The following is a 51,841-nucleotide window of genomic DNA, read 5'->3' as shown; positions in this document are numbered from 1 at the left end:
CTCCAGGCTGCTTCTCTCCTGTCCACCCCCATCCCCACTCTCTCTAAAATAAAGTAAAAATAAGGCATTCCACTCAGATTTCCCCAGGCTCTGAAGAACTAGTTCACTTATAGGGGCACTCTCCAAGTAAGTGGGTTCCAATACCGGCTCTCCCTCGGACACCCTGTGGCTAAGCAGTTTGAATGGCACCTTGGTTTCAGGTGGGATCTAAGAGCTATTTATATCTAACTATTGGGTATCCCCAACCCCTCTTCAGTAACCACAGGAGGACAAACCAAAGACAAAAGTATCTACTTACTGTGTCCCAGGCTTCTTTATTTAAGAAAGTGATGAGTGATGTGGGGATTAAAAACAAGAGCATCCTTGAACTTCACCTTTCCTCCAACCGGCCACCCCCCTCCCGAAACTCCCTGCCTCTACACCCTTTGTGTTCCCAGATCCTTTCTTAGTGAATGAAGAACTTAATCCCAAAGCCCTGCTACAAACCCCAGGTTCTCCTTCCCTAGCGCTCCTTCTTCCTCTGGCCCCCATTCCTGGGAAGGGCCAGCACCTCAATTTGAATGCATGGGAGAGCCCAGAGTGGTGACAGACACAGAGGGAAAGCCTTCACCCTCAGGGAGAGGGACTGAGGAGTAGAGCGTAGTGAAGTGAGGGCCCCCATAGCCTGGGGTACCAAAATGGGGCCCTGGCGCCAGAGGAAAGGATACTGGTGCCCCTGAGAAAGGGGACCCAGCAGCCTCAAAATCCTCTCGTTGCGAATAGTCACTGCTTGATCGTTTGCCCTTCTGCCGACGATTGCAGAACCACACTCGGACCACCTGGGATGGAAGACACGAGGTACAGTGACACTTGATCTGAAGCTCAGGGAAATGGGGCTGGCTTTGCTTAGTCATTTGACCCAAAGCCAACAGGTCTAGAGCTGTTGGAGGGCAAGAGGCAGAGCTAGGGACAGGGAGGTGGTGACAGGGGAGGAGACTGGAGGACACAGGGACAAGGCACTCACATCCTTCTCAAGGCCGAGCTGCTGGGCAATGTGGCTAATCTGCTGCAGGGTGGGCTTCGGGCACTGCAGGAACATGTTCTCCAGGTTGCCTCTCACTCGGTTCTCAATACTTGTTCGCTTTCTCTTTCGGGCCTGCACGAGGGTCTCTGCTTTGCATATCTGGGGAGATAGGGAGTGAGTGGCAAGGGAGGAGAAAATGGAATGGCAGGCTTTGGATCTCTTGAGCACCATGAGGGTAGTGAGTCCAGAGCTCGTTGCTAAGGGTCCCCACTGACTAGATGGGTCACCAGCAACAGATGGTATGAAATAGAATCCTGGAAATGTGGGTCTAGACAAGGCAGTTCTGGACCCCTTTCCCAACAGAACCAAGGAATTCTATTCCATCCCACTGAGGATTACTGCCCCCAAGAAGGAAAGTGACAAACCAGGGACAGAAGCATTGAAAACTGGGCTAAGAGACTGGGGCAGTTCCCTGAGCCTCCCTCCCCACCCTCACCTCCTGTAGATTTTCATTGTTGTCAGCTTCCTCCACCCACTTCTGCAGCAGGGGCCGCAGCTTACACATATTCTTGAAACTGAGCTGCAGAGCCTCAAAACGGCAGATGGTCGTTTGGCTGAACACCTTCCCTGGGGAGACCAGTTGAAAAAAACACAAGGTGAGGCAGGAAGGCAGGAGGCAGTAACTTCCGGACCCCAAGACCCAGGGCCTCCCCATCTTTTCCCTCCCAAGACCTCACACCAGGGTTCTACTTCTTCCCACAGGGAGCTCAAGGTCCAGGTATTTTTTTTACCCTCCCTCTCTACCCTATTTCATGTGTGGAGGTAAAGCCTGCCCCTGCCCCCTGCCCCCAAAACACCCTTCCCTTGCTCCCCTGGTGGGAAGAAAAGCCCAAGCCCAGGCCTGTTCTTCCAGAGGTGTGTTCCCTGTGTACTGTGGGTCAGGACAATACTGAGGGAGACCCACCAAAGAGAACCCCCAGGGTGAGCCCCACATCCGCCTGAGTATATCCTAGGGTGATCCTCTTCTGCTTCAGGAGCTTGGCAAATTGCTCCAGGTCTTTCTGCAGGGCTTTGATGTCTTGGGACTGCATCCAAAAAAGGCAGAGGATACATAAGAACACAAGTGTGTAACTTGTCCGTCCCCCTTCCCACCTGGACCCCAAGAACCTGACTGTGGCCTCAAGGAATGGTCCATGGAGTATCTGCACCCAGATTATCCACCAAAAATCTAGTGATGACCTATCTACAAACGTCATTCACCCCAGAAAACAATGCATCCAGTCCACACAGAGCTCCATGCATGCACAGACGGAAAGGCAGGCCCTGGCCTCCATGAGAGCAAACACCCATCCAGTTATTAAGGGAGCTGCTGCCTGTGAGCCCACTAATACAAAAGATTTTATGAGTATGACCCCAACTTGAGGCGGTTTTGAGACTAGACAAAGTAAAGGGCACCATGTCTCTAATTGTCATTTCAGTATATTCTCCCCCAGTGTGCTTCCACAGTAGGACAGGGTATGCATAGACACAAACACACAACAAAATGTATTTCTGAAAAGGTGTGAATTAAATGATAGGTAGACAGCTGGTGCTCATTTTTAAAATCAAACTATTCCTTATTTTTACTCTATCTTTTTGCAACATACAGGCATTCTCCTTGATGAATTCAACAGATTTAGTGCTCTTTCTGTAAACCAGTGGCTACACAACTGGACAGAAAGCCCTGGCCTCAAGGGGCTTCCATTCTAATATGGAGAGACAAGTAATTATCCAGTATGTTACTAGGTTAGAAGCACTATGGGAAAAGGTACAGCAGGGTAGATTATGGGCATGGGGACAATTTTAAATAAAAGAAAGTGATGCTCGAGCAACCCCATGCGGTGAGTGGTGCAGGGTGAAAGGCTGAGGGCTGGGAAGGGATGAGAGGAGCTCACGAAATCCAAGGGGGAGTAGGGTAGATTCTGTGGATACTGTGGTGCGTGAAACGGGGAGCTGCTGAATGGATGTGGAGTAAAATGATCTGATTTTGAAATGTTCACTTCAGTTGACATGTTGACATCAGACTAAGGAGGCAACTTCAGTAAACACCCCCCTGCCTCCCGCATCCCACCCCATCTCACCCCCCATAGACAGGGGGGCTGGGACTAGGGCGGTAGTGATTGCTTCAGGGTGTATTTCCAAGGCAAAGATAGCTTAGTTTCCAAAAGATGGGATGTAGAATGTGAAAGGAATGAGGACGACCGGTTGGGGCCTTGAGCCACTGGGTGTTAGATAGGGTGGAGCAGTTCATGTCGCCATCCCAGCAGGAGACAGAAAATGTGGTTGTCCTGTCTACAAGGCATGTGAGCTTGAAGGTAGATGAGAGGAAACTAAGGTAGAGCAGAAGGTGATGGACAGGCACTCCAATGAGGGCAGGTGGCCAAAGGGACCAGTAGAGCAGCTAAAACTTCTGTGACTTCCCGGAGGCTTTGAGAAGTATTCCGAGGGTGATCAATCCCATCAAGCTCAAAGAGGCCAACTTCGACTCAGTTCATGCTTCAGACCTTTAAATGTCTTCCGCTCCCCATCATGGCTAGGTGATGGGGAGTGGAGTAGGTCCAAATCCTACTTTGGGGATTTGAAATACAGTAACTTCTGCTCAGATCCTAGCTTCATCATTTAGTAGTTAGGACCCATGAAACAGGCTAATAATGCCTCCCCGGGAGATTTTGTGCCGGTTAATGAGGTAATGATGTAGGCACTGAGCACACAGCCAGGCACTTAGGAAATGGACCACAATTGGCATCCATTATCATTCAAGGCCCAGTCGCCTCCTACGAAGTCTAGGACTCGGCTGGCTGAAGCGCTCGCACCTCCTTCTGGGAGGTCTAATGGCTTAGTACTTGATCTCTAATTGCTTACACTGGTCTCTTTGGAGGGCTGGAAGCTACATCCTTAAGAGTCCTTGGCAGGGGGACGCCTGGGTGGCTCAGTGGTTGAGCGTCTGCCTTTGGCTCAGATTGTGATCCCGGGGTCCTGGGATCACAATCTCCCCACAGGGAGCCTGCCTCTCCCTCTGCCCAGGTCTCTGCCTCTAGGTCTTTCATGAATAAATAAATAAAATCTTCTAAAAAAGGAAGAATCCTTGGCCAGGGCTGTACACATAAGTCTTTCAGGCCCTCAGCAGACCCTACGTTTGGGGAATGGCCTGGCGGGGACATCCACCACTTCAGTTTTTGTCTCATTTACAACTTACGGAATTAAGGCCGATATCAGTTAAAGTTCTCTACGAGGGGGTGCCAGGGGGTGCACTTGCGTAATGGTGACTCACTGGCCCCAAGGCAGAGGTCAAGGGAAGGCAAGCCCTAAACTTGACGGCAGGTAAACCCAGCCCCACGCTTCCACACACAGCCCAAACAGGAGCTTCTGGCAGAAATCAGTCACACCCTACACTTGCAGGAACAATAACCCTAGGATAAGCACGGTTTTTACCCTCAGGCCGTACTTAACCCGAAGCCCAAGGTCCTGAGTCCCGTAGGGATCAAATTTTCAAGAAGGGTTAAGGTGGGAAGAGGGTCTCAAACCCCAAGCTGGGTCTGGTACTGGGCTGGTCATCAGAGTGATGCCACCCTAGTCAGGCCAGGCCTGGAAGTGGGAAGGGGCTACTAGACGCGCAGGGGGGTGGGGGGACAAGGCCAGCCTGGGGCAGCTTCCGACCCGGGGCTGCCCAGCGCTCTGCTTGTGGCTTCTCAGGCCGCACACCCCTCTCTGCCCGGGTGGCCGCCCCAGCCCGGTCCCCTGTCGGGCTCCGCGCCTAGGAGCCTAGGCCACCGCCTCCGCCTCCCGCGGCCGCCCCCAACCCGGCGCCCCAGCCCGGCTGCAGCTCACTCGCCTCCTCGGGGTTTTGCTCCAGCTTCTCCTTGTCCGGCTTCACGACCCCGGGCGGGGCGGCGCAGGGCTCGGGGGAGGCCCCCTCGGAGCTGCCCTCCAGGCCGGCTCCCCGCTCGCCCTCCGGCTGGGAGGTGTCCAGGCCGCCTTGGGGCAGCAGCCCCACTCCCACCTGAGGTCCACAGTACGCCATCCCCCCGCAGAACTCATAGGGCGGGGGGCACGGGGGGAGCCCCCACACCTCGGCGCCAGGTCCGACCCCGGGCCCGAGGGCCGGCCCGCCCGGAGGCCCCGGGAAGCTCAGCCAGGCCCGGGGGTCACCCCAGCCGGGATCCGGCCCTCCCGGCCCGTCGCCTCCACCGCCCGGCGGGGGCGAGAAGGCCAAGTCGGAAGCCAGGTGTCCCGCCATGGGGAACAGAGGCGCCCCAAGCCGGGGGCCTGGAAAAATGAGGGCTCTCCTAAGGGCTGCTCAACACCTCTCTCCCTCCCCAATCCCACCCACTGGCCTTGACCTCTGGCCCCGCCCCCTGGATGGGTGGAGGACCAGGGCGGTGGGGGTGGGAGAAACTGAGGCCAAGGGCGCTGGCCTGAAGGTGGCGGTGGTCGGTCGCTCCAGCTAGGCGCCCGGTCAGAGCCGTGTGGGGTGGCCTGGACATCTCCTCCCTGTTGTTCAGGAGCCCAGGTGCTGGACCCCCCTCCAAAGACTCTGGCACCATCTCCTGACTGGGCCCTGCCATCCTCTCAGCCCCTAAACACTCTGGAGTGTGCCTGCGTGGGGAGCCACTGTAGCCACCCCTCAACTCCTTAACAGCCACCGGTGCTGTGCTCCCTCATTCCCAACCGCCCCACACCTCGGCATTCCCATCCCAATTACTGGCCAGCTTCCGTGACACCAAAGCCACAGATGCCCCATAGCCGTCTGCCCAGCCAGCTGAATTCCACCCCATCTACAAGGGCAGGCTGCCAGGCAAGGCCTCCCTTCTATGCCTCGAGTCTTCTGCCCCAGAGCCCCGTACCTACCAGACCCAGGGACTGGCCTCCACTTCCCCTTCTAAGGCCCAGACTCTGGACTGACTGGGCCCACATTCTCTAACCTTTGTGCAGACAGAGCACTTGGACACATTTACACCCCAGGCCCCCCACAAGGAGACCCCCACACCGGGTTGGTTCCTCGTCTCCCATCAGAGACCCAAATATCTAGCCCTGTTGTTGACTGTTCCTCCTCTAGCCCTAGGCCCTGGCTGAGGAGAGCCAAAGGAGAGAGCTGGGCAGAAAAAAAGTATCTGAGTTCAGGTTCAAAGAAGCTTGGAAGGCACTGGGGGAAGGGGGCAGCACAATGGCCTTGGTTGGACAATCCCAGTCCCCAGAGGGGGCAGCTCGAGCCCTAAACAAGTGCTCAACCCTTGAATGGGCCTGGATGGCTCCCCTGGGGTCAGCTTCCTGCCCCCCAACCCCCAGCCCCAATCCCCCCCCACAGAATCCCCCTCAAAGCAGCTAAAAGAACTCCAGCAACACCACCCCCCTATCCCCTCAAAGCCTGAGCCTCAGACGGGGCCCCCCATTGAGAACCTAGGTATCCTGCTCCCCTTCCTCTGGAGGACTGGGGCGTCCAGCCTCCTCATCCACCCCTCCCCCAGAGCCCCAGGCCAAGGGATGCACTTTGTTTAGTGGGGCTGGTTGAAAGAAGCTGAAGAGGTGGAGAGCGATTTGGGGAGGGGGTGCAGGAAGCCTGCCCTAAACTCTCCCGCCCAGGGTCTATTTTCCTGGGCCTTCCTGACAGTCCTGGGGGCCCATACTGTTGGCTTAGTACTTGATTCTGTTTGCAAGAGAATAGCTCTCAGGCATCCTGTCTATGAAGGAGGATGTCTGCTCCCCAAACCTGCCTTAAATGGAGGCTCTAGAGTAAATTGGGAGATGGGATCAAAGTTCCCCACAGCTTGAGAGGTGAGAATCCTGAGCTTAGGGACACTGACCTCTGCCAACTTTGAGGCCTGTCTTCAGCTGGGCCCATCTGTGGTTGTTTGCTGGGGCGAGTGGCTCAGTGTCTGCATTCTGAGGGGCTAGGCATCCTGGTGGGGCCCTCCTGAAAGTGCCTTGCTGTCTGTACCTCAGTATCTAGAAGGCTTTTGAGCCTGTTTTTCTTTTTTCTTCTGACCTGTATAACACAGCCCTGTTCATGTGCCCATCTCTGAATTTTTTGGACAACTAACTATATGCGTGATTTCAATACCTTTCCATAGGTCTGTTGAAAGATCTAACTGCATTCACCTCTAAGCCACTAACTGCCCAAAAGGCAGATAGATTAAGAGGCCAGGTGGGGGTGGAGAGACGAGCATTAGAACAGGAGGGGGCCCCTCCCCAGCCATCTCCGCCCCCCCCCCCCCCCCCGCCCCGGGACAGGGCCATCACGGCACCTTTGTCATGCATCTATCTGCTGTCTGCCATGAAGGCAGCCTCCTGGAGGAGGGGGAAGGGCAGCCCTAGGTCTTGGCTGAAATCCCCTACACCATTGCTTCCCAGAAAGCGTATTCTACGCTCCCAGAACCCTCTCTCCCCATGCCAGTCCAGGGTGCCCCTGCTGCCTAACTTCCCAGCGACTCCTCAAACATCTTCCCAGCTTCCCTACTCAACACCACCCTCTTATTTTTTAGATTACAGTTTGCAATTGCTCTAGGTGATGTTTCTGGCCTGGGCAAGAGGCCCATTCCAGAGAGACAACCGGAAGAGAGGTGGGTGCTAGGATCCCTGGTCAGCTTGTAGTGGGACACCTGAGCCAGGTCAGCCCCATGCTCCCCTGGAGACCTACTCAGAACCTTAATGACAAGTTAAATTTGTCTAGACCCCAAGCCTGGGGTTCTTGGGGGCTGACCCAGGCTGAGACATGCTCCCCTCCCCATCTCCATCCTCCCATTGAGCCTGGGGGAGGGGGGGCTATCCTTGTGCCAGCCAGCTGTCTGCAGGACAGCCCAAGGTTGTCGGCCTAGAGGAGACTTGGAAATGAGATTGAGTCACCAGACCTGACTCAACTTTCCTGGGTCATAATTACAGAATCACTAAAAAACTTCAAGTCCCCCAAACCAATTTAGGGCTGGGCTCACAAACTCTCCACATATACCTTTATTATATGACCTTGCAATGTCAAGGCCCTTCACAGAGACAAATGGGAGTATCTGATTGCAAGGCACTCACAGGAGACTCCGGGAGGGCAGGCAAGGTCCACACTCCCCATGTGTGGCTGGCTGGCTGGCTGCAAAGCGAGGTCAGCCAAACTGTCCCCTTGCTGGGGCATCGGGGTGCTGTCTGGTTGGGAGAACCAGCTGAAAGGGCTCAGATGGAGACCAGTGGAGACCTGCCCTACACCAGTGTAGCAGACCACTTATCTTGATTTCTGGGTTCTATCAACCTGTAGGCAAAAGAAAGCAAGGAGGGCTGAGGTGAGAAGGTTCAGGCTTTGCCTTCTCTGGGAGATTATCAGAAGTCAGAAGTCAGGAGTAAAATGTCCATAGAACAGGGTTCTTGGTCCTGGCTCTGGCTCCCTAGCACCTCCCCTATCAGTGCCTCAGTTTCCTCACTTAATAAGGAGGAATTGGATTAAATGAACTCTACATTTCCTTCCAGCCTCAACATAAAATTGCTGCCCCGTTCCTATATTCCCCTCTATCTACCTTTGTCATGCGTTTGCCATGGGAATATAGATTTCTCTCTGCACACTGGTGAAGAGAAATTGGGGTTGGAGGAGTGGGGGGGGGCACAGTGAGAGGCTGGCACTGGGCTTTTCTGCACCCCACTTCCCCACCCCCAAGCAACCTTCCTGGGAGATCTGGCAGATATTCCCACCAAGTCTGATCAAATTACATATGAGGATTTTGAGACGCCAGTGTGCTCTTGATTTTCAGTGCTTGGGAGGTTACAAGAAACACCAGGAGGTAAACTTATCATGGAAAATAGAGCCCAGGTGTGTGTGCACAGGCACCTGTGTCTACTGGGAAGGAGCACCCAGGCAAAAAGCCTGAGAGGAAACAAAAATCCTAACTGACTCCTTCTTCTTTTCATATTGCTTCAGTTGCTCTCTTTAAGTCTCTGCCTCAGGGATGCCTGGGTGGCTCAGCGGTTGAATGTCCGAGAGAGAGAGAGAGAGAGAGAGAGAGAGAGAGAGAGAGAGAGAGAGATGTCAGAAGATCCCTAGGGTCATTCCCGGCTCTAAGATTCTAAGCATCCCTGCTGTCCTGCCCTTCTTCCAGAGAAAGGTGTACGGTAGCACCCACAGCGATCACCGCAGAAGGCAGGAGCCCACAGAAGATCCAAACTGTGTGTGTGTTGGAGGGGTGCTTAGAACAAGGAGCTCTGAAAGGTGAGGCCACGGGGGCCCCTGATGGACCAGCTAGACTCTCCCCTCTTCTACCTTTACCTGGGCCACCCTGACTGCTCATCTGAGCTCCTGCAGAGACCCAGCATTGGCCGGGTGCTCCCCCAAGACAGGAGGGCCTCTGCTCACTTCAAAGGGCATCTCAGGCTGTAAGCAGTCCCATCCCTCAGGGGATCAGGTGGCTTGAGGTCCTGGGGATTCAGGGTTCAGAGGCAGCCTGTCTGTCAGCTAGATTAGTTGCAGTACTGCTGGAGGACAGAGGCAAGGGCCCCACGTGTTGGGATGGGCTCCTTTCCAGGGGCTTTACAGAGAGTCACACACACTAGTGGGACAGGGAGGAGCAGTGGAAAGGAGACCAAAAGGCCTGGACCAGGGAACTTGCTGCCTCTAGTCTGGCCAAAATGTCATGCATGCATCCATACAGGCCATGCCCTACCCTGAGTGCTCTTGAGTGCTAAGCCCTGGTGGAGAGCCCTTGAAGACCAGGTGGAGAAAGGGTTCACCAAATACATGGGAGAGAAGGCAAGCAGAATGGCTAGGCTGGTCAGCCAGGGAAGTATGCTCAGAAAGGGCGCAGGTAATATGGAAGTAATGAAGGAGTGTTGGCTGAGAGGCCTGCTTAGCCGGGTCTCCCCATCCCCCCTCCCCTCCCTCTGACACTGATCAGTCCACACTTGTCACTCCAACCGAGTCCGGGCCCCACCCCAGCTCCCAGGTATTTCTGAAGAGAGTAGATGCAGCTCTGGGTCAGGAAGCCTTGCTCTTTCCTCTTCTCCCCACATGCAGTTCTGCTTTTTTCTCGGCTTGCTCTTGCTGGAGTGGAAAAATTCCCACATGCTGAGACGAAGTCCTGGCCTGTGTTCTCCGATGCTCTGGTTCCTTAGCGACTCACAAACTACCAGTGTCTGGAGGCCATGTGACTCTGAAATGCCAAAACTCCTGAACACCAAAGTTACAGGAGAGCAAACAGTGGCTTTCTCCACCTCCACTCCCACCACTTCCCAAAATGCCTGGAATTCCCTTCTCCAACTGATTAACCTTCGCTCATTCTCCTAGACCTGTCTCCACTCTCCTGCATCCCAGCAAAGTCACGCTGCATCCCATCCTCCATCTCTTGCAGCAAGTGGCTTGCTCATGCCACACTTATGGCACTGATGACACTGGGTCTTGTCACCTCACCACGCTGAGACCTGTTGAGGGTGGAAAGCCATTGCGGTCCCTGCACAGCATCCTGCTGACATCCAGATCTAAACGCTATTGCAGACTGTATGGCCCAAGGCTAATGTAAATGAGCCTCTCTGAGCCTCTCTGAGCCCTACTTTCCTCATCTGGGAATCCGAGATAAAAATAGTAAGGACTGGGCAGCCCCGGTGGTGCAGCGGTTTAGCGCCGCCTGCAGCCCAGGGCATGATCCTGGAGTCCCGGGATCAAGTCCTCTGCCTGTGTCTCTGCCTCTCTCTCTCTCTGCATCTCTATGAATAAATAAATAAAATCTTAAAAAAAATTTTTTTTAAATAGTAAGGACTATTTTTTTTTCCAAGGTAAGGACCTTGGAAGTAAAAATCCAATGAAAGAATGTATGCCAGTGTTCATGTAAAACCCACCTATAAGAATTCAAGGACTAAAAAAAAAGAAAAGAATTCAAGGACTAGGACACCTGAGTGGCTCAGTGGTTGAGCATCTGCCTTTGGCTCAGGGTGTGATCTCGGGATCCTGGGATCCAGTCCCACATTGGGCTCCCTACCTGGAGGCTGCTTCTCCCTCTGCCTGTGTCTCTGCCTCTCTCTTTCTCTCTCTGTGTCTTGTGAATAAATAAATAAAATCTTTTTTTTTTAAATAAATAAAACCTTAAAAAAAAAAAGAATTCAAGGACTGGTAGCTGCTACTGTCATGTGTATTATTGGTGATGCACAATGAACAGCATTTTCATGACCCTCAGATGTTCGCTAGATAAAAAAAGAAGATGTAAGTTAGAAGGTGCTTCACTTCAGACCCCGACCAGTCTCCAGGGTTCCTGTGAACTACTGGTGGGGGTAGGGAAGTGACTGTCAGAAAAAGGCCAGTTATTTCCCAGACTCTGGATTTGAAAAAGCTGGAATTGTTTTTTCACCTGAAGAGAAGGCTTGGGAGCCCAGAGGCAATGGGGAGTTCTATTCCTATTCCTCTGCTGGGCTAAAAGTGGGGAGTTACACTTACATCCTACATTTGCCAATACTCAACACCTAATATGCAGTCTTTTTGGCATCACTGGGTACATAATAGGGTTTGGGTTCAGAGATATAATCCCTTAGGTGGAAGGAAGAGATACTATCCAATCTCAGTGGAGGATGCTATGTCTAGAGCACCCGGCATATTTATTTGGTGCCCAAACTGAATAAATAGTTGAATGATAACGAATGCCTGGTTCCGTATCTTTAGGCCTGTAGTGAGTCTTCCACCAAGACTGCCCCCTCCCCACCCTTCCACCCCACCCCCAGTCACCTTTGTTGTAATTGTTCTGCTTCATCAGGTCCTTGGCATGATGATAAGGTGCTGAGCTCTGACATTCAGTCTGAGAGTCAGCTTCTCCCAAGCTCTGGGACCATGGCCTGGCATGAGAAGCCCCATGCTCTCCTTGCAGCACCATAAGAAAGGCTAGTCCTCCAAGTAGTTTGAGATTCCTAAGGAGCTTGCCCAGCACTGAGCTGGGAAAGAGCAATGAAGTTCTATCGCAGAGTATACCTGGCTGAGGGAAAATAAATGGTGGTCAGGGTTTATCCCTCACAGGCTTCAACATACGACATGGCCCTACAAGGTTCCTGTACTTTTAGGGCACCAAAGGGATAGTAAAGGAAATGGAGAGTGAATAGTGGGAAGGAAAACTTTTGTTTCTCAACAGGCTCTCACCCAAGCTCATTGCTTTAAATAGTAATGACCACCAGTATCTAAATCCCTGTACTTCACATCAGTATGAACAACCACCTGTTGGCCCTCTTGACCTAGAGTCCTACACTGCCTCAAACTCAACACATCCAAACTGAGTATATCCTTAGCCTCCCCCCACCATAGAACAACCGGACCTTCTTCCTATATTCCTGATAGGTGACATCACCATCCAGTCTACCCACTTACTCAAGTCAGAGCTGGGTTGTGGTGTGGGGAATGACCTTGATGCTATAGTAGCCTGCTGGTGCAGTACCAGGAAGTCATCCCAGAAGTCACAGAATAAAAAGGCTCACAGACTAGGGCACCTGGCAGGCTCAGTCATTGGAGCATGATTCTTCATCTCAGGGTCGTGAGTTCGAGCCCCACATTGGGTGTAAAGATTACTAAAAACAAAAATGAAATCAACTTTATTATTATTAAAGATTTTATTTATTTACTCATGAGAGACACACAGAGAGAGAGGCAGAGACACAGGCAGAGGGAGAAGCAGGCTCCATGCAGGGAGCCCGACATGGGACTCAATCCCAGGACTCCAGGATCATGCTCTGGGCCAAAGGCAGGCGCCAAATCGCTAAGCCACCCAGGCGTTCCTGAAATAAACTTTAATAAAAAGGCTCATAGACCGGGGGATCCCTGGGTGGCGCAGCGGTTTAGCGCCTGCCTTTGGCCCAGGGCGTGATCCTGGAGACCCCGGGATCGAATCCCACGTTGGGCTCCCAGTGCATGAAGCCTGCTTCTCCCTCTGCCTATGTCTCTGCCTCTCTCTCTCTCTCCCTCTGTGACTATCATAAATAAATAAAAAAAATTAAAAAAAGGCTCATCGACCAAATTAAGATGCTTGACACATGGTTTATTGGATAAGGGTAAAGCACACAGTGAGGAGCAAGAGGAAAGCAGTGGGGTACAAGTTGGATGGAAGGATCATACAGCCTATATTCTAGGTTATTCAATGTGCATCTGTCCTGTCAGACAGACGCCTCCTGAATTTCAAGTGCCTCAGATCATATATTTAGGGTATCATGAATATCATGAGCACCTGGTTGGCCTCCTCTCCCTTTCTTTTTTCTTTTTAAAGATTTTATTTATTTATTTATTTATTTATTTATTTATTTATTTATTTGAGAGAGAGAGAGAGAGAGAGAGAACATGAGCAGGGAGAGGGGAGAAGGGAGAAGAAGAAGCAGACCCCGCTGAGCATAGAGCCTGACACAGGGGCTCCATCCCAGGACCCCGAGATTATGACCTGAGCTGATAGCAGACGTTCAACCAACTGAGGCACCCAGGAGCCCCAGCCTTCCCTCTTTTTCTATCTCAGTTCACAGGAATACATTCTACTTACTTATCAATGTCTAACATGTCTCACAAATTACCAATTTACTTACCCTCATGCAACACTTCTGATAATTACATCCATCCCATTTGTTTTCCTGCGTTTTTTTTTTTTTTTTTTAAGATTTTATTTATTCATGAGACACACAGAGAGAGAAGCAGAGACACAGGCAGAGGGAGAAGTAGGCTCCATGCAGAGAGCCCGAAGTGGGACTTGATCCCAGAACTCCAGGATCATGCCCTGGGCTGAAGTCAGCGCTAAAGCGCTGGGCCACCCAGGGACCCCTGTCCTCCTGATACAATCAGTGATCTATCTGGAAACACATATCTTACTGCATACCACTCTGCTGCTCCTTCAAGAATTCCCTTTGTTCTCGGGATGACTTCCAAGCTCCTTAGCAGGCTAAACAAGGCCTCTCAAAGGCTGACTTCTCTACCCTCATCACCAATTACTCCTTGCCTTCACTGGACCATCTTGGAACAGGAATGTTTGAGAATCTCTATAGTCCTGCTGCTGTTCTATGTTCCGGAAACCGTCCACTATCAAAGGGAGTTTCTTTCCTCTGTTCTGCTCCCCCCACCAGCCACATTAAACTCTGACCCTGGCCTCAAATCATCTACTACAGGGCAGCACCCCTTTATTAGAGGTGAGCTCTCCAACTTAGGGGTCAGTGGCTAATCCATAATACACACACCCTCCACACTCCTCTACAACTGTACTTCCCTAAGGGGCCATCCTTTTTCTTGTCGAAAGTTAACTTCTTGGCCTCCCTTTGATCCCTGGGCTATGCCCTTCTATCCAGCAGGGAAACCCAGTCCTGAGTGGCACCTCTTAAGAGAGATGCGAAGGTACAATGCAGTGCTCCCCAAGCTCACCAGAGCCTAAGAATCACCTGGGTTATTTGTTTTCTAGTCTTTTTCTTTTTCTTTCTTTCTTTTTTTTTTTCTTTTCTAGGCTTTTTCTCTCCAGAATCTGACTCAGGAGATTTGGAGGAAGCCTAAGAATATATTTTTAAAAAATATTTATTGGGGATCCCTGGGTAGCTCAGCGATTGAGCACCTGCCTTCAGCCCAGGGTGTGATCCTGGAGACCTGGGATTGAGTCCCATGTTGGGCTCCCTGCATGGAGCCTGCTTCTCCCTCTGCCTGTGCCTCTGCGCCCCCGCCCCCCGCCCTCTCTCTCTGTGTCTCTATGAATAAATAAAATCTTTAAAAAAAAATAAGATTCTAAACTTTTTTTTTTCCACTTAGTGAATACCTATCTCCTCAAATCTTGCTTTTGCCTTCACCTAAACATGATATGGCAAAGGTCAGCAGCCACTTCCTAATTGCTAAATCCACCAACTCCTTGCACCTCTAACCTGAGGTGGTCTCTCAGCAGCCTGTGGCCCTGGATCTCTTTCTCTTGTCACTGTCCTGCTTGGGAGCCGACTCTTCTCAAGCCTCCCTGACAGCCTTCAGTGCCTAGGCAGTGATATCAGGTTTTCTGAATCACTCCCTCAAGCCCCAACCTCCAAGCATTTTACAAGTTTTGCCTGGAGAAACCCATTCATCTCTGGACTTCTCTTGCAGCTCCTACCATCTCTCTGCAAGTAGCTGCTTTGTCAAGTCTATTCATTTTACTGCCTTGCCTGAGACCTTTCAATGAGACCCTCCCCGCCACCCTTAAAAATAGTCAATTTCTTGGCCTGGTTCCTGTGGGGGACTGGGAATTGCCTAGGATTTGTGATCAGAAGGTCCTAGATTGACATTCCTTACTCACAAACACACCAACAGCATGGATTTATGAAATAGCCTAACTTCCAGGCTTGCATCTCTCATCTGTAGCCCAGGAAAATAAGACCTAAAGTTATATGGCTGAGATTCAAGAGTTTATTAGGTGCCCAGACAGCAATGACAAGAGCGAGCACTTGATTTAGTTGGTGTTCTCCCAGCCCCAGGCAGGTTTTCAGATCTACCTGTGGTTTCCAGAATCCCACTCCAGCTGTGCCCCAATCTAGTTTGTCTACCCAAGACCCTGCTCATCTCCAACAGTCAATGTTAACCACCTCCTCTCAAGTCTTTCTGCACCTCCACAGGCAGAACTCACTCCTCTGCTGGGAAGCCTCAAGACCCTACATATTCTGCTGTGATAGCAGCTATGTCTAATATTTTTTTGCACTAATCTGCTCAGTAGTATCCATCAAATTGACACCCTTTAAGACCAGACCTTATTCTTCTTTTCATCACTCATGCCCAGCAGGAAGTAATTAGTAAGTGGAGGTTGCAAAAAGGAATTTGACGTAAAATTCATTTTTTCTCTTCATCTCCTGCCATGCTGTAGGACAAAATGTAGGGGTTAAGCTTAAGGTTCCTATGTGGGGGAGAGGATTCAGGGTAATCTATTAGTTCGAGGCAGCTAGTTTCAGAGGAAACGCTACCCCTATGCCAGGCGTTCCGTCTTCTCAGACTCCAGCTCCCCAGGCCTCTCCAGCCCGGCTCCAGGAAGTGGTCACAAAGGGCCTCATAATAGAGGCCACAGTTTGGGGGCGGTGGGTTGGGGTGAAGGGGAGGGGTCTACACAATCCAGTCTCCTCACTACCTAGCGCCCAAGTGTCAGGCCTCCAGCGGTGGAAGCGCAACACTCGGCCTCAGTCTCCCGGGAGGTCAAGCCGCCGGCTGGTCTGCGGCGCTGGGCGTTAGAGGCCGCGGCCGGCTGGCTCGGAAGGCTCAACAGGGCCCCCTACCGCCGGCTCCCGCAGCGCGCCGCCCGCAGCAGGCCCTGCAGCCGCGAAGGGCTCCGTTCAGCCGCAGCTCCCAGGCCTCCGCGCCCCGGGCCCCCGCGGCCCCACCCCGAAGGCTCCCATTGGGCGGTGTCTGCCTGGGAGGCGGGACTTGCCCTTTCCTTGCATCCCATTGGGCCAAATCCAATCGGAGGCGGGATTCTGCGCTCCGCAGGTGGGGAGAGGTGCTTAGGGCCACTTGAAATTCGGGATTTTGCGTCCTTGGTCACTGTGGCCCTATGAGTGTTTTAATTCTCGGATTCCTCACCAATTAAATATCATGTTTTCAAAAATTCACTTTCATTTCTGATTTCCAAGCCTCCGACCAACACCAACTTGCATTCTCAGTCACTTGAAGATGCATCGGAAGTTTTGTTTTTGTTTTTGTTTTTTTTAATTTTAAATTGTGGTAAGATACACATAACATAAAAATTTACCATTTTAACTTTTTTTTTTAAAGTAGCCTTCACGCCCAGCGTGGAGCCCAACAGGAGCCCTCAAGTCTGAGAAGACTTGAGCTGAGATCAAGAGCCCCCATGCCTAAAAGGCTGAGCCACCCAGGTCCCCCCCCCCCCCACCATCTTAAAACGTTTATGTATTTAACTAATCTCTACACTCAAGTTGAGGCTTGAACTCATGACCCCAAGATCAAGAGCGACATGCCAAGGGCCCCCTATTTTAACCATTCTTAAGTATACATGAAGTACATTTACATGACATAAAGTATATTCACATTGTTGTGCAACCACCACCAAGAACTTTGATATATGGAGTATAAAATTTAAATTACAGACGTAGTGCATGCTTAACGTTGTAGGTGAACAATCCAAAACTTTGTGAAAGAAAAGTTAACAAATGCACTGTTTTCCACTACCAGGAGGTAGCCACTTTAACAGCTGTGAACCCTCTCTCTGATGACCATACAAGCAGACAGCCACATATTTGAGGCTTGCTCTTTGTACTCTTACAAAGATAGGATAGTACTACGCATAATACACGTAAACTTACAGACATTTCTTTGTATGCATAGATTAATCACCTATTTATCTACCTATCTATTTATTTTAAAGATTTCTATTTATTTATTCATGAGGAACACAGAGAAAGAGGCAGAAACACAGGCAGAGGGAGAAGCAGACTCCCCCCTGGGAACCGATATGGGACTGGATCCCAGGATCCCGTGATCATGCCCTAAGCCAAAGGCAGACACTCAACTACTGAGCCATCCAGGTGTCCCAATCACCTTCTTATTTATTTGTTTGTTTTTCACCTTTTCAATAACACCGTAATAGTCCATAATATGGACATATCACCATTTATCCAGTGTTTTCACTCTTGAGGGACATTTTGATTCTTTCCATTTCAACACTACAAATTCTTTCCATTTCAACACTACAAATAAAGGTACAATAAACATCCTTACAGAGGCACCTGGCTGGCTCAGTTGGTAGAGCATGCAACTCTTGATGTCAGGGTTGTAAGTGCAAGTCCCACACTGAGTGTAGAGATTACAAAAACAAAAAACAAAACAATATAAAACATCCTTATATATTTATAACCTTCCCCTCTATGGATTGCTAGGTCAGCATAAGTGTTTTCATTTATACTTTCAGATTATATTCACAAACCATGGAAGCAGTTTCCAATCTCCATAGTTTCCATTCTTAAAAATGCAGGCCATTTGGATTTAAATCTGTAAAGGGGGCTGAAAGTGCCAAGTTTATCTCTGCCTCAAGGAGATTGATTTAGGGTCAGTGTTACTTCATTTCTTAACAGTCTGGCTCTGAGGCTCGCTGTGGCCATGATCTCTGGGGTGAGCCTGGTGGAATACAGTCAAGGGGTATGAGAGGTTTGGAAGAAGGCTGGGACCTGGGTAAAGTCTGCGTAGGCAGTGATGACCAGTGGAACCCAAGTGTCCTGAGTCTATGTTTTTAGGTACTGGTCTCTTCACTCCACTTGTCTTCCTTGTTCTGGAATGAGTTTACCCATCTCTCCAGAAGACTGAAAGGAATTTAGTCAGAAGGGCATTATTTGGAATGCCTGGGTGGCTCAGCGGTTTAGCGCCTGCCTTTGGCCCAGGGCGTGATCCTGGAGTCCCGGGATCAAGTCCTGGGATCTAGTCCCACATCAGGCTCCCTGCATGGAGCCTGCTTCTCCCTCTGCCTGTGTCTCTGCCTCTCTTTCTCTCTCTCTGTGTCTCTCATGAGTAAATAAATAAAATCTTAAAAAAAAAAAAAAAAGGCATTATTAACCTGTGTCCAGACTTGAATTCCAGTAAAGAGAGTTCCAGCCATATCTGGATGTGTCAGCTCTGTCCAGGTCCCCTTCCCTGCATTACTTCTGTCCTCCCTCTAACGCTGGAAGTGACACCTAATTTTTAACACGGGAAATTATTACGATATAGTCTAGTGTCTTTGTTCCCATCTTAGACCCTAAACTCCTTGAGAGCAGACTATGTCTTACTCATTTTCTTATCCTTAGAGGCAAGCACAGTTCTTGGCATAGAATGGGCACCTGATTGGGACACCTGCTTGGCTCAATCTGGTAAGCATCTACCTGCATCTCAGGTCATCAACCTTCAGCTCAGGGTCCTGGGATCAAGCCCAGCATTAGGCTCCCTGCTCAACGGGGAGCCTGCTTCTCCCTCTGCCACCCCCCCCACCCCAGGGCTCATCCTTTTTCTCTCTCTTTAATAAGTAAATAAAAACTTAAAAAAAAATAGGCATTTGATTGTGAAGTGAATGGCCTGGTGTGGGGGAAAGGTAAATGGTTGAAAGGCTGAGATTCCAGAAGGGGAGGGCCCAAGAAGGACAAAAGCAATTTCTTCTTCCATCCTTCCCTATTCCTCCAGTCATTGTGGGGAGAGAGAGAAGAAAGAGTGCTGGGTGGATCAGAGAGGATGATTCCAGTCCTTTGAGGAGGGCTCCAGGGGTACGGAGAGAGAACTTCTCTACGGTTTTAGGGAAGATCAGCTCCTGCATTATCCCCCATCTCATAGGCTATTCAAAATCTTCCCCTTCTTAGGAGTATTGAGGTGAGACGATGTAAACGGCGCGATTGGAGGCAGGAGTCTCAGGTATCAATCCAGCTTTGCTCCTGGTGATTTTGTAGAATGGTTATTTAAACCCTTGACTCTCAGTTATAGATCTCTAAAATGTAAGGTTCCTCTTCACATGAACATTGTGAAGATTAAAAGAGATATTAAAATAAGTTCCCAGCAAACAATATATGCTACAAGAAGTGAGCTACTTCCCCCATCAGTTCCTTTCTCTGCCCCCAAGACTCTAATTGCTCTTCTGGCCACATTCATCTTTTTCTTTCCTGAAATCATACAAATCACAAAATGTTGGCTTGCAGATATATATGTTCCTATATTGTCATCGTGTGGTTGTTTGGTACATTTTCTCTCTTTTTTAAAAAAAGATTATTTATTTATTTATCCATGAGAGACACACAGAGAAGCAAAGACACAGGCAGAGGGAGAAGCAGACACCCCACAAAGAGCCTAATGGGGGACTCCATCCAGATCCTGGAATCAGGACCTGAGCCGAAGGCAGATGCTCAACCCCTGAGCCATCCAGGCGTATCCATTTTCTCTTTTCTCTTAAAATGTGAAGGTACCAGAGATCCGGTGTTTTGAGCTCTTTCTGCTTCTCTTTTCTCTGAGCTAATTTGGGTGTCTGGCAGGTGTTTCAGGGTAGTTATGAATCTACTCAGAAAAAGGTATTTGTGCAGCCTCCTCACTCTGTGGGATTTTATTTTTTTATTTTTGTTTTTTAAATTTTTTCTTCTTTTTTAAGATTTTTATTTATTTATTTACTCATGAGAGACACACAGAGAGAGAGACAGAGAGAGAGGGAGAGAGAGAGAGACAGGCAGAGAGAGAAGCAGGCTCCATGCAGGGAGCCAGATGTGGGACTCAATCCCGGGGCTCCAGGATCACACCCCAGGCTGCAGGGGGCGCCAAACCGCTGCGCCACGGGGGCTGCCCTCTTTTTGTTTTTTATTTATTTTTTATTTTTTTAAGATTTTATTTATTTATTCATGAGAGAGAGAGAGAGAGAGAGAGATGCAGAGACACAGACAGAGGGAGAAGCAGGCTCCTTGGAGGGAGCCTGATGTGGGACTCAATCCCAGGTCTCCAGAATCAGGCCCTGGGCTGAAGGCTGTGCTAAACCGCTGAGCCACCAGGGCTGCCCCTCTTTTTTTTTTTTTAATTTTATTTTTATTTTTATTTTTTTCTCTTTTTGTTTTTTAAATAGTAATCTCTACAGCCAATGGGGAGCTTGAACTCATGACCCAGAGATCAAGGGTCACATGTCCTACTAAGAGAGCCAGCCAAGTGTCCTGATTATTTTATATTCCTATAAGCAATGGATGAGAATTCAGATCATTCCACATCCTTACAAATATTTATAGTTTATTAATCTTTTTACTCTTAGTCATTCTAATGAGTACATACTGGTTTCCCATTGTGATTTTACTCTGCATTTTCCACTAATGACCACTGATGTTGAAAATTTTTCATATATATATTGACCATTGACCATTCACTTATCTTCTTTTGTAAAATCCCTGTTTAAGTCTTTTGTTCATGTTTCTTGTTGTTGTTGGTTTTGTTTCTTTCACTGTGAAATTATAGGAGTTGTTTATACACTCCACATCCAGATCCTTTGTCACCCACCTATTGCATTGCCTGGCGGATATGTGTTGAATTTGGTGTATAGGTATGTTTTTTACTAAGACTTTCATTTTATTTTATTTCTTGAAGTTAACTCTATGCCCAAAGCAGGGGTCAAACTCATGAGTCTGAGATCAAGAGTTGCATGCTCTACCCACTAGACACCCCTTTACCAAGACTTTCTAAAAAATCCCTTTATTTGGCATGTTTAAGACTTTGTATAAATTGTTTCTCTCTGAATCCATCATTCTGTAGCTTGCTTTTTCGGTTAACATTATATATGAAATGAATCCATGTTTATCCAAATAGTTCATTTATTTTTATTATGAGATGGGATCCAATATGCTACAATTTATTCCCTCTCTCCATTGACCTTTAGTTTGTTTCTTTCTTTTTTTAAAGATTTTATTTATTTATTCATGAGAGACACAGAGAGAGAGAGAGAGAGAGAGAGAGAGAGGCAGAAACACCGACAGAGGGAGAAGCAGGCTCCATGCAGGGAGCCCTACGTGGGACTTGGTGCTTGATCTCCAGGATCAGGCCCTGGGCCGAAGGCAGCGCCAAACTGCGGAGCCACCAGGGCTGCCCTCTAGTTTGTTTCTATAGTGAATGTTCTAGGGCTTCTCTCTTTGGTTCCTTGTGTAAGTTCCCCTAGGATATGTTTATAGGAGTGGAATTACTGCACATCTCTACCACATGATGCTGAATTGTTCTCTGAAGTGATTGCATTGTTTTATAGTACTCCTCCCCCTATTGCCCCCCTTTTAAAGCTTCTGTGACATTATATAGTTCTGGTTTTCTTTGACGCCCTTTGCTGACTCTCTTTCCTCTAAATACTGGTGTGTTTAAGAACTGTATATGGGCTGCTTGCTCTGTTTTTACTGCCTTCTTAATCACTCTACTTTCATCTAGTCCCAGGATTTTTTTTATAGTTTTTTTTTTAAAGATTTTATTTATTTATTCATGAGAGACACACAGAGAAGAGAGAGAGAGAGGCAGAGACACAGGCAGCAGAGACACAGGCAGACGGAGAAGCAGGCTCCATGCAGGGAGCCCGACGTAGGACTTGATCCCGGGTCTCCAGGACTAGGCCCTGGGCCGAAGGCGGCGCTAAACCACTGAGCCACCCGGGGTGCTCTAGTCCCAGGATTTTATATTTTACTTTTTAAAGATTTATTTATTTATTCAGAGAGAGAGAGAGAGAGAGAGAAAGGCAGAGACACAGGCAGAGAGAGAAGCAGGCTCCATGCAGGGAGCTCAACGTGGGACTCGATCCTGGGTCTCCAGGATCACACCCCAGGTTGCAGGTGGCGCTAAACCGCTGCACCACCGAGGCTGCCCTTCCCAGGATTTTAAATATCATTTATACACAGCCCGAAATATATATCTACATCTTATCATAGTTTAAGAAATAGCACACCCAAATAGGTGCTCAAATATATTGTGCAGATGGAATTGCAAACTGGTCATGTTTTTCTGAAAGGCAAAATGGCAATTTCTATCTATAAATTAAATTTCTATCTAATAATTTTTTTAAAGATTTTATTTATTTATTCATGACAGACAGAGAGAGAGAGGCAGAGACATAGGCGGAGGGAGAAGCAGGCCCCATGCAAGGAGCCTGATGTGGGACTTGATTCCGGGACTCCAGGATCACACCCTGGGCTGAAGGCACCGCTAAACCTCTGAGCCACCAGGGCTGCCCAATTTATGAATAAATAAATCTTTAAAATAAAAAAAAAAGACACAGGAAGCTCTTAATACATCTTTATGGGAGGGTGTCCATGGTATGTGGTTAAGTGTAAGAAAGTAAGGTGTAGGAAAGCATATGTCAAAATTTGTGTAAAAGGAAAAAAATATATTATATATTATTACTTGTTTGCTTGCATAAGCATAAAATGTCTTTGGAAAAATAAGCAAGGGACTAATATTAGTGGTTACCTGTTAGGGATGGGATAGGGGTGAGAAAGAGACTTTTTATCTTTTTGAAGCTTTTGAATTAAGATATAAAACAAAAAACAAAACAAAAACATAATTTCAAAGGAGACAAAAATAAAATTGAAAAACTCAAAGTAAATAAATGAAAAGAAAGTGACAGGAATAATTCCTCTACTCTTTTTTTTTTTTTCTCTACTCTTATTAAGATAAAAAATTGGGGGGATCCCTGGATGGCGCAGCGGTTTGGCGCCTGCCTTTGGCCCAGGGCGCGATCCTGGAGACCCGGGATCAAATCCCACGTCGGGCTCCCTGTGCATGGAGCCTGCTTCTCCCTCTGCCTCTGTCTCTGCCTCTCTCTCTCTGTATGACTATCATAAATAAATAAAAAATTTTAAAAAAATTGTCTGAAAATGTATTGGTTCTTGAACAAGGATGTTTACTACCATTTAAAAAATATATATTTGGGATCCCTGGGTGGCGCAGAGGTTTAGCGCCTGCCTTTGGCCCAGGGCGCGATCCTGGAGACCCGGGATCGAATCCCACATCGGGCTCCCGGTGCATGGAGCCTGCTTCTCCCTCTGCCTGTGTCTCTGCCTCTCTCTCTCTCTCTCTCTGTGACTATCATAAATAAATAAAAATTTAATATATTTATATCCTGGGTCTCCAGGATTGCACCCTGGGCTGAAGGCAGTGCTAAACCATTGAGCCACCTGGGCTGCCCTGTTTACTACCGTTTTAACTTAGCAGGTTATTTTCTTTTTAAATGCCGTATCTGGGCAGTCCTGGTGGCTCAGTGGTTTAGGCGCGGTCTTCAGCCCGGGGTGTGATCCTGGAGACCAGGGGCCCCCTGCATGAAGCCCGCTTCTCTCTCTGCCTGTGTCTTTGCCTCTCTCTCTCTCTCCCTGTATCTGTCATGAATAAATAAATAAAATCTTTTTTTTAAATGCCGTATCTTTCTTGATATATTTGTTTTTCATTCATTAAGAGGTAGAATAAGGGCACGATTATTCAACAAATGCAATTCGTTTGGTCAAGGACATCGACCAAGTCTTGTTTCAGCAGGAAAGCCCCATCTACAAGACTTTTTGGTTGTTGATGGTTAGACACAATCTTTGTAGCTTTAGAAGTCTCAGGACGCCCTCTAGTGTCCATATGGATTCAAAGTCCAATGATTCAAAAATAAATCACTGGTGCTTCTAGTCTAGGACATCTTATTGTAGTAGCCATTTGCCAAAATAGCAGAACCATCATTATTCGCCCATTGTGTTATCCTGTTAGTTGGCTTGTCATTGTCAGGCTATGCTACCCTATCTTTGGATTAGAAAGTGTGCTCAGAGTTCCTCAGGTGGCATCATAGGTCCCAATGGCTGAGCAAGGGCCTGGAGGTCAATGCTGTGAGTTGACTTAAGTCAACTTATAAGTTCACTTGTCCTGGGTGTCCATTGGGTTTCTACTCATACCTCAAATGCAGTTAACATTTGTGAGGGGTGGAAGGGCCTGAGGGGACAGGAACGAATCTTTGGAGGCACAGTTGCCCCAGGTGCTGTGTGTAAAGCGCTGCTTCTGGATCACCCTCTCAGACCTCCATGTCTGGTGCCTGCCTGGATGTCTGCCCATTGCTGGAACTCAAGGCAATCAGACAAACACGGGATCACTGGGGTTGGAGCAGGGTTCCAGGATAAGCCAGGTGTGGTTCAGTTTGTCCTATACTGCCGCCTTATAGTCCTTTTCCAAGCCACTTCGCCTTATCCTTTTAAAAAATATTTTATTTATTTGACAAAGAGAGAGAGAGAGCACCCAAGTAGGAGGAGCAGCAGGCAGAGGGAGAAGCAGGCTCCCACCTGACAGGAAACCTGATGTGGGACTTGATCCCAAGACCTTGAGATCATGACCTGAGCCAAAGACAGATGCTTAACTGACAGAGCCACCCAGGTGCCCTCCAGGCCTCTTCTGATATTAGAAACCAAACCAGACTGACTTGGGGCTATGGTTCTCAAAGTGTGGACCTGAGACAAGCTGCATTGGCAACACCTGGGAACTTGTTAGAAATGCAAATCTCAGGCTCTACCCAGAACCTACTGAATGAGAAATTCCAGGGGTGAGGGTCCAACACACCAGATTTTATTTTTTTATTTTTTTAAATTTTATTTATTTATTCATAGAGACAGAGAGAGAGAGAGAGAGAGAGGCAGAGACACAGGCAGAGGGAGAAGCAGGCATCATACAGAGAGCCTGACGTGGGACTCGATTCCAAGGTCTCCAGGATCACGCCCTGGGCTGCAGGCAGCAGCTAAACCGCTGCGCCACCGGGGCTGCCCTTTTTTTTTTTTTCTTCTTTTTTTCACACCGGATTTTAATAAGCCCTCCAGCAGGATTTTGCTTTTCATTTTTTTTTTTAAGATTTGATTTATTTATTCATGAGAGAGGCAGAGGGAGAAGCAGGCTCCATGCAGTGAGCCTGACGTGGGATTTGATCCTGGGTCTGCCCTGGGTTGAAGGCAGGCACTTAAAAAAAAAAAAAAAAAAAAAAAAAATGAAGGCAGACACTTAACCGCTGAGCCACCCAGGAATCCCTAGGATTTTGCTTTTCAAATCAGGCTTTCCTCTCTCAAGTTTCAATATGCAGTAGCTGTGACTCCGGATAGTCAGAGGTCAGGACACTTTCTTACCAGGAAGCACCTGGCACCTGAATTTAGGCCTGGCCCGGGCAAAGACACTCATGTCCTGGATTCTGAGCCATGTTCACTTGTCCTGGGTGTCCACTGGGTTTCTACTCATACCTCAAATGCAGTTAACATGTTTGTCTCTTTTATGAGGTTTTGGGACTCCTTAGTCAGAGCTGATGGGCTACATATATATCCAAAAAGCCCATGTGCAGCTTGCACTTATCATTCCTGTTAATGTTTCCTTACCCATTGAAATGCAAATCTAACCACTTTGAGATGTCACCTCATACCAATCAGAATAGCTAGTACCAAAAAGACAAGAGGGGCGCCTGGCTGGCTCAATTGGTAGAGCATGCCACTCTTGACCTCCTCGTTGTGAGTTTGAGCCCCATGTTAGGCATAGAGATTTTTTTTAAAATTTTTATTTATTTATTTATGATAGTCACAGAGAGAGAGAGAGAGAGAGGCAGAGACACAGGCAGAGGGAGAAGCAGGCTCCATGCACCAGGAGCCCGACGTGGGATTCAATCCCGGGTCTCCAGGATCGCGCCCTGGGCCAAAGGCAGGCGCTAAACTGCTGCGCCACCCAGGGATCCTGAGATTACTTTAAAAAAAAAAGAAAAAAAGGGACAAGAAATAGCAAGTGTTGGTGATGATGTAGAAAGAAGGGAACTCTTAAGCACTATTGGCGGAAATGTAAATCGGTGCAGCCACTATGGAAAACAGTATGGAGATTCCTCAAAAAATTAAAAATAGAACTACCAGAAATTTCACTTCCTGGTATTTTTGCCAAATAATTTTATTTACTTATTTTTTTTTAAATTTTATTTATTTATTTGAGACACACAGAGAGAGAGATAGAGAGAGGCAGAGACACAGGGAGAGGGAGAAGCAGGCTCCATGCAGGGAGCCTGATGTGGGACTCGATCCCGGGTCTCCAGGATCACACCCTGGGCTGCATGTGGCGCTAAACCACTGCGCCACCGGGGCTGCCCTTATTTACTTATTTGAGGAGGGGAGAGGATGAGGGAGAGGGACAAGTAGACTCTATGCTGAGTACAAAGCCTGATGTGGGGCTGGATATCACGACCCTGAGATCATGATCTGAGCCGAAACCAAGAGTCAGCCACTTGACCGACTGAGCCTCTCAGGTGTCCCCCCAAAATAGTTTTTGACAATTGAGTCCATCTTCTATCTCATTACATATTCTTTTTTTCTTCTTAAGATGTTATATATTTATTCATGAGAGACAGAGAGAGAGGCAGAGACACAGGCAGAGTGAGAGGCTGGCTCCATGCAGGGAGCCCAGTGAGGGACTGCATTCTGATCCCAGGACTCCAGGATCATGGCCTGGGCCCAAGGCAGGCGCTAAACCACTGAGCCACCCAGGGATCCCTCTTTTTTTAGAGAGAGTGAGGGAATGCGCACATGTGTGTGTGGATGGGGCAGAGGGAGAGGGAAATATTAAGCAGGCTCCACATTCAGCGCTGGGTTTGATCTCATGACCCTGAGATCATGTCCTGAGCCAAAATCAAGAGTTGGCCACTTAACTGACTGAGCCACCCAGGCACCCCGAGACGTTTCTTTTTTAATATAGGCATTTACAGCTATATATTTACCTCGCAGCTCTGCTTTAGTTTAGTTTTTTTTTAAGGTTTTATTTATTTGACACAGAGAGAGAGCACAAGCAAGGGGAGAGGCAGGCATAGGGAGGAGGAGAGGCAGGATCCCCACTGAGCAGAGAATCTGATGTGGGGCTCAATCCCAGGACCCTAGGATCATGACCTGAGCTAAAGGGAGACGACTGCCGACTGAGCCACCCAGGCACTTGCAGCACTGCTTTAGTAGCATCCTCTAGGTTTGGGTGAGCTCTGTCTTCATTTTGTTAATTTCAAAGTATTTTCTGATTTCCATTTTGATATCTCTTCGACCCTTTGATTATGTAAAATTGTTCTTTAATTCTGCATATTTGTGAGTTTCCGAAATTTCTTTCGGTTACTGCTTGATTTCTAGTATCATGGCACTGTGCTAAGAGAACATATTTTGTATTATTTTTAGCCCTTTAAATTCATGGAAGTTTGTTTTATGGCATAGCATATGGTTTAGCCTCAAGAAAGCTACATGCAGGGATGCCTGGGTGGCTCAGTGGTTGAGCTTCTGCCTTTGGCCCAGGGTGAGATCCTGGAGTCCTGGGATTGAGTCCCACGTCGGGCTCCCTGCGAGGAGCCTGCTTCTACCTCTGCCTGTGTCTCTGCCTCTTTCCCTCTGTCTCTCTCTTGAATAAATAAATAAAATCTTAAAAAAAGCTCCATGTGCATTGAAAAGAATTTATAATCTGTTGATGGATGGGATGTTCTATAAATGTCATATTTATAGCTGGTTTAAAGTGTGGTTGAAATCTTCTGAATGTTTATTGATCTCTGTATAGTTCTATCGATCACTGAAGGTGATATATTGCAGTTCCTATTTTTGTCTTTAGGTCTATTTCCCTCTCAAGTTCTGTCAGTTTAGTTTTCATGTATTTGGTGTTGAGTCATTAGGTGAATATAAGTTCATTATTTATTTATTTATTTATTTTAAATTTATTTACTCATGAGAGACACACAGAGAGAGGCAGAGACACATGGAAGGCACTGCACACTTCTCCTTGCAGTCTGAAATACCGGATGCCCTCCTCGATCCCTCCCTCTCACCCCCCAGAAGGAATGCCTTAGGAAATGCTGCAAAGTTCACCTGTAAACATATCCAGCACCCACTCATTTCCTATTATCTTCCCCCCCACACTCCAGATGTTCAGCCCCCATCCCCCTCCTGGGACACTGCCCTGGGTCCTACAGGTTCCCTACTAGTTGCTCCCCTTCACCTCTCAATTCTGCACGCAGCAAACAGGTGCTGGTAAGGAAATTCAATGAATTGATCTGTTCATTCTTATAACTCCACATCTCACTCAGAGAAAACTCAAAACCCTTCTACTGTCCTCAGGCTCCATGACGTGACGTCATGTCATCCCCCTTGCTCTCTGCTCCAGCCCCAGGGGCCTCCTCACCCTCCCTCAAACATGGGACAGGCTCCTGCCCTGGAGCTTGAGCATGGAGGTTCCCTGCCTGGAAAGAACTTCCCCCAGACATCCTCTTACACAATTCATGTCCTCCAATCTCTCCCAGGTCACCTTCTCAGGGAGGCTCCCCCAATCCCTGCAGTAAGGTGGCCACCGTCCCTGTCCTAGAGCAGGTTCTCTCTGGGTCACCTTCCTCAAGGCTCCTACCTACTTCCAATGTCTACACCTCCCTTACTTACTGTGCTTACACACACACACACACACACACACACACAGTTCATGTCTGAATTACACGGGTTGGGACTGTGCGTGTGCACCTGTATGAGGACTTTTTTACTGTAAGTACTATCCGCGGTGTTTCCCTTCCTTATGATTTGCTAATTTATTGCAGCTTCGCTCATCGTAAGAACACAGTACACACTACCCGTAACACACAGTGTAAGCAACTGCTCATGTTCTCCGTGAGGCTTCCAGTCATGAGCATGCTATTAGTTGGTATGCTTTGGGGGAGACATGAGCTACACTCGGATTTCCTACTACAGAAGGGGGTCACTGCCCCAATCACCCACCAGCCTGGGTCAGGTGTAGTCTCCCCCGACCACTAGAACATACTCTCCAGGAGACCAGCAGGTTTGCCTCACCTGAGTCTCACTGAGCTGCCCAGATGCAAACAGTGTGTCCTGCATGTGACACAGGACAGTTACAGCTGAATGAATGCGCAGGAAGAGGGTCTCCCTCTTCTAGAAGCGCCTGGGGCACAGCTGTTCTGTGGCAGCTCCTGCCCCCCATCAGCCACTGGTCATCAGTGCCCCCTCTCTCTCCTCATGGGGCTGCCCCCACCTCCCTCCCTCAGCTCCCACCCCCACACCGTTTCTCCTGCACACACCACGCACAGAGTTCACTCCTCAGGCACCCTGCACTTGGGCTTCCTGGGTCCTCTTCTCCAGCCACAGAGAAATCTACGTTACACTCTGCTTTATAAATCCCACGGGGATCACGGGGCCCAGGGCGGGGAGGGAGGGCAGAGCAGCAGGGGAGGCAGAAACTCATGGACGCTTATGAGGAGGAGAACCTCTGACTTCTCCCCTCTCTACCTCAGGATGTGAACAATAATCCAGAAAGCAGCTGGGGAGGGAGGGGGAGACTGGATGGATCTGGAAGTTCATCTCTCCAAACCTCGGGGACTCCTGTGTGCAGGGGACGACCTAGGCCTGTGGGGACGGGAGCCCAAAGGACACCTGCTGCTGTAACCAATGGGGTCACCAGGGGACAATGGGACAGGAACTTAGACACAAGAGCAAGAGCAGGCATGAGGCTCTAGAGGAACAACTCAAAAAAAAAAAAAAAAAGAAAAAAAGGAAGAAACAAAATGGGGGCTATGCTGTGACCCAGACCTGAGTCTAGCAGGCTGACCCAGTCTCAGGAAGCTCTGGCTACAGAAGGTCCTGGTAACAGGTGACGTCCAAGTCCCTGTGATCACAGGTCCTGGTGAGACAAGCTTCTATAGAAGGGGCAAGGACACGGAGAAGAGAGGACCCCTCTGAGGCCTGAACACGACTCACCCAGTATGTACTGAGCACCTACTGGGCACTGGCACCGTCCCCCCTAGGCTCCTGACAGCTTTCAGCCCCCAACTGCAACTGATTCAGCACAGCAAATATGAGGATTCTGGAAGGTTCTCAGGGCTTCCATTTATTTGCTCTCTCAATTTCAGAAATCTTTTATTACCTTAGCAGCCCCACATCCCAAGACTTAGGAAACACAAACCCCTATCTGGATCCTTATTTTTTTTATTTTTATTTATTTTATTTATGATAGTCACACAGAGAGAGAGAGAGGCAGAGACACAGGCAGAGGAAGAAGCAGGCTCCATGCGCCGGGAGCCTGACATGGGATTCGATCCCGGGTATCCAGGATCACGCCCTGGGCCAAAGGCAGGCACCAAACCGCTGCGCCACCCAGGGATCCCACAGATCCTTATTTTTTTTTTAAAAAGATGTTATATATTTATTCATGAGAGATAAGAGAGAGAGAGAGAGAGAGATAGAGACACAGGCAAAGGGAGAAGCAGGCTCCATGAAAGGAGCCCGATGTGGGACTCCATCTGGGAGGGGGAGAGTGGATGGATCTGGAAATTCATCTCTCCAAACCTCAGGGACTCCTATGTGCAGGGGACAACCTAGGCCTGTGGGGACGCAGGCCAAAGGACACCTGCTACTGTAACCGATGGGGTCACCAGGGGACAATGGGACAGGAACTTGGACACAAGAGTTAACAGCAGGCATGAGCCTCTAGAGGAGTAATTAAAAAAGAAAATGGGGGCTATGCCGCAACGCAGACATAAGTTTAGGCTAACCCAGTCTTAGGACACTGTGGCTAAAGAAGGTCCTGGTGACAGGTGATGTCCAAGTCCCCTTGATCACAAATCCTTATGAGACAAGCTTCCACAGCAAGGACACGGAGCAGAGAGATGACCCAGCTGAGGGGCACACCCAGGATGCACTGAGCACCTACTGGGCACAGGCCCCATCCCCCCTCGGCTCCTGACACCTTTCAGCCCCCAACTTCAACAGACTCAACACAGCAAACATGAGAGTTCTGGAAGGTTCTCAGGGCTTCCATTTATTTGCTCTCTCAACTTCACAAATCTCCTTTTATTACCTCATCAGCCCCACATCCCAAGACTCAGGAAACACAAACTCATATCGGGATTCTTATTTTTAATCGGGTAGTAAGTCATTAGTACTCAACATGAAACAAAGACAGGGATGGAGATGGTCCAGCCCTCCCTCTGCTGGACAGGAAAGCACATCAGAGAAGAGAGCGCACATCAGATTAGGGACAGGTCATGGTGGGCAGGGTGGGCCAATCTCCCCACCTCCTCACATTATGCTCCTAGGGACACAGGCACATCCTGACACTGTTTGCAGAGACAAGCCAGGGTTGTTGATGTCATCACGTGAGATGTGAGCACATCTTGCATCGCTCAGTCCCCACAGGGCAGCTGGTCTCACACTGTGAGAAAAAATCAAGTACAAATTGAGGTCGGTCACATAAGTGCTGACATTCTCAACAGCCCCCTCGCGCTCATCTGGTCCCCAGTGCCCCAACCCTCCCCACTTCAGGGTCTCTGGGGTCTCACCTCTAGGAGCCGTCAGAGACACATCAGAGCCCTGGGCACTGTCATCGCCTAGAGGAGAATAAACAGGACGTGGTCAGAGCTCACAGGAGGTGAGACTAAAGGAGGAGCTGTGGGGGTGAGCTCCCCATGGGGTCCTGTCTACACTCCCCTGGGGTCTCAGGGATTGCTCCCTGCATACTCACGTGCAGCATGAGAGTAGCCTGGTCCTTTTCCTCCTGTGGGAAGAAAACATCATGTGAGAGGCCGGGCACAGGGCTGGGCCAGGAGATCCTCGAGGAAGCTCCCAGTCCTGGTGCAGAGTGAGTCTGCAGAATTCTGACTGACCGCCCAGGTCAGGGTCAGGAGACAAGCCATGAGGTGAGGGGTCACTGGACCACCTGACTTGCTGGAGGTCTGTCCTCAGCAGGGGCCTTCCGCTCTGTCCTGTGACGGCTGGGAATCAGTCCCCGTCACCAGAATCACCAAGGCGAAACTCTGGCCTTCATTTTCCCAAGTGTTTGCTGCACAGTGAGTGTGAGTACACAGCTCCAGTGTGGGAGAGTAACCGCGTATGGACGGCACCTCCCGTTAACAAGGCAGGACAGCGTGCTCCCTAGGAAACCCCCAACAGGACAGGAAAACACAGAGTATTCAGTCGGTTCCTTACCTGAGCGCTGCTTCCTCCAGATCACAGCTCCAATCACCCCAGCGACCACGAGGAGAACCAGAGCAGCAATGCTGACGATGACAATGGTGGACAGAGGGGAAGGCTCTGGAAAGGGGACGGAGGGAGGATGAGGGTCCAGCCTCTGGCTTGAGACCTGACTCTGCTGAAATTCTCCAGAAGAGCTCCACTTGCCCTGAGTAGAAGCTCTACCCCGAGGCCCTCCTTACCCCATCTCCGAGTGACAGGCTCCGCCAGCCCCTCATGCTGCACGTGGCACGTGTATCTCTGCTCCTGTCCAGAGGGCACCACCACAGCCGCCCACTTCTGGAAGGTCCCATCTCCTGCAGGCCTTGTGTCCACAACCTCTGTGTCCTGGGTCTGGTCCTCCCCATCCCGCTGCCAGGTCAGGGTGATCTCCGCAGGGTAGAACCCCAGCGCCCAGCACCTCAGGGTGACCTCATGGTCAGAGATGGGGTGGCGGGTCACACGTGTGCTGGGGGGTTCTGAGGAAGAAGAATTGGAAAACCCACACTTTGGTTAACTGCGTGGTCCACTGAGACTGCATTTGTGTGACCATCCTAGGGTGGACAGGGCAGTTGGTTCACTTGGAAGAAGCACAAAGCCCAGTCACCAACCTAGCCTTTGGGATGTCCTAATCTTTAGAAATTCTAGAATCAGGGAGAGAGTCCAGGGTAGGAGGCTGCAGGTCTAAGGTGGAGAGCACACTAATGGTCCTGACCGTGGTGGAGGCTGAAGGAGTCAGAAAACTCCCAGTTCAAGCTCCAAATATGTTTTCATTGGAGAGGAAAGCCTTGAGGGAAAGTCATGGTCCTCACAAGGCTTCCAGGTCAAAGGGCACCACTGGCGGTTATCTCAGGATGGCCTCCGCCTGCCTCCCGGAGACCCTGGATTGCTCCATTGCCCTTCGAGAAAAGCGGCCTCTGGGTGAGTCACCCTAGTAGGACTATCAACACCCAGGCGGATCCCCTGTCCCCACCCGTGGGAGGGGCCGTGTTCTGACCCGGAGTCCATATTCCCTTCCTGGAGGGAAGCCCTCCCTAGTGGAGGCGAGATCGGGGAGGCCCGGGGCCCCGGTACCTGCGCGCAGCAGCGTCTCCTTCCCCATCTCCAGGTACCTCTGCAGCCACTCCACGCACGTCGTCTCCAGGTAGTTCCTTTCGTGCTCTGCAGTACCTGCCGCCTCCCTCTTGCGCCGGGTGATCTGCGCCGCCGTGTCCGCCGCGGTCCAGGAGCGCAGGTCCTCGTTCAGGGCGATGTAATCGGCGCCGTCGTAGGCGACCTGACTGTACCCGCGGAGGAGGCGCCCGCCGGGCCCCAGGTCACAGCCGTACATGGTCTGGCGGGTGTGAGACCCTGGCCCCGCCCCGACAGGCCGCCAATCAGTCCAAAGAGAAAGTAAAACCTCCCGGGAGTTCCCGCGGGTTCGGCACGGGGACGAGGGGGAGGGGCGGGGGCCTCGGACTCGGGGTGACGCCCGGACCCGGACCCTCGGGGCGACCCGGCCGGTCGGGGGGATGGGGGTCGTGCCCCGGCCCCGGGCCCGCGCCGCTCACCGGCCTCGCTCTGGTTGTAGTAGCCGCGCAGGGTGTCCAGGCTCACTCGGTACACCTGTGCGGTCTCCTTGGCGGTCCGCGTCTCCCGGTCCCAATACTCCGGCCCCTCCTGCTCCACCCACGGCGCCCGCGGCTCCATCCTCCCAGTGGCCGCGTCGCTGTCGAACCGCACGAACTGCGTGTCGTCCACGTAGCCGACGGCGATGAAGCGGGGGTCCCCGCGGCCGGGCCGGGACACGGAGGTGTAGAAATACCTCAGGGAGTGGGAGCCTGCGGAGCCGACGGCTGAGACCCCGCCCGACCCCCTCCCGCCGCGGGGCCCGGGGCCCAGGGGAGATGCCCGGGGCGGGGCGGAGGCGGGAGGGACCGGGGAGCCCAGGCCGCGGGGGGCCGGGGGCGGCGGAGAGGCGGCTTCCCGGGGTCCCGCGTCCCCGCCCGCCGGTCCCCTCGCTCCCGCCCGCACTCACCCGCCCGGGTCGGGGTCACGGCCAGGGCCGCCGACAGCAGCACGAGGAGGGCTCGCGGCATCACCACCTCCATCTCCGGGCTCCGGGGACACTGGCGGTCGCCGCCGGACTGGGGGGCGGAGGCGGAGGCGGAGGCTTTAGAGCCCGGGACCCGGTGCCGCTGATTGGCTCCTCCAGAAACGCTGCACCCAATGGGAGTGCGCGCTGGGGCTGCGTCACGAGTCTCCAGGCAGGGGGCCCTGAGCCAGGTTGGGAGACGGAGAAGTGAAACCGGGGAGGTGGGGACTCCCCAGCCCGAGCGTCCCCGCCCCGGACCCGCCCTGGGGCATGAGAGCCTGAGAGGCAGCCCGGGGTCCTGACACCTTGCCCTGATTCCTCACCTAGGGCACACAGGGCTCTTGTCGCACTGTCTCCCTGAGTCCTGGCCCGGGAGTTGTGTGAGGCAGTGAGTCTAGAACATTCTGTTCCCACAGGGCATCTACACAGTGTCACAGATTACTGAGGATCCCAGGATAACGTTGTGGCTGTGGTTCTGGCTATCGCATTTACCAGAATAGGAACAAAGCCGGTGTAAAAATTCATTAATTCCTTTAGAATGGTATTAATAACTCACGGCATGAAAACAAACATTATTTGTATGAAAAATAACTATTTCCGGGAATAAACAGCATAGTGAGTGAAGTGGTTTTGTCGCATTTCACATTTTTGCAAGTCTCTTTCTTGTCCGTCTCCTTAGAAGATCACTGCTCGTTCAGTTTTACTTCACTTACTGTCTTGTTTTGGTTGAAGTATATGAAAACATTTATATCCTTGCATAAATTGGGGAGAATCGTATATTTCATAACCTTTTCAGGTTTTGAAACTACACAAGTTTTTTTTTTTTTTTTTTAAGATTTTATTTATTTATTCATGAGAGACACAGAGAGCGAGAGAGGCAGAGACACAGGCAGAGGGAGAAGCAGGCTCCATGCAGGGAGCCCGAGTCCCACCTCGGTCTGGATCTCTGGGATTACACCCTAGACTGCAGGCGGGGTTAAACCACTGTGCCACTGGGGCTGCCCCCAAGTTTTTTTTTTTTTTTTTTTTTTTAAGATTTTATTTATTTAGTCATGAGAGACACACCCAGAAAGGCAGAGACATAGAGAGAGGGAGACGCAGGCTCCATGCAGGGAGCCCAATATGGGACTAGATCCCAGGACCCCAGGATCACAACAGGAGCCAAAGGCAGAGGCTCCACCACTGAGCCATCCAGGTGCCCCAAAACTACACAAGTTGTACTTTCTCTAAGGTTCTTGGCAAAGTGGCACCTGAAGCAGTATCACTATGTCCTTCTCATTACATTAAAATCCACAGGTCCAACTTGCACACTGAATGGTTCTTGTACCGCTGTGGGAGAGCTAGGTTCTTGTCTCACGTATTTGAAAAATTAATCTTGGGGATCCCTGGGTGGCTCAGCGGTTTGGTGCCTGTCTTCAGCCTAAGGCATGATCCTGGAGTCCCGGGTTCAAGATCCACATCGGGCTTCCTGCATGAAGCCTGCTTCTCCCTCTGCCTGTGTCTTTGACTCTCTCTTTCTGTGTCTCTCATGAATACATAAATGAAATCTAAAAAAGAAAAAGAAATCTGGCGGACAAAGGAGAGTGAGTAAGGGGATAGAAGTTTATTAAGTAAGGATACAGAATAAAGGCTCTCAGGAGGGAGAGGGGTCCTGTCAGGGTTGCCACTGACAGCTTTTAGGCTGGTCTTATTGAAAACTTGATCAGAGACCTTGTGGCCTTGAGATTCTTGTGCCATTTTGGGTGAATGACATATGGCTTTTTTTGGGTCTGGTGAGTCCTGTGATTACTGTGTAGCCATCAAAGAAAGAGACTCCCTTAACATTTGGGACCTGGTGGTTTGGTCTATTTTTATCTCTGGTTTTTATATTTCAGCGTCCTTGGGATTTCAGTGAGCCTGATTCCATGGTCCCCGTCCATCTCTCCGTGCCTAGCCCCTCCTGTCCCTAACTCATTCCTCCCCCTGGAATAGTAACCCTCACTGTCGTTGGGGAGTGGGACGATGACCACTCTGGCTGCTTCAGGCTGACAAGGGACGGCGCGAAGGGACTCTAGGCAGAGTATTCTCAGGGATCGGCCAAGGCCAAGAGTTCATGGTGTGGCTCCTGGGATGTGCTGGAAGGCATGAGGCCACCAAACAAACAGGCACCAACAAACACAGAAAGACAAAATCCAACAATTATTTCCATCAGTAAAACGGCATCTCTGAAATATTGACCGTGGTTTCTGAGGCAATCAAACAGTCCTGGAGAGAATGGGATTTTGTTCAGTTGAGCTTGAATGTCATTTATTAATCATGAGACCTTATAAGAATTGTCAGTTATGTTAAAACAACATATGTGTAGAGACTTTACAACCTAAGTGATGTTCAAGTAATGAGTAATAATAGTTGCCTGATTTTCCAGAAATCTTGCCCTAACTTTACTTAGTTCTTGACTTAGAACATCTAATGCTTGGGATGTGTCATTTAAGGTTCTGCTGAGCAAGCGGTTTGTTTTATCTCATGATATAAGACCTTCCCCAGGGCTGGAAGAGCCACCAGGGGAGGGTAAGGTTGGTGTTCCCCTGTCTGATATGAGAACCATATTATGGGAATTGGGGGCAGATGAGGCAGTTCTCATAAGTAATGAGTTGCTGGGGCTGGGAAGAGTAATAATCCTAGTTTGTCTACAGTACATAACCCCAAGAATCGTTTAGGAATGATGTCATAGGCCATATTGGCATAAAATAAGGCCCATCTTCTTGGTACATGTAAGTCATTAGTTGGGGATGGGAGGTGCAGGGTAAAGCGCAGTGAGGGTAAGCTCATTGCAGGCGATGCGTGCAATTGGCTTCAATTATATGCTTTAGAGTATGTAATCCTCTCTGTTTCTGAGTTGTCTCAGGTCTTTTCCATTCTTGTGCCTCTTTTCCTTAGTTGCTTTGATTCAAACAGATATTTTTTGTTTACAGTTTGATGCTCTAGTGTCTCTTTCACTATTTTTATTTCTTACTTTTAATTGAAGTTGTAGGACTTGAAACCTGAATCTTTGACTTTTCACAGTCTACTTAAGGTAGCATTGAGCTCCATCCAGGAAACAGGAAACTTGTAGCAACGGAGTTCCACGGAGTTCTACGTACCCCCTCTGTGCTACTATTCGCACATGTGTCACAGCAACACAAAGTATAAGCCAGAGAATATCTTGTTACTCCTTAAAATTTTAAAGTTATACATCTTTTATTTTTATTTTATTTTTTAAAGATTTTATTTATTCATTCATGAGAGACACACACAGAGAGAGAGGCAGAGACACAGGCAGAGGGAGAAGCAGGCTCCACGCAGGGAGCCCAATGTGGGACTTGATCCCGGGTCTCCAGGATCAGGCCCTGGGCGGAAGGCAACGCTAAACTGCTGAGCCCCCCCGGCTGCCCTAAAGTTATACATCTTTTAAAGAAATTAACAAACAATGTACCTAAACAGAATAGTACCGTTTCTGTTGTGAAGTATTCTATTCTGTATATGTTACCATCCAGGGTCATGTCCCTTTGGCCATAGGATTTCCTTTAAAATTATTTTATGACAGGAGAGCTGGCAATGAATTCTCATAGTTTATTTATATTATATATTTATCTAGCATCCATCTCTTCATTTATATTTACCTAGTTGATATTTATCTTCCTTTGCCATTTTCCCCCAATTAAGACTTTCTTTTTTTATTTTTTTAATTTTTATTTATTTATGATAGTCACAGAGAAAGAGAGAGAGAGGCAGAGACACAGGCAGAGGGAGAAGCAGGCTCCATGCACTGGGAGCCCGATGTAGGATTCGATCCCGGGTCTCCAGGATCGCGCCCTGGGCCAAAGGCAGGCGCCAAACAGCTGCGCCACCCAGGGATCCCTCCAATCTCTTTTATTCCCGATATTCACAGAGCCACTGCCTCCTCAGGTCACAGCCGCCCTTCCACCTGCGATTCCAGAGTGGCAGTGCATGTTGGGGTCACGACACCCAGTGGGCGTGTTTCCGAGCCTCTCTATGCACCTGCTGACCCATCTTTCTGGGACATGTAGCTGAGTTTGCGGAGGGTCAAGTCCTCGGCAGCTTCTCCCTGGGAGAACTGTAGGGCTCTAGAGGCCTCTTTTCCTTTTTCTACGGTCTCCACCCCTTTCCTGGAAAATTTCCAACCGTCCTCTTAACCTCTGTCTCCTACACGCTGACCTCGGAGTCCCTCCAACCCCACCCCTGCCCTGCTCCAAAGCTCCTGCCTCGGGTAAAGTGCTCGCCGCCAGGTTCCAATGTGTGTAAGAGTTACCAGTGCAGTGTGACAAGTGTAACACGCTCACAGCTTCCCATGCTGTTACTAGGGCAACACATTCCCGAGGATCAGACGTGTGAGGCAGGGGAGCGGGTGGCGCCAGCTGAGGTTGCCCTCAGGCTGCTGCTGAGATGGACCAGGAGCCCAGGGATGCGGAGGCCTCGAGCTGCAGGGTGTGAGCTTGGCTCTGGGGGGCGGGGTGGGGCGAGCCCCAGCTCCTGGTGCCTGGGGGTCTCCGCAAGTGAGGCTCTTTCTCCCATGGTACCCGGCTGCTTCCCAAACCTGTGGTCTGAGGGAGGGAGAGAGAGAAGAGAGCGCAGAAAACCACACACACCATCACGTCCCCCTCGTTCTGTCCATGAGGAGTGAGTCACCAGGTCCAGTCCACCCACAAGAGAAGGCCAATTCTACTTCTTCTTGGAGGATTTCAGTGAATCTGTGAGCATTTTACAACCAGTTCACCTTGGGTGGAAGGTGTCATTAACTGTCATTGCTTTGAAGATTTGTCTTCTGTTTGGTTCCCTCCTGTGGACAGGGATGAGCCCAGGTATGATGTGCTTCTGCTTCTCTTCTCTGGAGAGTCAGGGATGAGGTTCTCGGTTCCTGCACTAAATTAGAAGAATTTTCAAACTGGATTCAAACTGCTCTTTTTTTTCCTGTTTCATGTTTGGACTCTGATCATCTATTTGCCATTTTAACATTCTTACATGGATATCTGAGTTTTATTAGTTTCTTTCCAATCTTTTTTCTTTTCTATTTTTTTTTTAAAGGTTTTATTGATTTAGTCATGAGAGACACAGAGGGAAGCAGAGACATAGGCAGAGGGAGAAGCAGGCTCCATGCAGGGAGCCCGACGTGGGACTCGATCCCGGGACACCAGGATCATGACCTGAACTGAAAGCAGATGATCAACCGCTAAGCCCCCAGGTGCCCCCACCCTCATTGATTCTTTTTTTTTTAATTTCTTTTCCTCATTGATTCTTTAATCTGCCTTTCCAAAGCTTCAGTGGCTTTTACTCACAGAATTTCCGTTACATTTTTTCTTTTCAGTTCTAGAACTTCTTCTTTTTTTTTTGTTTTTTTTGCTTTTTTTTTTTTTAAGATTTTTATTTATTTAGACAGAGAGAGAGAGACAGAGAGAAAGAGAGGGACACAGGCAGAGGAAGAAGCAGGCTCCATGCAGGGAGCCTGACATGGGACTTGATCCTGGGTCTCCAGGATCACGCCCTGGGCTGCAGACAGCACTAAACCGCTGAGCCACCGGGGCTGCCCAGCTCTAGAACTTCTATTTGATGTTCTGTATACATTCCTCTTTTTCTTTTTTTTTTTTTTTTTAATTTATTTATTCATGATAGTCACACGGAGAGAGAGAGAGAGGCAGAGACACAGGCAGAGGGAGAAGCAGGCTCCAAGCACCGGGAGCCCGATGTGGGATTCGATCCCGAGTCTCCAGGATCACGCCCTGGGCCAAAGGCAGGCGCCAAACCGCTGCGCCACCCAGGGATCCCTACATTCCTCTTTTTCATTCAGATTTCCTTTCTGTTCATGCTTTAATAACAAGATTTTCTTAAATTCCTTCAACACGTTTATTCAATTCTTTCTTTCCTTCCTTCTTTCTTTCTTTTTTAAGATTCTATTAATTTATTAATGAGAGACACACACACACACAGAGGCAGAGACACAGGCAGAGACAGAAGCAGGCTCCATGCAGGGAGCCCAACGTGGGACTATATCCCGGGTCTCCAGGATCACGACCTGGGGCGGAAGGTGGCGCTAAACCGCTGAGCCACCTGGGCCGCCCTATTCAATTCTTTCACGTAATTCCTGACACCGCGTGGGAGCCTCTGGTGCTGATTCCAACATCTGGGCGCACTGGGAATGCGTTCATTAGAGTCACTCATTTCTGTTTCTTTGTATGTCAGGTAATAAGTATTTTAAAAGTGGAATATGCATTTAATGTTTTAGCAGATCTGGAATCTATTCTCTTCTTTTGAAGATTGCTTTTTTCCTAGTATTTCACTTGCATGGACCCTGCAGTGCTGACAGCTGTTGTCTATGCCCTGTTTTCCCACATCCAGTGGCTGCATTTCCATCCTCAGTCTTGAGAGAGCTGCCCTCCATCTGTGTGATTTAGTGGTCAATCAATGCTCTGTGCAGTCTGTATTCAGATTTTGGCACTCACCTTCTCTGTGGTTGTCTTGTTCCTGGGATGTCCCCTAAATTTCCAAATGCTGTGCCAGCCCAGGGTCTGATATCTGATACGTTTGTCCAGTATGGTTTTACTTTTCTAAGTAAACTCTATGTCCAACGTGGGTTTTGCACACACGAATCCAAAATCAAGAGTTGTGTGCTTTACAGACTGAGCCCGCCACCCTCCCCCAGTATGACATTTTTCTTGCTGTTGCTTGAGCCTTGTGCTGATTGTAAAATTCATAAGTCAAAGGCACAGACTCACAGATTGGGCTAGGACAATCTTTTTTTTAAAGACTGTTTTTATAGATTTATTTTAAAGTAATCTCTACATCCAATGCGGGGCTCAAATTTACAACCCTGAGATCAAGAGTCTCATGCTCTGCAGAAGAGCGAGCCAAGTGCCTGTTGATCAGGATGATTCTCTCTTTAAAGCTAGAGCTCCCTCTGGTTCTTTCTGCTTTTTCTGCAGTGTCTCCTGAGTGTCCCCCAGCCCTGCAGAGTGTGGTGGTTCCAGGGATTTTGACTGAGCCTGTATTCAGATTTTGGATCGCGACCCTCTGCTGCTCCCTCACTTTCAGATTTTCCCCATGAAATGTCCAGGTCCTTGGCACCTGCTGTGACTGCTGTCATCGGCCCCATGAGCCTGCAGTTATGCTGGGGGAAGGGAGAGCCCCCACAGGTGAGAAGGCTGGGAACTAGCGCTTCTTGCCCATCATAGCCGTATTCAGGATTAAAGTTCTCTCATGTTCCTGCCTGCCTTCATTTACTTTTCAGTGAGTTCAAATACTATTTTTATTTATTATTATTATTATTATTAGTAGTAGTAGTAGTAGTAGTAAATTTATTTTTTATTGGTGTTCAATTTGCCAAAATATAGCATAACACCCAGTGCTCATCCCATCAAGTGCCCCGCTCAGTGCCCGTCACCCAGTCACCCCCACCCCCCGGCCCTCCTCCCCTTCTACCACCCCTAGTTCATTTCCCAGAGTTAGGAGTCTCCCATGTTCTGTCTCCCTCCCTGATATTTCCCACTCATTTTTTCTCCTTTCCCCTTTATTCCCTTTCACTATTGTTTATATTCCCCAAATGAATGAGACCATATAATGTTTGTCCTTCTCCAATTGACTTATTTCACTCAGCATAATACCCTCCAGTTCCATCCACGTTGAAGCAAATGGTGGGTATTTGTCGTTTCTAATGGCTGAGTAATATTCCAGTGTATACATAGACCACATCTTCTTTATCCATTCATCTTTCGATGGACACTGAGGCTCCTTCCACACTTTGGCTATTGTGGACATTGCTGCTATAAACATTGGGGTGCAGGTGTCCCGGCGTTTCATTGCATCTGGATCTTTGGGGTAAATCCCCAGCAGTTGCTGGGTCGTAGGGCTGGTCTATTTTTAATTCTTTGAGGAACCTCCACACAGTTTTCCAGAGTGGCTGCACCAGTTCACATTCCCACCAACAGTGAAGGAGGTTTCCCCTTTCTCCACATCCTCTCCAACATCAAATACTATTTTTAATGTTTTTCATTACTGCCTTCTGCGAAAGAACTGACTCAACCACTCCCTCCTGCCATTACTAGAAGTCTCACCTGAGAGAGGATTGGGGGTGAAGAGGTCAGAGCCTATGGTGTGATCTTGTGAGACCAGTGAGGGTTCAGGCACCTGGCATTCTGTATGCAGGTTTCTCCAACTGAAATGCAAGGAGGCCTGGGGTCTGGACTCACAGCTGACTTGATATAACCCACAGTGACCAAGAAGGATGCCCCCACCACACCTCCATCTGACTGCTTCTTAAGTATTGGAAACATGTTCCACACGTGAGAATTTTCTTACATTATCTGCACCAAGTCCCCAGAGAAACGGCTACATTGGATGGAGGACTGGGAAGTAGTTGAGTTAAATCTGAAACAAGCTGTCTAGTCCTCCATCCTCGTCAGAACCATGAAGTGACAGATGACTGTCCCCAATCTGACAGCTGCTTGCAGCTTTCATCAATGAGATGCCTGAATACTCGGGGTGCTCTGGGCATTTGAACTGAAGGCTTCTCCTCAATTCTAAGCAGCACAAGCCCTTGGAGATGCAAGTGCACCAGGTTATCAGATCCTACTGAGTAACACTTGCTATCATGTCAAAGAACAACTTAGGATTTCTCTCTCATCAGGAGTCTTCTCACATCATCAGAGGGATGAAAAGTGCAGAATTTCCTTCATGGGAAGTGGAAATGGCACCACTTCTTGGGGCCAAGCATACTGCACAAATGTTAGGACACTGCACAGGTCGTTGGTAGGCAGAGGCTGTGCTTGTCGGCTGTCCTCCCTGAGCCACTGACCGCTGAGGGACTTGACCACAGATCTGCCACTTGATAAAGAGGCATGTTCACTGATGGGACAGCTCCTGTGTTCTGGCCTGGGAATTGCAAAGAAGGCACTGCAGCCATCCACTGTCGAAGGGAACATCTAACAGCCCACAACATTGGGGACTCTGTGCAGTTATGATGACACCACTTGCTGCCAAAGGACACACAGAGTGATGCAGACTGATGCACATAGATTCATGGGCTCTTGTGCATGGAACTGCTCAATTGTCAGGCTGTTTGACTTTGGAATACTGGATTTTAAAAAAAGAACTTACTATTTGACAGAGAGCGAGCATGCAGGGGGAACAGCAGAGGGAGAGGGAGAAGCAGGCTCCCTGCTGAGCAGAAAGCCAGACGTGGGGCTCAATCTCAGGCCCACAGGAGCATGATCTAAGCTGAAGGCAGACGCCAACCAACTGAGCCACCCAGGTGTCCCTGAATACTGGATTTTGAAGGGCATGTCATGTGGTGAAACCCCTTATAAAGAAGGCTAAGTTATTTATTTATTTATTTATTTATTTATTTATTTATTTATTTATTAAAGAATTTATTTATTTATTCATGAGAGACACCGAGAGGCAGAGACACAGGCAGAGGGAGAAGCAGACCCCATGGAGGGAGCCCGACGCGGGACTCCATCCCGGGTCTCCAGGATCACACTCCAGGCTGAAGGCGGCGCTAAACCGCTGCGCCACCCGGGCTGCCCTGATTGTACAATTTCTTAATAAAGTGACTCTAAGATGTTTGATACCACTTTCAGCTGCTTTGGCCATCTTAGCCCCACGGGAGGCCCAGATCTGCCCAGTGTCATGCTTTCCGTGCAAATATTCAGATACGGTATTTAATTTTCTCAGCTGTTTATTTCTTTATATATATATATTTTTACAGGTAACTTTGTGTAAGTTAAATGCCATCATTATACATTTTATTTATCAATTCTCAGACCCAGATTAGAATCTGATATACATATACACTTAATGTAAAATGTCATAAAGCAACCCAAATTGTACTAGAAAAATTATAAAAAATCTCTAAATTTTGAGTATAATTGGCACATCATGTTCCATTTGTTTAGGTGTACAGAAAGTGATCTGATGAGTTCGCACAGCACGCTCTACTCACCACGGGTGTACTCCTGCCTGCCCCAGTCCAGCCCTATTACAGTATCATCTGCGGTAGCCCTCGTGTGGCGCCTCTGACCCCCACACTTCCTCATTCTGGGACTGGCAGCCAGGGTTCCCACTGCCCCCTCCTAGTTTCCCAGCCCCCACACCATCCCCTCTGGCAACCGGCTCAGATGATCATTTACTGTATGAGCAATACCTGTGAACAAGATAATCGTGTGAATAAAATGTGTACTGAAATAAGTTATTCATTTTTAATATGCTATTTAAATTATTTTCGCCAACCTAGAGTGGAACAGCCAGTGCTCATCTCATTATTTGCCCTCCTTGGTACCTGTCACCCACTGACCCCATCTCCCCACCCACCTGAAGTAAATCTATACAGTGATTTGTTTGAATTTAACATTTTACTGTATCGCCCTGAAATCACTGACTCCAGTGACTTCTGCAGCACCAAGTGACACCATCCAGAAATTTCTCTAGAACTGTCTGAAACTCTGAAACCCTGATCTTTGTGGCAAGAGGGGCAGCACCTGGGCCACCACGTAAGGATTTCAGCTAGGACGGCCACCTGATACACTGACTTCCTCCCATCAAGAAAACCCCTGGTTGTTATAAGCCTTAACTTTAGCATTTTTTAAAAATTTTTATTTACTTATGATAGTCACACACACACACACAGAGGCAGAAGCAGGCTCCATGCACCGGGAGCCCAACGTGGGATTCGATCCCTAGTCTCCAGGGATCACGCCCTGGGCCAAAGGCAGGCGCCAAACCGCTGCGCCACCCAGGGATCCCTTAACTTAAGCATTTAAATACGGGAGTAAAAGACTTCTTGGGACATACTTGGAGGTGCAGTGATGACGGCTTGCGGCCCACCTGGTAGCCTTTCCCACACTGGTCTTATTCTGGCGGCAGCCGGGTTGGCAGCAGCGGAAGCAGTGACACCGGCTGCGGGGAGGGCGGGCTCCCAGGCTCTCACAGCCTCGGTCACGGTCACGGTCACGGTCACCGAGTCCGATGCTGCGACGCTGCTCAGAGAGCGCCAGCTCGGGATGGCACCGTCCGCGCTTGCTTCTCTCCCCACCCGTCGCGTTCCTGCCCAAAGCTCTACTATTCCAAGACGTGCCCGCGGGAGGGAGGCTCGTTTATAATGTTCTTCGACTTTTCTCTGGACGCTCGCTGATGATTTCCGCGGCAAGGGCTCCGCGCAGCTCTCACACGGCCGCAGAGGAGGGCGCCGGGGAGATTGCACAACAGCAGCGGAAACTGTTTTTTTAATGAAAAACGCCAAGGAGTGTTTCCTTTGAAGGAAATCATAGACCAAACTGAATTCTGCGGGTGCACAGTGGGTGTGGGTTTGAATTAGTCTATGGCAGGGGCGGGGGCAGGGAGGGCGTTGGGTAATCGTCTCCCCGGGGTTTTACGGCGTCGGCCGCGTCTCTCCCATCACACAACACACGCGTGCACACGGACACACGGACACACGGACACACGGACACACGGACACACGGACACACACACACTCCCCACACGTGCATGACTAGGTCCTCGGTCAGTAGATCCCGGAGCCTCCTCTGAACCCGCTGCCTCCTCCCTCAGGATGGCGGCAGGATTTCCCCAGGCCGCCCACCCACTCAAGCTCCTGCATCTCCTGCCCGCGGGCTCCCTGGAGCCGCACCCCTTCCTCTGCCGCGACCCTGGAGGTGGAGGCAGAGTGTGGAGCGCAGGGGCTGATGGAGGAGCCAAGTCCCTCTGGCAACCAGACCCAGATCTTCACAGGCCAGGTGAAGAGGAGCCGCAGAAATGGGAGAATGTGCAGCGGTCCTACCACCAACCACGGGGCTCAGTCTGGACGGGCGCAGCCCGGAGCGAGCAGCCTGGGGTCTGGGGAGAAGCAGGGGGACCGTGCCAAGCCCTCACCCCGACCCCCGGGGCTGGGAGACCCTCCTGCCGAGTGTCCCCCAGGGTCAGGCGGGGCAGCAGGTGCACAAGCTGTCCCTCCAGAGTGAGGCTGGTCCAGTGCCCAGGGGGCGGGAGCTGTGTGACATCACTAAGTTGTTACCTAGGCGGACTCTGTGGGTCACCGACTCGGTTCAGGTCCCTCTCTGCGCGGAACCAGGCGGGATCCCTGGCGTTTGTCCTCACAGAGCTGACGGCTGAGACGGGGAGGTGCCCATACTCCTCCCAGCGCGTGCCTATGCTGGTGAGGCATCCTGACAGCGCTGGGCGACAGGCTCGTCCTGAATGTCCCACGGGAAGCAGAGACCTGGCTCACAGAGTTCACAGGCCAGATAGCCCAGGGCTCAGGGGAAGTGTCCTCACAGGTGGGCTGCGTAGACTCTGATGTGTGCGGATGATCCGGGTCGATGGTGGGGTTTCCAAGCAGTCAGCAGTTGGCATAAGCGAGGTTGGGTGGCACTGGGGAGTCAGGACGGAGGTTAGTAATTTCTAGTTAAGGTCATGAGGGATTAGCCCAGGAGAGGGGCAGGGCAGGGGCTGCATGTGGAATGCAGGCAGGACCCCGGGAGAGGCACAACCAGAGGTGAGCGGGAGGCTGCTCAGGTCGCACCAGCGGGTCCTACAGGAGCAGGGGAACCCCACTTGGCCAGTTGGTCCCGCACAGGCACCGATGCAGTCCTGCAGTCTGAGGGCTCCCATGGGACAGGAGGGCCACGTTCTGCCCTGAGCTCCGGTGCAGGCTGACGGTGGCACCGAGATCCGTCCCAGAGCTTTCCGGACCTGGGGACGCAATCTCAGAAGAGATGCTCCTGTGACTCTCATCACTGAGGGGATGACAAAGGTGTTAGGAGCCATGTGCGGGACGCAGGAGCAAGACCACGACCATCCTTCCTGCTGGATCACCACATCCAGTCTAGAGAGTGCATGTTCCCCACGGAGGAGCCAGGGCGGCTGCAGGGGCAGATGCTGCAGGGGCTTCGGAGGCAGGCTCTGCCCTCTCCGACCCTGCCTGGTCCCGGGGAGGAGGTGGGCAGGCCCCCACCCCGCAGCGCCCCATGGCCGTGAGCTCCAGGAGGACATCAGGACCCTGGGGCAGTGGCAGGATGGCTACAACAAGGGCGGTGACCCGAATTTGGACACAGGGCTGCCTCTGGTGGCCTCCTCATTGGCTCTCAGCAGCACAGAGGGGAGGCCGTGGCACTCTGTGGAGGGACAAGATGTACTGGAGGAGCAGTGCTTCCTGTGGCTGCACAGGTACTGGGAGCTGCGGGCAGGAACACCAACCGCACTGGGAAGGACTTCCCACAGGCCAGCCCTGCAGCTCTGCCCAGCCCCAGTGGGGGGCAGCCCTCTCTCCAGAGCCGTGGGGGGTGCCCAGGGGTGATCACACACAGGGGTGCAGGACAGCTAGTGGGGGGGGCATATGCTGAGGGCAGCTCCCCCATCCTGAGTCCCTGGGGCACTGCCGTGTCACTCACTCTTCTTAGGCCCAGGCCGGGAGAAAGTTCTCTCAGGAGAGCACAGGACTAGCTCTGAGGCTCGTGTTTTCACCTTTCAGCCTCTTCCCCCCAGAGATCCTGTAGCTGTGAGTACCTGTAAATACTTACCTAGGAATACTGAGTTACAGGCTTGGTAAGACGGTGGAGAGTCTTTGAAAAGGCTCTTCCCTTGGAGCGAAATGTCAGAAGGGGTTCCCACCCCTTGTCTTCAGCCCGGGCCTGGCTAGAGTGGGTTCCTTCTACCTCCTGAGAGGGAACACCCCTGCCTCACCCCCATAAGCAGCCAAACCCTCAGGAGTCATGGCATCTTGGTTTGTGGAGCCTATGCTTTTCCAGAAGGCCTTGCCTTAGCCTCCCTGTTTGGTCTCCCACAGAGCCTCCCAGAACACACATGACCCACTACCCCCACCCCCGACAATAGGGTCACCCTGAGGGGCTATGTGCCCTGGGCTCCTGCCCTGCAGGTATCACCCTGACCTGGCAGTGTGCCAGGGAGCATCAGACCTAAGACAGGGAGCTTGTGGGGACCAGGAAGAAGGGGATGGAACCATCCAGAAGTGGGTGGCCATTGTGCTACCTTCTGAGATGAGGAGAGATACACATGCCATGTGCAGCATGAGGGACTACCTGTGCCCATCACCCTGAGACAAAAAAGAGACCCTTTTTTTTTTTTTTTGCAAGGAAAAACTTTTATTCAGAATAAGCATTAGCAAAATGAAGGTAGGTGCCTCATAATGCAGGGCCACAGAGTACTCTGGTACTCAGAAACAGATTAGAAAATCATTACAAAACTTTGCTACAGATTAAAATAAACTTGAAACCACAATCATTGGCTATAACATGCCGCTGTATGGAATCACTAAAAATAAAAGGTGAAAATCTTCAGACGATTTGTTCTCTTGCTTGCCCAAGTTGCAGGGAGTCAACAGCCCTCAGAATCCAGTGCAGCTGTGACACCCAAGGCCAGGGAGTGATCAGAGGACCCCTCAGCCCCACCGCTGTGGCCCTGCCATTGAATCTGCATGAAGACCACCTGGCCTCCAGGTTCAATTAAGTGCTTGTGATTCTCCCAACGAGGACTCCCAATAATAATAAGAAGAAAACAGGAGCTACATTGGTGGGACTCCCTTCTCCGGGGTTCTGGTTGATAAAAATTTCAGGCAATGTTTTAAGGGATTAGGTGAATTGAATCATTTAAAGCTTCATAATAACCCTGTGAGATGGCGAAAGGTACCAACCCCAATTCATGGTCAAGGAAACCAAGGTCACGCAGAGGTTAAGTGATTTGATTGGCTCACACATGCCATCATTAAATAGCCATCTTCCCTGTCACCACACAGGTCCACTCTGAGTCCCCTTCCTCCCTGCACTTCCCAACGTCTCACACACACACTTCCTTAGCTACTAGCACACAGTCCGCCCCTCACCACCAGAAGATGTGCCCTACCAGGTGGGCACATTTAGCCTGTTTTTGCTGCCCTGAGGTGTCCTAGATGCCTCAATAGTGTTCCTGTGTCTCGCACTCAATTGCCACTTGGGGAAAGGATCAGCATAGAGCACCTGTCTCTTCTAGATGACCCCCAGGCCACAGGTTCTCATGGCAGGGACCACTTTCCTCACCAGCGCTGGTCTCCTCCATGACGTCCCCATGTCCTCCTCCCACAGCATCCCTCCTGCACAGCACAGGAAACAACTACAGTTCTCCCTTCAGAAAAGGGATACCCAGATTATGGGTCATGCATTCCAGACAAATGTGGATTCACCTCAGACTCTGCTTCATCATGCTATGAATTAGGAGTGGAGCCAGAACTAGGCTCAGTAGAGCCAGGGGCGGGGGGGGGGGGGGCAGGCAGGTGAGCAAGGAAGATAGAAACTAACTGAAATCTAATAAGGAGTGGATCCTTAATCCACTCCTGTCTCTAACTCCAGAATCTGCTTTTTAAAAGATATGAGGGAAAGATGGACAGAATGATCCAGAACAGCTCCCAGAAGGAGGTGAAGAGATGGATGGGTCTGAAAAGTCATCTTGCAATTCCACAGCGACTCCTTTGTGCAGGGACTCACTGGGCCTCATGGACATGAGAAGAGACCGAAGGACCCCTGTGGCTGTCCCAGACTGGGGGACAGCTGGGCAGCATGAGACCAGGCCTTGTACCCAAGAAGAAGAACAGGCCAAAATCTCTAAGAAACAAATCAAAAATAGACACTGAAAACTTGGGGGCTGAGTCCTGACCCAGACCTGAGCCTCGGCCCCCCTGGTCACGGGAAGCGCTTGCTGCACAAGATCCTGGAGGAGGAGAGTCCCAGTCCCTGTGATCCCAGGCCTGGTGGGACAAGGGTCCACTGGAGGGACAGGGACTAGGGAGCAGCCACGATGACCCAGCTGAGAAGTGACCCTGTCAAAGCCCAGGATGCACTGAGCACAGGCTGGGCACAGTCCCCTCCATGCAGGCTCCTCACAGGTTCTCCTGCGTGTCCCCCCACCCCCCCCCCCAAGCACAGCAAGGGTCAGACTCTGGAAGGTTCCCAGGACTTCTGTTTAGTTCCTCTCTCAGACTTCAGGAATCCTCTTTTCAGATTAACCCGTCAACCCCTCGCGGCAGGAAAGCAAGAAAACAAATTCGCATCCGTTTTTTTTAAATATGAGAGAGAGAGGCAGAGAGAATCTCAAGCCAACTTCCAGCTTAGTGTGGAGCCCCCCTCCACCCCAGAACCCCGGGATCCCCACCTGAGCAGGAATCACCGGTCTCTCCCTCCAACGACTAAGTCCCCCGGGTGCCCCCACGCATCCAGAGTTTCACCCTCAACAAGGGAGTGAGAGCAGCAGCTCCGAGGGACACCAAGCACCGACGGGCCGAGACCCCCCTCCGCTGGGCCAGGGGAGCAGAGGAGGAAGGAGGGCGCGAGCAGTGGGGGCGGGGCGCGGGGGCGACGCAGCGGGGTCCCCGCGGCCCGGCCGGGGCACGGCGGTGCTCAAACAGCTCAGGGATGGGAGCCTGTGGGCGCCGAAGGGGCCGGGGGGGCGCGGGGGAGCGGGGCGGAGGCGGGAGGGACCGGGGAGTCCTGGCCGCGGGGGCCGGGGGCGGCGGAGAGGCGGCTTCCCGGGGTCCCGCGTCCCCGCCGGGCGGCCCCCCCGCTCCCGCCCGCACTCCCCGGCCCGGTCAGGGTCGCGGCCAGGGCCCCCGACCGCAGCAGGACGAGCGCTGGGGGCCCACGACCCTGACCCTCAGGGTGGGAGGGGTAGCGGCGTCCCCGCAGATCTCGGGAGGACTCTAGAGCCCGGGACCCGGGACCGCTGATTGGCTCCTCCGGAAACCTCGCACCCAATGGGAGTGCGAGCCGGGACCGCGTCAGGAGTCTCCGGGCAGGAGGACCCGAGCCAGGCCGCGAGATGACGTCAAACCCCGGGAGGTGGGGACCCCCAGCGCTGGGCTTCCCTACACCTCACCTGCCCTCCATCCGGGGACCCTGAGAGCCAGGCCTTCCCGGGGACCCGGGACTTTGCCCTGACCCCTCTCCTCCTGCACGGTGACCAGGTGACCACTTTGTCACCCCCTCTTCCTGAGTCCTGGCCCAGGGGCTCTGAGGACACTACTAGGGAGAGACTCTCAGGCTGGACTCTGCCCCTGGTCCTCACTGCCCTTTCCAGAATACTCGCTGAACTGGACTCTCTTACCTCCCACCGCCTACCTGTCTCCTTCTGGACTCTTCTAGGAGGAAACGCATCCCCAGGGACTCTGACAGCACACAGTCAGCTGCCCTGGGAGCAGAGATGGAGAGACAGGGCTTTTCTCTTTACCTGGAGAAGCTGTGTCTGAGGCGGCAGCCACGGAGTCCCACTGAGGCCCGTGTCCTTCCTGTTGACCCCAGGCGTGCTGCACAACCTCCTAGCCCCTGAACAGCGGCAGTCTGATCTGTGGGGTGACT

The 51,841-nt window shown here is 50.5% G+C and overlaps 2 protein-coding genes and 2 long non-coding RNA genes across 8 annotated transcripts; 1 reads left to right on the top strand and 3 right to left on the bottom strand.

Annotated features, from left to right (window-relative positions):
• Positions 1-309: 309 nt before the first annotated feature.
• On the bottom strand, positions 310-5,279 carry POU5F1 (POU class 5 homeobox 1). Its single transcript, XM_077902663.1, has 5 exons — positions 4,875-5,279; positions 1,968-2,088; positions 1,500-1,630; positions 1,004-1,162; positions 310-818 (listed from the first exon to the last, which is right to left on the bottom strand). The coding sequence occupies exons 1-5, from the start codon at positions 5,277-5,279 to the stop codon at positions 552-554; spliced, it is 1,083 nt and encodes a 360-aa protein (XP_077758789.1). The 3' UTR covers positions 310-551.
• A 2,690-nt stretch (positions 5,280-7,969) lies between these two features.
• LOC144317821 (uncharacterized) lies at positions 7,970-16,291 on the bottom strand. Of its 4 annotated transcripts, none has more exons than XR_013383765.1 (4): positions 15,700-16,289; positions 12,348-12,544; positions 11,718-11,961; positions 7,970-8,273 (listed from the first exon to the last, which is right to left on the bottom strand). It is a non-coding gene; the product is annotated as an uncharacterized LOC144317821 (long non-coding RNA). The 4 variants fall into 4 exon arrangements; XR_013383766.1 differs by having other exon boundaries at positions 15,911-16,289; XR_013383768.1 differs by lacking the exon at positions 7,970-8,273 and adding an exon at positions 9,891-10,426 and having other exon boundaries at positions 15,700-16,291.
• Positions 16,292-31,187: 14,896 nt separating this feature from the next.
• On the bottom strand, positions 31,188-34,582 carry LOC144317806 (DLA class I histocompatibility antigen, A9/A9 alpha chain). Its single transcript, XM_077904737.1, has 8 exons — positions 34,425-34,582; positions 33,958-34,227; positions 33,482-33,757; positions 32,611-32,886; positions 32,384-32,488; positions 31,920-31,952; positions 31,738-31,785; positions 31,188-31,610 (listed from the first exon to the last, which is right to left on the bottom strand). The coding sequence occupies exons 1-8, from the start codon at positions 34,495-34,497 to the stop codon at positions 31,606-31,608; spliced, it is 1,086 nt and encodes a 361-aa protein (XP_077760863.1). The 5' UTR covers positions 34,498-34,582; the 3' UTR covers positions 31,188-31,605.
• Positions 34,583-46,422: 11,840 nt separating this feature from the next.
• On the top strand, positions 46,423-50,382 carry LOC144317803 (uncharacterized). Of its 2 annotated transcripts, none has more exons than XR_013383757.1 (3): positions 46,423-47,669; positions 48,827-48,958; positions 49,861-50,382. It is a non-coding gene; the product is annotated as an uncharacterized LOC144317803 (long non-coding RNA). The 2 variants fall into 2 exon arrangements; XR_013383756.1 differs by lacking the exon at positions 49,861-50,382 and having other exon boundaries at positions 46,423-46,780; positions 47,184-47,669; positions 48,827-49,678.
• Positions 50,383-51,841: the final 1,459 nt, after the last annotated feature.

The sequence above is a fragment of the Canis aureus genome, chromosome 7 (assembly GCF_053574225.1).
Source record: "Canis aureus isolate CA01 chromosome 7, VMU_Caureus_v.1.0, whole genome shotgun sequence".
Lineage (NCBI taxonomy): Eukaryota > Metazoa > Chordata > Mammalia > Carnivora > Canidae > Canis > Canis aureus.
This window is presented reverse-complemented; position numbering and strand designations above follow the sequence as displayed.

Bases quoted from the DNA above. Each gene is read 5' to 3' on its own strand.
- POU5F1 (XM_077902663.1), bottom strand. From the start codon at position 5,279: ATGGCGGGACACCTGGCTTCCGACTTGGCCTTCTCGCCCCCGCCGGGC. The intron at 1,631-1,967 runs GTGGGTCTCCCT...TGGTCTCCCCAG, and splicing joins CACCCTGGGGGTTCTCTTTG to GGAAGGTGTTCAGCCAAACG. The intron at 1,163-1,499 runs GTGAGGGTGGGG...CTATCTCCCCAG, and splicing joins ACAATGAAAATCTACAGGAG to ATATGCAAAGCAGAGACCCT.
- LOC144317806 (XM_077904737.1), bottom strand. From the start codon at position 34,497: ATGGAGGTGGTGATGCCGCGAGCCCTCCTCGTGCTGCTGTCGGCGGCC. The intron at 31,953-32,383 runs GTAAGGAACCGA...TTCTTCCCACAG, and splicing joins CTGGAGGAAGCAGCGCTCAG to GAGGAAAAGGACCAGGCTAC. The intron at 31,786-31,919 runs GTGAGTATGCAG...ATTCTCCTCTAG, and splicing joins AGGCTACTCTCATGCTGCAC to GCGATGACAGTGCCCAGGGC.